We start from the raw sequence: 72,089 nt of genomic DNA, 5'->3' as shown, positions 1-72,089 counted from the left end.
CACTTCGTTGACACCACAGTTTATGATGAGAAAAAAAAGTAAGGCCGCTCTGGGTCACAGTTCAGGTAATGATAAAAGTTGCATACTGCCAATGATATTTTAGTTCAATGTGGTTTACTTCAAATACTTAATGCTGAGCACTACATGTTGCTTACAAAACCAAAAAATAGCTCCTTTTAATATTCAAGACAAGACATCTGACTTAAAAATTTCCCAGCATGCAGGTCATGCCATCACATTTGCCTTTGAAGTGGAACATAACTACAGCTCATGGGGAATACTTTGGTGGAACAGTTTCTCATGAGAAAATGCAGATTCATAAGCATGGAAATTTTTCATAGAAATATATAGGGTAAGAAAATAGTTTATGACCAGTATAGAAATTCTGGGTCAGAGGCAGACCCTCACATGTAGGTGAAGGGCTGGCTGGGGTGTAAGGGGTGAGCATCTCTCTGGTAGTAACAGTGATGTATTTCGGGCAATGAAGGACTTAGAGCCAGCAAAGTCATGTGCTCATCTGGTGATTGAAAATGGCAGTTAATGTGTTAGACACAGGTAAAGTTTTTCAGTACAGATCTGGCTGTAGGCTTTACTGATCAGAGTGGTAAATTGCAACTGATTCCTGATGACAATGAGTATGATTGAGCTTCCACAGTGCATAAGCTGTTGGTCTCTTCCTGGCTAAGGGAATTTATCATGCAGAATTATGTTTGTCACCTGTAATAAAGGAGTAATGTTCTTCTTGTCCACATTTGCAAGTTACTCAACCACATGCCATTATAGCATACAGAAGCTGTTCATTGCAGAGCTTAACAGCCATAGACCAGAAGCACTAGAGTTGTGACTGAAGGTGTTTGTGGAGAGACCTAAAATTTAACATCACCAAAGGAGCTGTGGAAAAGGGGCAAGAATAAATATGATATGATTTTGCCACATCTCATGAGAGAAAGTTTCTCCTCCAGCCAAACTGCCATCATGTGCACTGGTTCAGCCATGGAGGTAACTGAGCCCTGGCAGCATAGCCTGGGCTGCATCAGAGTGAATGAGACCATGAATAGCCTAGCAGATGGGCTGAATGATCTCTGAGAGATCAGGGTTAAGTCTTGCCAGCTCTAGGTGCTGGCAAGCTAATGTGACAGTTCCCTCACCTAGCTGGCAAGCCCACAGCTCATCATTAAATGGCATCTGTGTAATAAGTCCCTTCTGATAAATGCTAGGTCCATGGAAAAATCTGTCTTCAGACAGATTTGCCTTTCTTGAAGCTTTGTATAAAACGTTTTCAAAAAAGAAGAACATAAGGTTGCAAATTTATTGAATCTTGATCCCTACAACTCTCATTCATGACAAAATCAGAGGTAAAACATTGGTAACTTCTCTCATAGACGGTTCTAATTTCATTGCTTAACAAATTTCAAACAGAGGTACTAGTAAATGCTCATCCACATTCAAAAATCACCCAGTCACAGAAAACCCTCCCTAATCCCTGAGACATTCCTGAGCATTATCCCTAATTGGAGCAGTGCACATTGGCTTGCAGTGGGCTGAGGGGCACATGATTCTCCATGTCCTTCCACAACAAACTTGTGGTTTATCTGAATGATGAGCCCTCAAATGTGCTAAAAACTCTGAACTGCTTCTGGAGGTCAAAGGGTCAGCCCCAAGTTTCAGGAATGATTGACCCCTTTGGCCTCTATGCCTTACAATACAAGGGCAAAGGTATTGCTCCCTTAGCTTTCTTTCTCCTGTTTTTTTTTTTTTTTCTGGGAGCACACTTGTATAGGAGCACAATGTTTGTTTTCTCATCTCTACAGACAAAGTGATGAACCTTTTCCTCTAGATAAACCTCCTTAATTGCAAGCAGCTAGCATCAATCATTGCACCTCTATTAGAAGCAACTTGCCCTTTACCTGGCACTGCAAAGACTTGCACTGTTGTACCTCAACAGTACCAGCCCAGAGCGCTGACCATTCTTATGACCTTCTGCTTTGTTTATTTACACTACAGAAGGAATGGAGTAATTCTTCAAACATTTAAATGGTGAGGAATCTCTTTTATTCACTTAAACCACGATTGCTGCACTGCAATATGTTGCTGTCCAAAACAACTACACCTGAAAATACAAATCCAATTTGACATATGCTCACAATGAAGTCCACTTAACTACAGAGCCATATATATCTGAAGGTATAATTGTTACTGAAAGAATATCCGAGCCTTATTGCCACAGGCTCTGGAGATCTAGAAAATGCTCAGCAGTACAGTGACATAATAGTGATTAATAATACCTGTATTTCTAAAGTATCTTTAACATACTTCAAAGGGGGTAGCGAGAAAGGTCCTTCCTTTGAAAATTAGATTTCCTTTTCAGACATGTAGACAAAAACAGAGAATAATATGTCTGAAAACTTGGCACTCTGTGCATATCATTCATTTATTTACTTATCATAAATTATAGCAGCAATAGTTCACACAGAATCAAGTAGACTAATCTGATGTAAGGGATCTTGAGACAGCAAGAAAAATGATTGAAAATAAGGCATGTGTCAATCAGAGACCTGAAGATGTTCCAAATAATAGAATCCCAGTAAGACTTGATCTCCCAAAAGGTCAGGCAGTATCAGCTTGGCTGAACAGCAAACTATATTGCAATTGCTTGTATAGAACAGTTATGGAGTCTATAAGCTTCAGAAAAGCCTTGAGTTCTTGCATCAGGAGTACAGCGCTACAAACAAGGAATGATTGCTTTGGAAAGTTTTCCCCACAGAGGAGGAAAGGCTTTTTGGTTGTGAAAACATTATAAATGTCCAGTTTGGTTATGCTTTAGGCTTTCAGTTTTCAATTTGCATAGCAATCTTTATGTCCAAGTCAATCTGGATTCATTTTGAGAGTAAGACTTTGTAAGGTGCTCTATCAAATGTTGTTGTTGTTTTAATTCAAATCACAAAATACCATGTTTTCCTCAGCTGCGTGTTTATCAAAAGAATTAAGAGCCACAGAAGAAAAGCTATCAAGTTCAGTAAGCAAGTTTTGATCTGAATGAGAAAATGCTTGCAAAACTTCGTTCTTAATAAGTGCTGCTGAACATTAAAAGGTAATGAAAAATTAGGCGACGTCTTCCTGATTTCAAATGTGTAACTCAGAGACGAAGGGCGCTTTGAGGACACATCATGCAGACATTGGATCTGTGAGCTTGACATTAATCGTATTTTTTCTGTCATGCTTCACGCTTGCTATATTGCTACATTATTTGCATTATGCAGTAAGCCACAGTCACAAACTAATATATCTGAAAATCTGTATTGAGAAGGCTTCAGGAAATCCTTGAAGACATAATTCATACTGTAACACTTAGATGCACTGGAAAACTGCTGGTAATTGTTGGAAGCATTTTTAACATTGCAGCAATTTCAGTCTTCTCTCACTTTTTCCTTCACAATCACTTTCCTTTAATTGAAAGTCTTATTATTTTCGCATTGCTTGTAAAAAGCACTCTGTAAAAACACATTAGAAAGGTTTCCTCCAAAACTACATTTGCCAGAGACACACAACTTATGCAGAGGGAAAGTTAATAAAATATTGGATATCTGAATCCGAAGGTTCATGTTTCTTTATATATTTTTTTCTGCAGGAAATACACTCTGCAGAATCCACCAGCCCCAGATGTATGACAGCTTAATAAGCAGGAAAATGTAGGAACCTGGAAGCTAACCAGACTCCCCTCAGGCCCTCATTTTTGTTGGAATGAATGCTGGGCTGAGAGCTTGCTGCCTCTCTTTCAAGGCTCGGAGGGCCAGGACCAGCCTTGTGCAGCACCACACAGAGTGACCTGCACTGAGCTTTGAGAAGGGCTGTTGGAAAGGGTCTCACCACTCTAGTTTCCATCCAGGAATTACAGAACTTTTCTCAAAATGTGGCCTTTGTGGTGCAGGAGTTATGAGAAAAGTGAGGAAAGAGCCTGTGCGGTTTACACATAGGAGTTCTTTACTGCTGCCCTATCACATATGGATCTATGCTCCTGTCACCGGCTGCAACCCTATTCTTTAAAATGACTGCACAAAATTCCAATCCACTTGAATAAATGGGATTCAAGCAATACACCTGCCCACTATTTCACTCTGGCTCCTCTATTTCACCTGGAGAAATACATGCAGTTACTTGCTTCCTTTCTTCCAGCCCTAAAGCAGCGGCGCGAGAGGTGAGGACAGATGACAGTGGCTCATTTACAGCACAGCATTGCTTTCCGGGCTTGAATGAGCTCGCAGCAGCTCTTTGCAGGGTCACCACGCCTGGCAGAAACTCAGCTGTTTTTGCTAATATTTGAGGTTGCAGTGGGATTCTCATGGGGGAACTCCTGCGGCTCCATCCCATGATATTAACAATGAAACAATGCTGCCAAAGTACATCAGCCAGAAGAGGATCTGCTAGAATCGTTATTTCTATAATCTGACATCAGTTTTAGTAAACTTAGTCTGTCTAATGTGCCCAGCGGGATTTTGCAGAGGTTAAATCCTTCTCACATACAACTGTGGCCTTGGCTTTTGTTTGCAATTTATAAAAATGTGACTAATGCCACAGCTTCTTACTTAAGAATCTCCTAAAAATGTGAGCAGGAATCTCACCAGCTACATATATATTGATGTAATCGTAATGTATATCACATTACTAAATTATCCCTTGTTCTTCTCATCTGATTTGTGTGTTGCCACTTTAAAATGCGTGCCTAGTTATTAGCATGCAACTTAATCTTTAGCACATTATCCATAAGATTTAAACACCATGCATGCTCTTTTAATTTTGGTTATAGCTTCTGCGACATTTATACTTACTTTCCCTTTTTCCTATGCTGATAAGTTAACAATGCCCCCAAGCACTCTGCAGTTTATGTCTATGTGTTTGTTTCCATGGAATTACACGTCACGTGTTACAAGGAAATATATTTATCTGGAGACTTAATAGCTGTTTTATTTTGGTTTTTGGTTTTGTTTTTTATTTTTATCTTACAGATATCAATAAAACCAAATCTCTCTATTTCCCTTTTACATTAAAAAAATGCAATTCTCTTTCTGCTAATGATCATTTTTAGTGGTGTTTTCCATTTCTCAATTGAATAGTCACCTCCTGTGTTTACAGCTCTTTCCTCGCAGAACAAAGCGTCTCATCTAGGCTGAGTCTATGACAGATTGTCCCTTTGCTAATGGGGGCTCTAGATTTATGGCTGAAACATTTGCTTCAGAAATGGATTGCCTGAACCTAAATTCTTCCCACTTCAAAGCCTGGGGGTGACCAGATCAATTCACAAATATATCTTCCTTTTTTCATTTCCTTACTGTGTCATCATCACATGAAACTTTTAAAGGGTTAGATAAGAAATAATTAGGAAAAATCTTGTTTATAATGGAATAGAGAAGCAAAAAAAAAACAAACCCAAAAACTCCAACAAACCAACAGATGAAAGAGACCAAAAAAGCAAACGGGTGAAGTTTCCTCTGCATAAAGGATAAGAAACAGGTCAAACAAAGCAGGCAATTCATGTGTGCCTGGGAAAGTTTTCCTAGGGTGATGCAGATTTGCTAGGAATATTGCAAACAGGGTGAGTTACTTTCTCCAAGTTGGATGTACACCACAAGTCACTCTGGGGAGCAGTTCCTCCCATTCAGTTCTCAGAAGCATCCCACCCTGAATGCCCACAGACCTGTTCTTATTTCTCAGCAGATGTAGTAACCTGGGTAAAGCCATTATTGCTTTTAGCTTTTGACAATTATTAATAATGACATTGATTTTGATGCTGGTGGCTGGCGACTACAGCACAATAACTTTTAGGGGCAAGAATGAGGTATCTTTGTGACCAGACTGCTCATACCTACATTTGTCTAATCAAAGTCAGGTCTTGGTCCCAGGCATGGATCAGCCTTTGGTGTGCCCAGCAGCCCAAGACAGACCTGGGAAGAGATATATTTTGGCAGCAGGAGCTGCAGAGACCCCAAGTTCTGCAAGACCTGCAATTATGGAAGAAGGAGTTGAATGATCCTGTGAGCCTCCCTGTGAGTCATAGCTTATATTAAAGGTAGAGATCTAAGGCTTAATTTTAGGCTCTAAATATCTAACTCCTTCTGCAGCTAGCCAAGCACAACCATGCGCCTCTCATTTAACTCATATGCAGTCTTTAATCAGTGCTGACTACTGCCAGAGACATCAAAGTCCCAGATACTGTAGCCTTCCCCTGGGTCATAGGTAATGCTCCAGTTCCTTAACACCACGTGGGGGAGGAATTGAACACTGAACCTTGTTTGTGGACCCTCACATCTTAGCACCATTCTGAAGACAATACTTCCACAGGGGATGAATTTTTGACCTGGGTCATCAATGGCCGAGAAGTCTTGCACAAACAATTTTGGGAGGGTTTTTAGCTAAATGCTATATAGCTAAATGTTTTTTAGTGTTCTGTGCTAGCTGAGTGGGAAAACTGCAGTGCTGTTTACAGCAAGAGACACTGGTCACATGTTGTTTCTTTGTCTAGGAAACCCAAGAATTTGGTTTTCAAAAAGCTTCAATTTTGCCACAGGCTGTGTTCTCAGAGAATAACGATGTATTTGAAGGAAAGTTATATACATGCAATGTGTAGACCAGTACTGTAAAGGAATTTAGGCCCAGCACATAGTTTTGCAAAAACAACTGGAACAGCAGTCTATCTACAAACTTAATATTCTAAAAGGAAAAAACTATTGTTGCCCATTTTCTGCATACTTTTTCCATGTGCAAAAATGAAATGTTAAGCTCCTAATCACAGTGTTTATCTGGGTCCAAAATTTTCACTGTAATAACAGTGTCAAGGAGGGGTCAATAACACACAGCTCTCAGCAGCACAGTCATGCTAGCAAATGCTGCTAGGCTAGCAAAATTGTTCTTGGTATGGCAGCTTTGTTCAGTAAAGTGGAATAAGCTCTATTGGGAAATCGTTTATTTTGGTGTAAGAGTTGTTTTTTTTTTTTTTTTTTGGCACATCTCTGTCAAAAAAAAACCCACTTCTGGGGTAGACAAAGACTTTGCAGTGAATTCATTTCTTGCAGAGATGTCTTATAATTCTGCATTGTACTTGCATGTCTTGACTCTAATGACATTCCAGTTAAAGGAAAAAAGCATTCCCTGCTGCCCGGTTTGATTTAGAACAGAAATTAGATACAGTTTGTTTAAAAAAGAGCTTTTAATTGTAGCTCAAAATAGAGTGAAATGGCATAAAAACTGATGTCATGGTCCAAAAATATGATTCTATTTGAACATCTAAACGGTATCTTTTCTTATAAATGTTTAGATTATCATAAAAGTAAAAGAGAATCAGAAGAACAGTGAAACTGCTCTTTTATAGATTGGGAGAAATCTATAATAATTTACTTAACAAAAAGATGCCCTCTAAAGATACACTTGCTTGTTAAAATTGAAATACCTCTTGTATCTGTTGCATTTTTGTCTAAAAAGGAGATAGCAAACATTTTCCTTTTTATCCAGCTGCATTCAATCAAATAGTTCAAGAAGGCTATAAATGAATATAAATTAAAGTTGACTGTGGAAAACATAGGCTGTGAATATGAATTAAAGTTATTTGGGGAAAACGTAACATAGAGGTTGAGGATTTTCGATAACTCTATACCTGAGAATGTACTAATGTCTACAGCAATTCATGCTCAAATGTTGCATTTCCAAGTCAGTTTTACTTATGACACTACTTAATGTAGCACCACATAAATAGATCATAGAGCTGAGGGGACAGCTTTCTGGTAACATCCCTTACAAGGGTGACCACACAGGAAAGGCACAACCAGCTGTTACGGGTTCTTTGGGGTATGTTGGAGCACAGTCAACAGCCAGTGCCAGGAAGAAATTGTTTTTGAAATATTTAATGCTGTCTGACTGTTGTGAAGAGCTTTCTGAGGCCAGACCATTGCTGTAGCTGTAGGAAAGGTAATCCAGTAGCGTTTCTAACTGCTAGGGGAGCCATCTCCATATCCTCCTGTTTTCCTGTCCAAAAGGGCAAACAGCTGGGGAACTCTGTGCACCATTGCCCATAGATTATTCAGTGCAGATGACTTGGGAAGAGCATTCCCTGTGCCTGCTTTCTCTGTTAGAATTCCTGTGAAAGTGAAGCTAAAATTTATCTCAGACATCTTCAGTAGAAGGAAATTAAAAACTCTGCATGGGACCACGGTCTTGCTGAAGGAACTGAACACAGAGGCAGTGGCCAGAAATTGTCATACAGGGCATTTGTGGAAATGGCATGAGAGGGCATCTATCACCCGCAGCCTTTGTGCTTTGTTCTCCAGTTGGGCAGTGCTGGGTGCTCCCAAATCCCAGTGCCATATGGCTACTGCAAGGCCCATTTCATGTCCCACTGAGCAAGGGGACCCGCAAAGCTGCATAAGGTTGTGCCATCCACAGCAGAAAGCTGTGAAGTGTTATGAAGGCCATGCAGCTGGTATTGGTGCAAGACTTGGATAAATCTGTGCTTGCAATGAGTCCATATCTAAATATTTTGTTAGCACTACTTCATATTTAAACACAGAGGAAGCTCCTTGTTGATCGCCTTGCTGTTTAGACACCTAAAGGAACTGACTGTTAACTATTGAGACTGAACAACATATCCAACTTCCATCTCATTTCAGCCTCCTACAACCAAGGTATTATCAAGATCAGTTGTTTAATTCCCTCTGAGAAGAAAGATGTCTCTGGAGGATGGTTTGCTCCCTGCTGCAGGTTGGGTGACCATCACTCCAGAAGTTCATCAATTTTCTTCATTGGATACAGAGAGCCCATAGCTGAGACCCAAGCGAACCTCAGCCTCAGCTGGCTCTTTGCAAGGGGAATCCAGTGTAGCTGACCACACAGCAGTATGACGTGAATACAAAACAAATGGGCATTTGACATACAGGTGCAGGTCCCTATTATCACTCTGGACATAGGCTGCAGCTTTCTATTTTTCCAGGGCAGATAATATCATCCAACTATTAAAGCAAGGGCTGATGGGTGTTGCTAGCTCTGGATATCTCCAGTATTTGTTTGTGGAAGGATTTCTGAGGTGTTTGGAAAGGAACTTGAGATGCTAGTGTTCTTTCAGGCATTCAGGGGTCAAAATGACACATGCTTCATCATATGATCATGTTAGAGAAACTGAGAAACCATCTGTGAAAGAAGATGAAAGAGGAATTCTAAATGTTGTTTACCACATTTTCTGCGCATTTCTGCTTATCAGCTGTACAGTGGTTGCACAGTGAGAATTATTAACATGGCATCAAGGTTCTACATATGAAATGCCCCAAGATTTCACCCAGGGTTGATACTCTGACTCATATTTAGCAAACAGCACCTGTTAAGTTTGTCTTTGAAAGGAGCTATCCTACCATGTTATTTGACTTCTTGTCTCTGTCATAAATCCTATGCACGTCATCATGGACTAATGAGTGGACATTTACCACCACCACATCCTAATCGCTATACTAATTTCATCCCCGAGACCCCAAACAAATGATCCCCTTTCTGACACATGAACTCAGGCAGAAGCCAGAGGGGGAATATCCTGGCTCTCTGAGGTGTAGCTGGAAACGCAGGCTGCTCCTGGGCTGACATCTCTGTTAACAAAGGACCATATGTGGCCTGCATGGAGATGTCGATGACAGCAGAGACCACACACTTCACAGATTGCACCTACATCTCATGTAACACTGAATATAAGGACAAATGCAGGCGGCAGTGGCCTGGACTGGCACAGTGCAATTGACAAAGTGATGTGCGGCAGGGGAGACAGCTCCAAGAAAAACAAGAGATACAGCCTGAGGAGGAGGGATTGCCCCTGCTAAGTTCCCTGTCTGTTCAGATGTCCACCCAAAATGGGGAAGTCACGTGTAAGTACCTTCACACCTGGCCTCAGACAGAGACATTATGGCATTTCCTTTGGTATTAACAGACTCACTCCTGTGGAATAAAAAGGGTTTACCCATGTGTGGGGCTGGCTCTGGCAGCAAGCCAGCCCAGGTTGCTCCTCACTGCTTGTTCTCGTCACTTGTACTCCCTCACTCTGGCAGCAGAACTTTTTGCGAAAGGCACGCAGCAAAACAGATCATAGACTAGATTAAGGGCAAAAAAGATAACCTTTACTGTGGCTCCACAGAATATCTGTAGCAGCAAAACAAAGAACAAGCAAACTGAAGTGCCACAGTAGGGACAGAAAAAGGGACAGAAGGGTCAGAACCTACTTGAGCCTATTTTGCAGCCAGTGTCTCATAAGCCAATGTGACAAACACAGGCCTGAATGACATAGGAGTGGCTCAGAAAGGAGGCAAAGGCAGAAAACATGCTATGAGCTGTGCACGTTGGCTTCCAGGGGAGGCACGTCCTCAGCAAGAAAGGGTAACAGGCTCCTGGGGTGAAACAAAACCTGACTTCTACATTTGTGTCATTTACAACCAGGAGCAGATGGCAAAGAATGCTGTGTACTTCTGTTTGAACCCCAAGGAATCCCAAACCTCAGCTTTAGCAAGATACTTTCTTGTCTCATACCCGTCCTGTGTGCTGCCAGGTGACATGTGCCTCCTCCTCAGAGGCAGAGCATTCTACATTCACTTTAGAAAGTGTTTTGGCACCTGGAGTAGGGGAGGGAGGCTACTTGGTAAAAATTTCTGCAAAGTTTAAGACAGGTGGAAGGGAAGGTAGGGCTTTTATGCTGCAAGCACCAAGACCTGGTGAACTCTGAGGATGCACCTTCGTCCAGGTGCTGAGAGTCATGTCCTGGTGGCACTATCCTTCAAACACAGGAAACTGCACACAGGCAGGGATCTGGCCTCATACAGGGCCACCAGATGGGATGAGAGGTTTGCCAGAAGTGTTCTTGAGTTTGGGAGTAGAAACAACATCCAAGAAGGAACAAGATGAACGTACCAGGAAAAAATAGATGTGGTCTTTAGAATATATTTTTTATACTATTGTGGTTGTTTATGTCAGATACGTACAGAAAAAATGTGCAGAAACATCTGGATAAACACTGCACACCTGGGTAATGCATCATATCAATATCAACTTCCAAAAAGAACTGAGATAAAATAGGAAAAGAAAATTTATCCTAAAACTCATTTGACTGAATTTGAGTATACTAAACTGATACAGCCCCACTAAATCTTCTTAAATTCAGAATAGGAGGAGAAAAATGGAGAATTGGCCACCCCATTTAACACACTATTGTTTCCTAAGGCCCAAATTCACAAGCTTTCTAAAACTAGATGATTTCATTAATATCAGCAGGCTTCACAACACCTGTCTCACAGTGACAAATATCATTTTGATTTCTGGCCATCTTCATGAACAGACTTTTTATTTCTGGTTATCCAGCCTGAACAAACTAAGCTATCACAATGCAAATTCATCAAGCGACAATTCCAGGCATCCTTGCCAGGATACTGGAACAGCCAACAGCCAATGGGGAAGTGGTCAAAAGTGCCTGCAAAAGCTCAGTTGCAGTGGATAACAGGCTGCACGTGAAAATTTCTGAAGGTGATGGAATCATCTCAATTTGAAAATTCTTATATATATCAAAAAGGTTGAAAAACACTTCTCCAGCTGAAAAAAAATGAGGATTGGATGAGAAATGTGGAGGGCATGACCTTCCAAATGGAGATGCACCCTCAGCTGCCCCTCACTCCACCCGTGGCATGTATGTTTTTCCTGACATTTATCAGCACCGGGAACTTTGGGATTATAATATATATTGCATTAGCAAATATACACAGCTGACAAAAAGCTCCAAAGGCCTCTGGCAGTACAAGATAGCTGTATGGAAATGAAATAAGACTGATAGGAAAATAATCTCTTAGAGACTTTTGGTTACGAAGAACTGTGAAGCTAGATTGCAACAAAAACATAAATATGTGGGAACATGTTACACAGTGCTCTAGGACACCGAGGCACTGCCTTGCTACAGGCTGAGTACAGAAGAGTGACGGTGTCTATGGGATACCCCTACAGTATTTTAATTTCGTAGGAGTTACTCAGAAAAGCTGCAGAGGTGGAACAGAGAGAGGTAACAGAGAAGCTGCTTGCTCTGTGGATCCTTCATGCCACCACCTCAAAGACCAATATGGTAACTGAAAATTACATGGGTCTCTAATAAGCTCAGTTACCCATAACTGTCTTGGGAACTTAAAAAAACAGCAGAAATAGTTCAGTTTTGTGGAGAAAGCAGATAGGGAGAAAGGCTTCTTGGTCCATCTGTGAGAAATATTGAGCCAGTCACACGAACCAGCACTCTACTAACTTTGAGAGCTGCCTTCTCTGAAAGGCTTTGATGTTAATAAATACCCGTTGTTTTTAGGGACAGACACTGATATTCTTGTTCCAGACAAAGTGGTAGAGTGATGACAAATCTGCCCTGGTGTGCCTGGGGTAGGATGGAGGCTCCCATGAGCCTCCCCTTGCTGGAGCTGAGGCCTGAAGGCCAGGCATGTGAGAGAAGCACAGGCTGAGGGAGCTGGGCCCTGAGATACAGCCCAGGTTATGAACTTGTAAAGGTGAGCAACGGGCAGTGTCATGGTTTTGTGACACATTTCCCTAAACTGCACGGGGATGTAAACAAAGTGAGACTTCTTGAACTTTGAAGATGCCTGACAAGGCTCAAAAGGATCCAAAGTCTGACACAGCTTAATAGTGATAAATTCAAATATGGCAAATAAAGATACCTTGAGAAGTGATGCAACAAGCAAGTGATAAAACAAGCAAGCTTCTCAGTCCATCTACTCAGGGAATGCAGAAAGAACAGCTTCCCTGTTCCCCAAAGCACACATTTTGACACATCTAATTGCAACCAGTTGGGTCTTATTCTTCTAAGTCTGCATGCAGGTGGATGTGGCTTTTTACTTGACCTCCAAATTCATACAAAACACTGCAGTTTAACCAAAATGCCAAGGGAGTCAACTGGATCTCACATGGCTTTAATCACCTCAGAGAAATGCCTGACAGAGCTTCTCTCTGGCCATTTATTTAGATTTCAGATACAGCCAAGGACCGTGAGAAAACATAGAAGGATTCTTTATGAACAGGAAAGCAAAGTTAGTTCTTGTCACAAGATGCAGAGCCTGGATACACTTTCAGCAACTGAGGAATTAATATCCTGTTCAAAGCAGGCAGTGGGGGCAAGGAAAAGGCTGCTTGGGTTTGCAGGTCCAGCTGCCACTAGTGGGACGATGAGCAAGGACAGAGAGCAGCTAGATGGGAAAGAAGAAGGCTTTCAGGGAAAACAAACCACATGGAATCATTAAATCATGGAATTGCAGAATGGCTTGAGTTGGAAGGGATCTTAAAGCTCATCCAGTTCCAACCACCTGTCGTGGGCAGGGCTGCCATCCACCAGCTCAGGCTGCCCAGGGCCCCATCCAGCCTGGCCTTGAGTGCCTCCCGGGATGGGTCATCCACAGCTTCTCTGAGCAGCCTGTGTCTCACTGCTCCCTGAGTAAAAAATTTCTTCTTAAATTCTAATCTAAATCTCCCCTCTTCTCATTTAAAACCATCCCTCCATTTCCTATGAGACATTTCTCTACAATTGTTTTGATATGTTAAGCTCACTCAAAAAACCATTCCAGAAACAAAACGAAATAAGACAAGAAAATACTTGAGAAGACAGAGTCACAGAATCGTAAAGACTGGAAGGATCTCTGGAGATAATCAGGTTCAACCCCTGCTAAAGCATGTTCCCGGCAGCAGGTTGCACAGGAAAGCATCTAGGTGGGTTTTGAATACCTTCAGAGAGGGAGACTCCATAACCTCTCTGGGCAGCCTGTTCCAGTGCTCTGTCACTCTCAAAGTAAATAATTTTTTCCTCATGCTCTTATGGAACTTTCTACATTCCAGTTTGTTTCCGTTGCCCTTGTCCCATTGCTGGATACCGCCAAAAAAGAGCCTGGCCCCATCCACTTCACACCCACCATTTAGATACTTATAAGCATTGATGGGATCCCCTCTCAGACCTTTCAAACTAAGTTATTACATGGAGCTACAGTACTTTTTACAAATGAATGATATAGCTGTAGCTCTCAGCAGTGGCCTAGGCAAGTAAAGCAGTAAGTGATAAAGGCAATAACCATGCTTTGCAGTTCATAAAGACAAATCTCTTTTCTTAGTAAGATTGCGGGCTATAAAGTAACAAAAAATGTTATCAGGAAGATTAGAGCTTTTATTTTCCACTTAAGCTTATACTGATAAGACAGCTTTTACAATAGTGTGTTATGCATGTGATAATACAAGTTGTCTTTTAAAACAGAATATATTTCAAGCTTCAATGATGATACTATCTAGGCTCTTGACATTTGATGCTGGAAACTCTTTAATTAATAGGGATAGCAGTGCCGATTTAAGATCACGGGCACAATGGGATTTAGTGAGCATTTCACAAAATTGGATTAAACAGGAATAAGAGATACTTCCCACTTCAAGTAAGACCCAATGTATTCAGTTTGAAGGCTCATATTCCTGAGGGGAAAGAGATAAAGTGTCCACTTTATCTGCATTAATTTTAGAGTAATTCCTGTTAAAAATAACAGAGATTTATTCAGTTAAACTGCATGGAAGACATTAAATCCTACTATACACAGATGAAGCCTAAAGACATATGCCTGTTAACTCACCCCCGTTCTCTGCATTCACCCAGCCTTACGTTCCAGTGTGAGGATGCAGAAGGCTGGAGTTTAATAAAACCGAAGGCAGTAGGACATCCTGAAATCTCCAGCCTTCTAGAAAATCATTCCAGCTGTAATACACCTTGCTGTGCCAACAAGTTGGAGGAGCAGCCTTCATACTATTCTTTTAATTAATAAAAAAAGAGTCTTGAAAAATTCATAGTTACACTTTTGTAGGCTAAAATTAAGATACAGCAGAGTAATGAGTGCAGATGGCTGCACCACGGTCATATGACATTCCTGACAGCCAGGCTTCAGAGCTGCTGTTTCAGATGAACACAAAAAGCAGAAATTGAACCACTTTTCACTTTAAAGAAGTTTAACAAACTTTTATGCCAATGATTAGGTAGTTTTTACAACAGCATTGGTAAATCAATAGACGTTTCTCATAATTTCTCAAAGCCTGCAGGAATCACAGATGAGTTAATTTTGGAACTGCCTGCTTTGCTGGGCCTTCCATTTTATACAGAATAGCAGTGCTCCAGACTAAGATCTATTAACGTGCAATTTAGAGACAGAAAGTATAGCCTTTATAGAATAACTCATTATCACCGAGTTTATCAAGTAGGATTCAAGCTGGCATCGATTGACTGTATCAGAAGGTCATTTTCCTCTCTTCCCAGTGGATATGACCTGCCGTAGATAAAATAAATCCCACAGATTATTTATGCTATAAGGGTTAAGAATAAAAAGATTTCCATAGCCCTGCAAATAAACTGCTTGAAGCCATCACACTAGTTAATTTTCAAATGGATTTTCATTCAGATACAAAGATAATGCAAGTCCTTCATTAGGTTACCAGTTGTTCAATGACACTAGCTTAATCTCACCGATACCATCGATCTGTGCAATGTTTACCTCAATGAGCAGCAACATGGATGTGTAAAAGCAATCTTCGGAATTGACTAGTTGAAGGAGCTGGTCCCCAAATGTTAAATCACTTCAAGGATTTCAAACTGAAGTGAGTTTTCCAAAGAAAAGTTTCATGTATTTCTCCAAGCTTATCATTTTCATCCAAATCGGTGTCCATTCTCCGCACAGTTTGCAAATCTCTCTTCTTTCTCTATCATGTCCACCTACTGCAAGCTGGTTCCAAGCAGGTAATGAGATGAGATGTCGCTCCCTCTACTGACACACAGCCACAGCATGTCTGAATGACTAAAGAGAGGAAGATGTGAGGCTGGCTGCAAATGTGGACAAGACCCATGTTGCCTTAAGCTCATAAACTTTGGACAGGAGTAGAGAAAAGACAGAACAGAGAGTCCTCCACTGTTTAAAAAACTTCCTTTTTCTTCTATGATGCAAGCAGAATATGGACAAAAGAACTTATATCTTTCAGTGTAATACATTGGGATGATGGAAAGGTTGACTACGCTATCATTATGATTATTAAACAAAGTGGCAGGGTTAAAGCCAATCCACCTATGTCTCCCTCTTACTATAGCTATTTATAGCTGGGCAAAATAGATGGAGAATACTGGTGCCATTCTGAACTTTAGACATCTAACTTTCAGCTGAAGCTCGTAAAAATGAGGCACATGATGCAGAGCCACGCAAGTGGGGCTTCATGTGATCAGCGATGTGCAGGACAGCAAGGCAGGCCACTAACTGAAACAGCGCTAATCAAGCAGAGCAGGGAGAAACCTGTCACGAAAACAACATCACGTGTTCCTTGATAATGCTTCAGTGGAAACCTCTTGTAGCATACTCTGCACAGCTTTGGCATCCGTAAGAAATTAAACTGTAAATGCTCTGAGAATTTACTAAAAAAAAAAATCCATTTTTTCCCTCCTACAAAAAGAAACCTGGAAAATCTGGAGAGCACTAAGATTTTAAGTATTTCGGCCATTCTGTTTTCACTGCTCATTATTAATTTGATGAGAAAAGCACCTAGTGAGAAATATGAGTTTAAAATGATGTTTGATTTTGAAATTGTCAGACTGCTAGCAAAAATGCACTCCATTTTGCAGCGAGGGAAGGATTCACCCATCAAAAGAGACTGCTGTCAGAGATGAAAGAGAGCAAAGAAATGGAGAGAGCCATTTTAAACATACAAGACAAGACTTTCATCTAATGTGGGACCATATGGGACTATGCTATTAACCTTGAAAAAAATCTGACAATAGTGAAAAAGGAAAGAAGTTGAAGAGAAAAAAGGAATGATTTACCTTCAGTAACTTTTCTGATCTGTATTGCCACGTTTCACAACATCTACATTTATGATTTTCCATGGGTAAAGGTTGTGTCACGTGTCCACTCCACCCTTCTGTACGCTGGGAGTTGCTGCTAGGAAGTGTGACAGCCTGCATGATCCATCCCCACCTGCGTTAGCGCATCTGGGCAGCGCACATCTGGGCAGCACACACCACGTGTGTGGCACTGACCAACGCAGCAGAGCCAAGGCATACGCTGCTGCAATTTGTAGGGTTTCTGCCTGCAGAGCTCTGCCTCTCTAGCTACATATGCAAGTGCTCCTGGATCCTCCCTGTCAGTTGTCTCACCCGTACTTAAAAAACTCCCTCTGCGGGATTCCACCACCTCCTCTGCTCAATGCATTTGTAGACTAAATTCTCCCTACTCTTTGCAAGTGCTTTCCTAACATTTAAGCTATTTCTTTTTCTTTTTGCTGAGAACTAAAATGGATTACTTTTATCTTGCCCTTGAGGGACGTGAAAAACAATTGCTCACAATCCTCTCTGTAAGAACCTTTTCTACGTTTAAGCTCCCTGTCAGCTTTCTCTTTTCCATACCAGTTCTTTCCATCTTTCCTTTTGTGCCATAGGACATGCCCTGCATCTCACTTTTGTACTCTTCCCGATCCGTGGCGCCGGGTCAGCCCCGGGCGGGTCCAGTTCGCGATGCCGGCCGGGCAGAAGCGCTGTTTGGTGCTCACACCTCCGCCGAGGCTCTGAGGACGACACAAACCGAACCGCACTGCACCCACCCTTTGGGGGATGCTCCCCGAGCCCTGTGCCCACCCCATGCACCACGAAACCTCCTCCCTTCTTTAAATATTTTTTTATTTGGGTGCGTGGGTGTGTGGCTGGAGGGGAGTTGTTAGGCGCGTTCTTTTCACGGCCACCCCTCCTCCCGCCCAGCTCACCCCCCCCCTCGGGGGCAGCTCCTCACCTGCGCCCATCCCGGCGCGGCGGGGCGGGGGCCGCTCGGCGCGGCGCTGGGGCGGGCGGCGGAGGCGGGGCTGCTGGTGGCGGCGGGGCCGGCAGTACTCCGCAGCCTCCCGCGGGGCTCGGGCATCTCTGCGCGCCGGGTGGTACGAGCAGCAGCCGCGGCGCGGCGGGCTCGGGGGGGCGGCATGGAAGGCGCGCACCTCGCCTGGGAGCTGGCGCACGCCGTGCTGCTGCTGAGCCTCATCCCCGCAGGTGGGAGCCGCGGGCGGGCGCGGGGCAGCGGGGACGGGGGAGGCTGCAGGGAGCAGCGGCGGGCCGGGGGGCGGCAGCCGGTTTCGCTGGACGCCTCGCGTGGAAAAAAAAAAAGAAAAAAAGAAAAAAAGTCCTTTCTTTGTATGACGCGGGGCTGGGAGGGCGGCCGGGAAGGTGCACACCCCCAGCTCTCCGAGCCGGGCTGTTTTGACAATAAACTATCTCTTAATCGGTACAAAATGTCCCCGTAGTGAAGTGCTGCTGGAACAATAGGCGGGGGGCCGCCGCCGCCGTCAGGTGTTCGCGCTGCCCGGCGGGGCCGAAGCGTGCCCGGGGAGCCGCGGGGGGACGCGGGATCAGCCCCGGCTCGCTTGAGCACCGCCGCCTCCGGGAGAAGGGCCCACCGCCCCTTCAGGGGCACTGCAGGCAAAAAGTTTGGTGTGCCGGGTGATGGACCCCGGTGTTCCCTTCCCTGCAGCCGGGGTTTTCCTCTCCTGCGCGAAGTGCAGCACGGGGCTGCGGCGCTGGACGGGTTCGCACGCGGCTTTTGGAGCGGCTGTGCCGCGGCTGGCACACTGGCGCCCGAGGAGCGCACGCACCGAGTCAGAGCGGAGGGCGCGCAAGGTGTATTTCTGTGCTGTTAGCTCTGGGAGAGCTGAGGCGGTGCGGGGGGATGCCGGGTGCTGGGGCCGCTCCGGCCACGCTGCGTGGAGCAGAGCTCAGCGCCCGGAGCCAACAGCGGCCGGCTTTGGTGTGAGCACTTTGGGATGTGAGGCAGCAGTGGGACTATCAGCCTTTTTGTGAATATTTTGTTTGGATGATGTTTCTGCTTTGCTCCCTTTTGTTTGTTGATGCTCGCAGCTAGAGTGTGATTGCTGACGGTTTGGGCTTTCCTGTTCAAAGTACCCACATGCATCCGCAACATGCTGTGTGCAACCACAGCAAAAGAAACTCACCCGTCAGTGGGCTATTCCTTGACATTTCTCTCTGGAATGTGCTGCATTCGTTCATTAATACCAACTTTCCTTACTTCAAGTACTTCTTTTCTTCGCATGAAGGTTTCCCTTCTTCCCATGGTTTGACCAGCTATAAGGAAAACTTGGGCAACTGTCAGTGTCCTGGAAGCCATGGGAGTACGCAGGGGAAAGGAGGGACCTTCCTCTCCATCCTTCCTCTGGTTCTGGGTCAGACATGTACCTGTGGGAGATGTGCCACCACACAACCACATCAGATGAAGTAGTGCAGACAAAAATACACAGTGTGGCAGGCAGAGGGACTTAGAGAAGCCAAGTACCTCTGGGTAGGTGCGTGTAACACCTGTTTATCACACAGGTGCAGGATACTAGGGCTAGCTTTGAGCTGCAGGAAGCATCACAGTGGATGCTTGTGTCCAGTTGGGGGACACCAGAGGTGACAGGTAGGGCAGAGCTGTGGGGTTGCTCCTGTGTGTTCTGGTAGACACTTGGACTGAGCGAGCTCCCTCCGTCCTGTTGTTTACTCATATACAAACTTATGTTAAGTATCTTTTTTTGGCTTTTAGACAAGAGCTTCTTCCTTTGGTTGTAGATAGGGAAGGAGGATGTAGAAAACAAAGCTTAAAGTAACTTCTCAGAGAGTAGACCATTCATCTCTTCTGTCCACAGCTCCTTCCTATTTTTTGTTTTCCTTGCATGTGCTTCCACCTTTCCTTCTATTTGGGGATGCAGATTTCTGAAATGATCTTTTCTGTGTTCCTCTCCTGTCCCCCCAGGGCTCGCCCTGTCCCCAGCGTTCTGCCAGAGGCTGTGTGGTGTTTCCACCCGATGGCCATGGAAGGCTGGGCACAGTTCCTTTCAGCATTCATCAGTCTCCCCTTTTTACAGTCAGCTGCAGAGTAGCAGGAGGCTCGCTCTGTGCCCAGAGGGAAGAATGTCTTTTTCCATAATGCTTCCTATACCTGGCAGCTGGGAAGGAGGAGGACTGAAGGAGGAAGATGGAACCTGGTGTGAGTTCTGATTGCTGTTGCTCAGTCACTACCCTGACCTCCTCAGACCACTCAAATATCCTGCCCTCCCCACTCCCTCATTTCATCTTTTCTTCCTCCCTCTCTCTCCTGCACATAAATGTGGCCTAAGGCTGCTGCCAGGAGCAGAATGGTGATTTCAAGGATTGCTCAATACTTGACTCTTTTCCTTCTGTTACAACCAGGAGCCTTCTCCAAGTAAGTGCCTAAGTGATTTTTCTTAAGGTTTCGTAACAAAGAGCATGTTAAATTTGACAAGGATCGAGGCACACATTTGTATCCAGTCAAAGTACCATTTGCAGGGAGTGGAGGCATTCCCTGTGCTCTGTTTGAAAGTAGAGCCTCTCGCTGCCAGATGTGCGCAGCGCTCAGGTGGTGCTGGCTCACCGTGGGCTTTCCACCAGAAACCAACTGATTGTTGCCTACTGGAACAACAATGCTGCTTTGCAGGTGTGGATCGAGTGAAGGATCTTGACTCACCTCCAGCAGGGACATACTGCACCAGGACACAGGTGGAATCATAAAGGATATGTCTTAAGCACATGTAAACAGCAGCCAATGACAGAGGATGGGACAGATCTCAGAAGAACTCTGAGTCACAGGCAGGAGTTTCTCATAGTTACAACTTGCCCTTTTCTCTGTCTGTTGTGAGAGGCTCTGATGATACCTCGGTGTTCTCTGCATTTCAGCTTGCTGTATTCTTAAATGTAATGCCTTGTTAGTGCAAGCTATTCCAAAGATTTCTAAGGCATAGCTGTGGTTGTTGAGCTACGTACCAAATATTCTGCGTTTGTAGTTCAAAGGAAAGCTTCTTTCCAGCCTGAACTTTCAGTGAACACTCTGGTGTAATCTGAAGGCAAGGAATAACAGATTCTGGATGAAACAAGAACTGTGCAGTACCAAATTGTTTCAACAACATATATGTTTATCTACAATACATGACAACCGATCTAATCTGATAGCAGTCTTGTAGAAGAGAGGCAGTAATTGCTCAAGGTTAAGGCACTTTTCAGCTGTTTTCTCTCTGTGCTGGTGAAGATGAATGCCTCAGCAGAGATCAAGCGCTGCACATTGTCTCGCTCTACGTATGTGACACGCATTACTTTACAGATGTTGTTTTCTTTTTGGTGTAGTACAAACATCTTCCAGGATTTTGACTCATTTCCTTAAGTCTCTTTCAGCTGTTCAAAGAATGGCTGGAGGAAATGAGGTCTAATGCCCTAATGCATTGCATTTACTGTAAGAACCATCTCCATTTAAGTATAAAACATTGTCTTTTTGTAATTTCTTAATGTCTTTCTGAATATTCCCCTGCACAGGAAAAACAGTACACTTGTTTCTGACCTTCAGAAACTCAGGTCCCCCTGTTGAGTCTCTTTGGCCTTAGAGCCTAAGGTGTTCGCTGTGTGTTACATGAAAGAGGAGATCTGATGCTAAAGACCAAGCTAATTAGAAAGTGGTGATCCATCTGCAGTATATTATGTCTTTGGGACATTTATTAAAGAAAGTCTGAGGAGAATGCACATGCACAAAAGGAACTTGACACAAAATTTTCTTCTTCTGTAACCTTACTGCAGAAGTGTCATGCTTTGTTTTTTCAGTGAATTTTAGGAAACAAGAAGAGATTCTCCACAAGGTCCCTGACCCTCTGTAACAATGCAACCTGCAGACGGGCACAAACGAGCCCAGTTTTAGGCATGTGAGCAGTCCCCCTGGCTTGTTGCCAGGCATAATGGCAACCGAAGTGCATTGTTTGTCCACTGGCCAAGATTGCTGCAGTTAGTGATAAAGGCACAAGAGGAGTGTAAACATCTGTGTTTGAAGGGAGAAAACGACTCCCGTTTTCTAGGCTATACCAATTAGAAAGCACAGCAACTTAATCTCACCAGATTTACTCATGAGGATTGCATTGATTTATTCTGTAAACATAGGTTTTCAGATATACCTTTAAATGGATTTTTAATGTTCACTTTAATGTCACAACAGAATTGTTTTGTACAGCATGTAAGGTCCTTGGTTATGTTATCTTTTACAGAAAAGAGGCACACAAATAACAGATGAGTTTCTAACATTGCTAACATGCCATGCAACTCCAGGGCTGCTCTGTGCAGATCTTCCTAGAGACCGTAGCTAAAATAAAGCATCATGTAGTAGTGTTATCAGTGACAGGGAGTTCTGTCATTGGGGGGATGAGAACATTAAAAGTCTATGATTTGATATGTCATCTGACAGCTGAGTCCCTAATCATGTAATAACAATCACTAAATATCTGATCAGAGAGGAACTTGCAAGTCAGCTAGGCACTGACAGCTGTAAATCTGAGTGATAAAGAAGACGCATGGGCTGATTTAAAGTAAGAAGATGTGAAAACTCGGGGGAAATTGGGTAGACAGACATAACGTATCTCATGTAGGCTCCTACAAACCCTAACAAATGCTAGGTTAGCCCTATATTTCCTTTCTTTTCCCATCTTTCATTAACTTATGCCAAGAGTGCTCCTCCACTGAGTGACTGTGCGCTTCATGTCATGGAGTGGAGTTGTAGGAAAAGCTTTGTACAAAGCCACTATGGAAGAAGAAGTTAAACTAACTGAGCAGGAAAGCCACTGTGCAAATATACCTGTCACGCAGAGCCTGAATGTTTGGGGGGGGGGGGGGGGGGGGAGAAGCAGTCTGGGTGAGCTGATAGTCAGCACTGTTTTAGGTGTTCGCATACCTAGGCCATTCAGAAGTAAGGCTCCTGCAGGACAGCATCAGGAGATTGAAAACTAGCACTTGGCTCTCTTAATCTGTTTCTTTGTTCAGGATTTAATGGGTGTACCGACTTCACGGATGGAAGCCTTTGTCTTCAGCCCTCAGGACTGGAAACTTCATTCTTTGCTAGATAAACTCTGCCTTTCCCGCATATTAAGCTAACTCCAGCAGTTGGGTTTCTGAGAAACTGAGCAGGTACTAGAAGGCCCCGCAGAGCTCTAAGAGTGAGGCTGGGGGGGCTGCAGAGATCATCTGGTCTGTCCCTGCTCTCTGCTGGGCTCAGATATGGCACATCTTGCCAGGCAGGCTCCAGCCTCACCTGCTCTAAGAGAAACTTGTGGTGCAGATTTTCCCACTTGTTTTTGCCGCTGCTTAACTAATTGTTGAAGTTCCAAGCTTTTCTCCTGTCTAACCTCTCCTTCCTTGCTGTTGCTTCATTCCTTTTCCTTTTTTTTTTTTTTTTTTTTTTTTTTTTTTTGCCGTGTTCTGGTGGACACAGTGAGCTGCTCATCACCTTCCTCTGGATAATAGCATTTTACATATTGACAACTAATACCAATTCTTTGATTTTTTTCTACAGTAATCAAGTACAGCTTCTTTAGCCTCTCTCTTTTTTTTTTTAAGCTTCTTTTCTTTTGGTACATCTTCTATAGCCCATCCTCCTCCTGCTGTACTCAGCCTTCTTTAACTTGCTTGCATGTCCCCCATAGAGGATGTGTAAAGTCAATGCCTGATGCCAGATGAGCCCTGTGGTGCTTCCAGGTTTAAGGAGGTGGTTACCTCCGCTGTAGTGTGCTGCCATTTGATTCAAAGCATTGTAAAGCGGATTTTAATCATGATTTAAATCAGCCAACAGTAAGCCTCGTTTTAACAGTTTTGCATTTGTACTTAATCATTCTGTAAAGAGAGGTTTAACCTCCTTTATTACCATTGAGAGAGAGTTTTAATTAAATATTGCCTTTGCGCTTAATGTTATACTCAGTTTGATTAATCACTGTGCACGTATTTAAGCAATTATGTAGCTTGTTGTATACACACTTATCCTGATTCTTCACGTGTATGTTTTAGTGTGAAGACAGAAAGTGTTGATATTCCTTATGTATTGGATAATTGATTTTTTACTTACGATTTGCATTGATTGCAATGGAGGAAAATAGAATTCTGAAATGTTCTTCTGTTGAGACAAATAGCAGCACTTAGAAGCCAGCCAATTCCAAAGAAAAAACTCATTGAGAAATGTTTTGAAATAAAGAATTAATGTCTGAAAGCCCTATCTGTAGTCAAAACTGGCGGCCCCTAATCACTACGCTGCAAAAATTTCAAAACTAGTCCATCTCATCCTTTTGATACTTAGAATGGAAATGGGAAGAAGCATTCATGTTTATTTTTTAGCTCTTCATCAGCAGCTCATCCCTGAATGGACGAGTTGCTTAATTGAGTTGTACTGCATGAACTGAAGTAAGGAAAATATTTTCTCTGCACCTGCTAGGAAACTCTGGATGCCAAAGGCTGCTTGGTTTGTCACTGCAGCGCAACCTGCCTGGAGGTGCTCAGCTGCTGGCTCCAGTCAGTTCAGTTGTCTGATTATCTTTATAATGTTGGTGGCAAATGTAAAGCTTGAGTATTATTTTGCCTTTTTTTTTAAATAGGAGGTGTATGCTTTAGTTTGTAGATTCAAAATTTGTTTTGAATATTTTTGTTTTTAAAAGGAAAATGTGCACTATAAAATGCTGCACTATCACTTTTAATGGAGTATTAAAATACATATGCATGCATTGTAATGTGCTGTTTCTGATGGAAATGAATCTGCTTGCCTTAGAACTTAGTAGATGCTCCCCTGCACTAGCTGCTAGTGCTAATGCATTCTGTTTCTGCTTCTTGGTGACTGCCCAGTTCCTTCCATTACTTTCGCTGCCTAACTCTCTGCTGTTTTATATGGCACAGAAGTGCTTTCTGGGCCTAGATGAGCATAACTTTTTAACTTTGAAAAGAAATCACATTATCTTCAACAAACTAAAAACTTCCTCCCACCAGTGTTCATAGTAGCACAAACTGTTGAAGTTTCCTATTCCATAGCACGTCTGACTTCCAGGTATTATATACAAAACTACTGATTAAGCACTAATGCTAATGCCATCATACCTAGGAGTTGGGGTGTGCAGCACAATAAAAGAGGTCAGATTGAAGGAGCAGGAGTAAACTGCACTTCTGTTCTCCTCACATAAACTAAATAGCATCAAAAAGCTGAAATGGGATTCCCTGCTTAAGCGGGTGCTCAGACCGTACTCATGGCAGGGTGCTGTTTTGTCCATCATTCTCTTCTAGAGTAGGAAGGAGGACAACTTCTTCAGTGAGTTCCTACCCATGTGTATGCCACATATACAGTTTGTGATAGGGCTATGTTAATAACTGGGAAAGAAAGTACAAATCGTAGGCAAGATGTGTGTAGGACTTCTGCTGACGTTGGAGGTTAAGTTAAATGGCTGAGTTAGTATCTCTGTGCTAGAAGAAGACTTGAGAGACAGGATTGTCAGAAATATATCCTAATCTCTGTATTCAAGGCACTTCCAAGACGTTGTCACTGATGGATCTCGCTGGGTGTCAGCATGATTACCCAGGGCTGGAGGTTCTGAAGAACCTGCCAAGGAATCATAGAATCATTTGAGTTGGAAGGGACCCCTAAAGGTCATCTAGTCCAACGTCAGTCCTCCAGAAGACTTCCTAACTGCAGTACAGGTACATGAAAAATATCTGCGCCTTTTCTGCAAAATTTGGTGGACATGTTTATTAGTCTGAAATTATTATTTACTGCTGTAATCTTCTAGGAAAAAGTACCGAACTAAATGTTTAGAGAAAGTAAAAAGCAGTGCTTCTCTTTGTGGTATTTAATGTGGTCCATCATAAGAACGATGATAAAATAATTATGCAATAGTGGTAAGTTTTCCTCCCTAGAGGCCTTATGTAGATGATTACCAGTGCACCTTTTAATGAAATTGCTACTATTTGTGAAAATTACTGCCAAGATTTGAAATAATTATAATTCTCATTGCCAAAAGTCTTACATCTCCTTCCTCAATTGAGCCTTTTCCAAATAGGCATTAGTTCAGATTGCAAAACGTTTCGTTTTTCTCCAGTTTCTCATTTATCTCCATTAAAACCACCTTTTCGTTGAATTTCAGAAAACACACTTTCAAGCCCATGTTGTTCATTACAAGGAACATTCATTCAAAATGGAAGTTGAAAGATACTGCACCTTTTAATGTAAATGTCAGCAAAAAGAAGTGAGAAGGAAAAGCTATTAAATAGGCTGGTTGAGTGACAGCTGCATTTTAATACCCTGAGCATTAGTGCACTTTTTGATTCATTTTAATTGTTCTCTATACGTACTTTATAATTTGTTTATTTATGTATCTAACAGCTGCAAAACTGTAGGAACAGCTGTTTAATAAGTAATTTTGGAAATTAGAGGGGTAAAAGGAAATAATTCTGTAGAAGTAAGAATCAGTCTAAATGTTATTTAAATCTCTGAGCTGACAAGTGTTGCAGCAAGCAATTACTCTTTTTCTTCTGTAAATTCTACTTAAATGTGTGTACACACACATTTATTTGTCTTTCCTCTGTAATTTTACTTTGAACAAGAATTAGCAGGTAGTTGTTCTAAGCTCAGCCCGTTCTTTTTGTTTAGAAAACTGAACTCTGAATTTGTTAATGAGCGCATTGCCTGTAGCTTCCTCCTGTGGTAGGAACTTTGGCTGCAGGAGGCTGTAGTGTGTCAGTGTGCTGTAATAAAACTGGATTAATCTGCTAGAATAGGTCGTTGCCCATAGCACGGCAAGATGAGTGACCAGACTGGTGTAGTGCATTCTGTGCTCTTAGAGAAAGAAAAAGACCCAAACCCATGACTTCTCAGAAAAAAAAACTGTTAAGGCGTTGTCATTCGCAGTTATGAGAAGGAGCTTGGTGTTTGGTGCTGCTGTGGCTTCTCAGTATGTGTGCTGAACTCGAGTTATGTTTAGCTTCGTGTCTGCCTTTGCAGAATGCCTTTTTTTAGCTGCATAAACAGAGTAAGTCATGTCAGTCAGAAGGGGCATACTCCTTGGTGTCCTTTTCGCATGGCTTGAGTTTCCTTGCTCCAGCAAGGAAAAACAAAGCTGGGGAAGAGGAAGATGCATCTCCTGCCTCTGGAAGGTGCAGGTACTTCCTCTTTGAGCCTTCTGCCTCAAGCAAGCGATGTATTAGCTTCTAAACCAACTCTTGCACCTTTGTATTGTGGGTCACATGCAGCACTTGGTCTGCTCAGCCTGCTGAAATTAGAAAGCGAAGTGCAGTTAGGTGCATTTGCTAGTTGCTAACTACAGCAGGACCTACTGGCTTCTACCCACTTGTACTTGTCCTGCCTGAAGGTCCAGTGAACGTTTTTCGTGGAGACTGGAATCTGCATGTGTTAGGGGGTGAACTGAATTTGTCTTCTGTCCTGCCGTGTGCTGCCACCTGGCCCTGTGTTTGCTGTTTCTGCTTAACCATGTGTCATTCATCTTGTGGAGCACCTTCACAGGGCATGAGATATTTAGGGTTGCAGATCTGTATAAGAGCAATACCAGGACATAGAGCAGAAGACTTCCTGTGGAATGTCACTGGAAGGGGAGGTGGCATGGCAGGGTATCCCCCAGCCCAGGGCCCACTGCCCCTGTGGTTCTTCACACTCCTGCCTTCATGGATGATAGAGACAACCTTTGTTCCAGGCTCCATCCGTTTCCTCTCTGGAGTTTGCCGTGAGTGAAATTGGCTGGCTCCACACTTGCTCTTTGTGTTGGGAGATACCCATTTCTCTGTTGTGCTGCCTGCAGAAGAAGTCTTTTCTGGTGGCTGCTTTGAGCACTAGAGGCGAGCTCCCATCTCCCACCCTCTCCAGTGCTCTACTGGTGCTCCCTTCCCCTTGGGGTGAAGGGCTTGGGGCAGTGGGAACACTGTGTGAGGAGGCAGTGATTGCCCTCATGCAGCTGAGTAAACATCAAAGTCCTTACTCATCCTCTCCCCTGCTTTTCTGCTTCTTAACTTGGACCTTGGGATGATCTGAAGCTTCAGTGAGTATTTCTGCACTGGGAATGTAGAGTATTCAAGAGAGTTCGGTGGTTTGCAGGTGGCACTGACTCTGTCAGATGGATTATAAACAAAACACTTGGGTCTACAGGGCAGTTTAGTCAGTCTAGACCCTAAAATATGCGCTTGGTGACTTAAGTTAGCTTTCAGTCTCCGAGATGAAGATGGGGCAGGTCAGCATTTCTGTCAGCTTGTAGTTGTGTTCATACATGCTGAGGTTCATACATACTTGCAGGGAACAGTCGTGTCTTTGGTATTTTTTGATCTATGTCTTTGAAGACACTAGCCTGAGTGTTGGCATGGATGGTTTCTTCTGCAAAGTAAGAGGCCATACTGCTGGCCTTGTTTTCCCCTGCAGCATAGCTGCAGTGGTGTGTGGTGTAGCTTTCAGATCAAATCATTGAAAATTGACATTTGCCGTTGCTAAACTTTACATCTAGCATAAGGGAGATTGTCTGTTTAGTGAAGCGGAACAAAACAAGTAAGCATATGATAGCATCTCTCCTTTGAAAAATCTGGGAGATTTATATACACCAGAGTAAATTAAATTTGCTTCAGTGTGATTAACATGTGAGTTTTACTCTTTGGTTTCTTTGGGGCATAAAATGGAAGGACAAAAAAAATCTAATTGAAAAGATCTTAAATTCAGCTCCACAATAGGATGCGTCAAGTGTGGAGTGGCTTTCACAAGTAAGAAACAGAGTTGGGACAGCAGTACTCTTCAGTTAGACCCACTGGTACTGCATAGAAAAATGGGCAGGCTTGTCTGTGACTTCAGCATGTGAGTTTGAGTCGCTTTTGCTTCAGCTTGTCTTTCAGACCTGCAGGAGACTTGTGTGTCTGAAAACATGCTCATTGTTCCAGCAGCACTGGGCATGCTGAAAGAGGATATTACCTCTCTGCAAGCCATGCCTTGCTGATATCCCTAGACCACTGCATCTCCAACAGTGCTACTATTTTAACTGATAAGGCCTATCTCTTGTTTCTGCTCTCTTATGTTGTTCCAGATGAGAAACTGAAAAATGCGGTGAAGTGAGGTCTGTGCGATATCCCTTGAAACAAAGTTAGTGCCCAGAATGAACAGGCATGAAAAGAGAGTAGTGTAATTGCATCCAGGCACTGCAATCTTACACAAACGTCACTTTGTCCTTGAAGTTTAGATCCTCAGTGTGTTTGTCGTGCAAAAACGTTAACTGGCACAGAAGTGAGGGCATTGTTTTCACTGTGCAATGTTTGCACAACTTATGGAGGATGGCTTGTGACTGTAGAGGTTGTGGAGGCCACCAGGGGAAGAGACAGAAGCCCAAGAACCTCTGTGCCCTTGCAGTGCCTCCAGCCCTGGGAAAGGCTGGGATAAGGAATCTGCTCATGTAGGGTAGTGATGAACACACTGGCAGGTCACTGCCTGCGGCGGGGGGATCTGCCATCTCTGGTTTCCTTGGTGTCCAGGAGGCTCTGAGGGGTAGATACAGGGGCTTGGGAGTAGAGGACCCCAAGCTAGGCCAGGCCTTGACCCACATCATGGTGGTGACAGGGACAGCTTGGTCCATGCATGGCCACCACGAGCCCAGGGAGACTGGCAGAGTCCCCAGATCATTGTGGGGGCTCCTTAGCCAACAACCAGCATGGCAGTAGAAATGTAAAGAGATGCTCTTACAGTTAGGTGTTGATATGTGGTGGCTGTACTGTGAAACTGTGTTGTGTGCAAGTCCTGGAAGGTGTTGGAGGTAAATGTAACGTGGAAGGAGATGGGACAAGGCACGTTTGGTGGTTTTTTTTATTTTTATTTTTATTTTTTATTTTTTTCTTCTTGCTCTAAAGGCAATCTGTTGTGTTATAGAGCTACCTCAAGCTTCTTGTTCCTATTAATGTTCAGATAAGAGTTGAAAAAGGAAGCAGGACTAGCCTACTGGCCTAAGGTTATGGTAAAGCTGGGAATAAAATCCACACTGCCTGACTCTTCATCTTATCCCATGGCAGTCCCATGTCCTTTGTTTGCTCAGCAGCTGGAGGCAATCTCCAGTCACTTATGAATGTGGTGGAGTTGTGCACCTGATGTGCCTTTCCCAGCTACGGCAATGTTGTGGCTGAGGCCGAGAAAACTCCCACATAAGCCACTTTTTTCCGGGATGGTACATTCCTTAGCCAAAGCTTTTTGTATGCACATCCCTTAATTGTTACAGGAGCATTCTGCTGTCCTTAATCATATCCCTGCAATTTGACCTGAATTTCCTATCAGTATTATCAAGATCTGTTTCATTTTCTAACTTCTCCAGCCTGGTTTTCCAGATGTTCTTTCTGCATGCTGAAGTCACTAGTGGTGTAGTCCTCCTCGTTCCTCATTCTCCCTCCATTTTTAGGACTTAGGAAACTGCTTGTAATATGTTCATATATTCTGCATCTTTTTTTCAGTTACACAGCCTTGTTCACAAGTGATACCAGCACTGTAGTTTTCAACTCAAATTTGTTTTATAATGAGAAGCTAGGATGGTGGAAGTGACTCTTTCTAGTTGTAGGACATAGATTTAGTACATCCAGGTTGAGTCTTGGGCTGTCCAACTCAGCTTTGTAATTTATGGGTAATTATTTTTACTTTGTTAATTATTAAATATTTGCTAGCATATTATAATTACCTGCTGGTTGCCCCTAAGGACAACTCCAGAGGATCATCCAGAGCCCCTCTGTGGTATTCTAGCGAGGGTTGTATCTTTCATGGTGGGACCATGGCCGACAGTACAATTGTTTGCTCCCCCTAGCCCAAAGGAGCCATGGGGGTAGGGGGCAGATTTCCTAGCTTGTCCTTGTCCTGCGGGGTCCCTGTGGTAACGTGGACTTCTCTGAGATTGGGCCTCCTTCAGCTGAATAGTGGGATTGTAGTTCATGTCGTGTTCCAAGATGTAAGAAGGTAAGGAGAGAGTGGAGGCATGCCAGGATACATCCTCACTCTTTATCTGCCCTACACCTGGAAATCTTCAGTTGAAACATAGCTGTGAGTTCCTTTATCCTGTTGCTCAGAGAGTTGGCAATCCCACTGGTGACTGGCAAAGTCATGTTTCTTCCTTGGGTGAACATGGAGCCCCAGGAGGACAGCAGACTCCATATCTCATCCCCAGCATATAGCCTGCAACAGATCCAGTTCTCAAGTTATTAGTGTTACCATCATGATTATATGTTTATAATTGGTGTTACTGGAGTGCACAAGAGCAACAGTGAGCCTGAAGAGCACCCTCGTGCTTCAGGTGTGGTGCAAATGGAGCAGTCTTAGACATGAGGCATTAGCAATCTTAGAAAGATCAAGATATGGCAGATGGACATCTGCTCTGGGGATTAATACGTTGGATTACAAGTTGTTGGTTAAACTCTCAGATTCCTGCTACTTAATTATTCCTCAAAATGGAAGATACGAAGTCATTCCCATCTTTCTAAGCACCTCTTCAATTCTCTTTTAAACATCATCAATATGTAGTAATATTACACTAAATGCATCTGATGGTCCTTCCTTTTGCCACCTGTTGTCCTTAACGCTGCTGTATTTGCTTTTTTTTGAAGATACCTTATTTTCAGAAGGTGACAGAAAACTTTAAACTGTGGAATTTTTTTGCAGAAGGCATTAATTAAATTTGTAAATTGTTTTGCAGAGAAAATGAAGGCTGCATGAGAGGACGTATAAAATGGTTGTCTTGAAATGTGCATGGTGGCTTCGACTGAAATACCATGGCTTTTGTTTTGGGATGCTGCAGTGTGCTTATCCTGTTTTTTCCTTTCTTTCCCCTATTCCAGTATGTAATGTATTTCTTGTGCCCCCAGACAGAGTTATGCTTTGCGTTGTTGTTTACCACCTGTAAAAACTACCCACCAACTTGCTTAGATGGTCCTGGTAATAAAAGCTACAAAATTTGAACTCTTAACCTGAATGGTGATCAATGCTGAGGAAAAGAGTAGATAAAAGTCACAAATGTTACATAAAAGTATGAAATAATGTTTTTTTTAATCTTTCTGGCAAATATTATTTCTAGGATGCTTGTTTATATATTCAGTCATGTGAGTTTGTATAGAGGATTAGTGGACCTCATGTGGAAAATTTCTGGTGATGCTGGAAAAACAGGCACTGATGGACTGCCTGCCTCTGTAGGATTGTAAGTAAATACGTAAATCAGAGGGAGATGGGGAGAGAATACGGACTCCCCCCAAAGCCCAGACCACAAGGGAATTAGACTGTAGTGGTCCGACCTTCCTTTGTTTCCGTGGATTTGTCAAGAAGAGGGGCAGTTACCTGAGCTGATCTCAATCCAGTATGCACCTTAAGAACAACTAAAGCTATGAGGTAAGTGAATGAAGTCTGAACTACATAATCTTGTCCCAAGTAATTATCCGATTGTTTTGCTTGAGCGTCTGTTGTCATCTGTGTGGGCAGGGAAATTCAGCCTCTGAAGTGAGCCCTAGAGAGTGTTTAAGGATTCAAGTGGTGATGTTTTTTGAGAAATGTTTCTCTCTTTCTGGCATGGATATCACACATCAAGTCCAACTGAGCAATATTTTGCTATGCATTAGAAGGGTATGAGGTCATGGTTACTGGTAGGATTAAGCAGCTGGTCTTTGGAAGGGGCGGGTTTGTTGCTGTGGCACACCTCAGCATTTGTGCCTGTCGCGGTGATGCATATGGTTTAGACTGGTTTTGTAGGTTGGTTAGGACTTCACTCTATGCAACACCTGCCTATGGTCTGTTCTTTATCTCTGTGAACCTATGGATTAAGCCTTACATTTCACCTCCATGAACCCTTGTGCCCTAGGGCAGTGGGTTTGGGAAGGAGGAAAGCCCCATGCCTGGCTGCACAGTGCGTTGCACTGCAGGCAGGTTGTGTGCGGACTGTTTGGAGCCTGTGATCGTGCTGTGTGTTGTTAATCTGCTGTATAAATACTCCTGGGAGAAGCAGAAGCAGAGGGAGCAGTTCAGCAAACCAAGCTGGCTCAGTGTTTCCTCAGGGGCAAGTAAATGAGTTTACTCTCCATATAGTTCTTGAGCTCCTTAAATAAAGTTATCACTTGCTCCACTGAGTGTGCATCTCTGCTGGTACATGTGTGAGATGTAGAGGCTGCAGTGAGGCCTAGTAAGGGAGCATCACTTGCATGCACAGACATTTGCTGCGCTGTTTCTGCTGCTGTGAGTGCATTTCTGTTCACATGGCCATGGTGTCACGTTGCGATGGTGGTTGTTGAATGGGGAGTGTTGGGTGGAGATCCCAGTGGCCATCCCTGTGTTTTCTGAGAGGCTTCCAGTGGGTTCCCCCCACTCAGCTCATTTGATGAGTGATGCTAGGAGCAGGTGATGGGCAGCCACTGTGAGTGAGTATCGACCCTGGTGCTTGTGAAAGAGGGCTGCCTTTGCATGCTGTGTGTGGGTGAAGCGTTGGTGTTTGTGTCACAGATGCAGCATGAGGACGTAGTGCCAGAGAGGCCATTTAGCTCTGCGCTTTGGCTGATTTGCGCAGCTTGTGTTGTCTGTGTCTGGAGTACTCAGTGGCCTGTGTGATACATTGGGGAAATCTTCTAAGGGCATCCCCATGAAGCACCTTTGAGATGTTTCATGAGACCTTCTAAGAGGTCTTTGCCCTCTTCCTTCTCAGGTGCTGTGCATTGCTGACGCTCATCTGAGGGGTTTGCAAACCAGAGGTCTCCGTGCCTCTGCCTGTGTCAGGCTCCCCTGCCCAGGGCATTGGGCTCTTCCTGCTTTCCTGGCTGCAAAGTCACTGCTGGCTCAGGATCATTGCTCTGGAGATGCTGGACTTTCACCCTCCTTGGTCTGGCTGCTATGTCACAGCTCACAGCTGCACTTAGGGTGGTGGATTTGAAATTAAAAGTGATTTTTTCTACCTTCTTCTGGCAATTATTATTTCTAAGATGCTTGTTTATGCGTTCAGTCACGGAAATGTATATGCAGGATTAGTGAACTTCACATGGAAAATTTGTGGTGGTGCTGGAAAAATAACTGCCTGTTGGGTTGCGCACTAATAAACAAATTTAAATCAGCGGAAGGTGGAGAGGGAATGAGAGATCCCTCCAAACCCCAGACCATTAAGGAATTAGATTGTATTGGTCTGATCATCCTATGCTTCCCACTCTGTTCTGGCTGCTGGGATTGCCAGGAAGGGGAGCAGTTACCTGAGCTGTTCTCAATTCAGTATGCACTTTAAGAACAATTTAAGCTGTGAGATAATTGAATTAAGTCTGGACTACATAATCTCATCCCAACTTCTTATGTGATTGTTTTGCTTGAATGTCTGTGGTCAGCTGTCAGGGAAATTCAGCCTCTGAAATGAGCCCTGGATAATGCTTTTGAATGCAGCTAGTGTTTTCAGTGACTTAACTCTGCACTAGGTAGGGAGGTGGTACAGTTTTGCACAGTTGTGCTTCACGTGAGAGGGACATTAGCTGCATTTATTGTAAACTAACAGTCATTTGTAAGACTAAAGAGCTGCTCTGAAAGGGGAATGGCTTGTTCATTAACACTACCTCAATATTTGTTTACATCAATGTGATGTTTACACAGGTCCACGCCAGTAAGTATTTATCTGATTTTTCAGCTACTAACTGTTTTGTACGTTCACTGACGATTTCCTGTCAGGGTATGCTAACACAGCAAACCCTTTCTTGACAGATCTAAATAATGGAGCTAGAGAAGCCTGGAAGTACTTCTTTCTCCAAGTACACATTGTAATCTGGGAGGTGACTGGGAGCTGTGAGTTGAGGCTGCTGATTTTACACAGCTTTATTTCCTGAGAACTTTTATAAAGTTGTGTTACTTTATATTCAGTGAAAGACACAGTAAGAGCTCATGTTGAGCAGCTGTGGAGACTGGGAGATTGGTGCCTCAGTGATAATAATTCAGTAGTGTTGGCATGGAAGCCTGAAGGAAATTTTGCATGGTTTTTTGTTTGTTTATTTGTCTGTTTAATAAATGACAAATTACTACTTCCACAAAAGAAATAAGCAAGTGTGGAAAGTATGTGACAGTGCCTTTGTTAAAGTGGACATTTCTAACTGAGTGGAGCTTCTGAGAGCATGAGAGAGCAGCTAGAAATGATAACTGTTGAGCACGAAAAGTTTAGTTCTTGGCAACATACTGAGTAAATGACAAAGAATGATTAAAAGTGCTGCCATGTAGAATCAGGCTCATATGTTCTTGAATTTAATTTTTAAATAGCTTGGGTCTGTTCCCATTCAGAAGCTAAACCATTGCAGAAACTGATACATAGTTTTTTAAAGACCACTTTCCATCTGCAGTAGTTATTTAATGTGTGTGCAGAAGGTCTTGCAAGGCAAAAGGGGTCTGTAGAATTGCACAGAGTACCCTTGCAGCTTAGTATTTTTAAAAATCAAGTCCAAAAATATTAACTGTGTATATAAATAGCAATTTCGTTCCCGAAAAGAAACCACAGAGAATGCATTGTGTTGACAGGCACTGTATTTTGTGCTTTTGTTTTTTAGGTGGTTCAGTGCCTCATGAAGAATCCTCGCTGGTTGTGAATAAAGGGGAGGAATTAAGGCTGAAGTGCAGTGAGGAAGGACCTGTGACTTGGAATTTCCAGAACTCGGATCCATCAGCAAAAACAAGGATTTCCAATGAGAAGGAGTGGCACACCAGAAATGCAACAATCAGAGACATAGGCAGATATGAGTGCAAAAGCAAAGGGAGTATTGTCAACTCTTTTTATGTTTTTGTTAAAGGTAAATATTAATGAAGACTTTATTTTTGCTTCTCCCACCCTTTCTCACTCCCAAAATAACAGGACGATAAATGCTGGAAGAGAAAGTGAATTTGAGGCACAGGAGGAGAATGCAGTATGATAGGAGAGGACTTCATCTTTGTCCAGCAGACAAAAAGTCATTACTTGCAGTGGCTTTTTCTTTGGTTCAAAGTTCTGGATAAGTTTTGTTTTACATCCCTGTTGTTTTGTGGTGAGATACAATACCAGAGCTCTCTATCTAGAAGCCAGTCAGGTGACCTAAATCAGTTGTGTGTGTCAGTTGTACTGTGAGGAAACAAGCTGTATGTATGGAAATGTCTTTTTTAATTCCACACCATCCATCAGTATGGAGTCATGTAAGGTTTGGCCCCAGGCTTTTGATTTATTGAAGCAGTTAGCTAAGGGATTTGGCTTTTTGAGGCTGCACTCTCGAGGTTAAGCCAGCAGGTAACAAATAATTCCTCTGCCTCTAGCTCCTGATCTACCTTCTGTCTGCTCAGAAATGTCTCGGGGAAAAACCCCTCTGCTCTGACATGCTTTCCCAATCCTTTATTGCCCTTCCTTTTTGTCCAGCATTTTATTCAGATTTCTTCTGTACTTCTGTTGGCTCTTGATCTGTGGCTTCATCACTTGTCTTCAAGCTGCCAATTTACTCACAGCTTGGCATTCCTGTCATTCCCTTTTCCTGGCATTCTCTTTTTCTTACTAAGGAAGACAGTTGTTTAGTATCTGCTTGACCTAGCTCTGGAAATGTTGATGGAAAGAAGTTCTACAGCTTCCACCTGCTCAGAGATAGCATTCCTCATCCAAAAGGGGTTGCCTCAAAGAGCTTCCCTTGAATCCTGCCAGTCCTTTAGGAATTCCTGCAAGGTTATTCTTCAAGGCAGGGAGATACCAGCACAGCATGGTAAGGAGTGTCTTCCCAAGGAAAGATATCTGACATACTGAGCATTCAACTTACGGAACTGCATAGCTCCTGAGTTGTCCAAATAACCATGCAGCTACCATGGATGATTTTTCTTGACCTTTTGTGTTTCTCTGAAACTATGACCAAAGGAAATCTGGCATATATTTTACCCATACATAACATATGTTGTTGACTTTATCTTCCATTACTGTTTTCTGAAGGTCATGGTAATTATACCAGACAGCTGTGATCATAGATACATTTGTGTCTTCCATTATGCCAGTGACTCCTTCACCTTACATAGCAGGCAGCCCTCCCACTGAGCATGATTACCAAAGCATCAGAGAAGCTGTGTAGTCCTCATACAATATGTTGTTAACTTCTTTGTCGTAACGGTGTGAAAAATGTTCAAGCTTCACATTGTCAGGTTCTTGGCAGTAAAATAAATGTTTGTGATGTTGGCCACAATTTTGCAATAGGATGGCCGTTATAGCTGTGGTTCAGTGACATCTCAGGACACCTTGAAGGTGGTGCTGTGAGCTCAGATGCTTATGAGGTTGCCAGAAGCACCCTGTATGCTTTGTGCTTGTAAAGCTGAAAATGAAGAGAAAGCAGGACTGAGAGTAAAGCTCTAGAAGGAGAGCCTCAGTCCTGCACAGCCCCAAGTGACATGGAAAATGGTGGCAGGTCTTTATCTCATATGCTGATCTAGATCAACTTGATCACAAGGATGACACAGTGTTGACAGACTGTAAGCACATACCTCTTTCACCTCTCTGCTTTGGCAGAAAGTGGCTATATTGCATCTACAGAAGCAGTTTGTCCCCTGTCCGAATAAGTTCAGTGAAGATCAAGTTATTTAAACACCTTCATAAGAGATCATGTAGTCTGTCCTTGATTTCAAGTCTTTTCAGATATGAGCAATGTCTGACATGAGCAATGTGTAAGCACTTCCACATCTTGTGCTGGAAATCTGAGGTAAGCAGAGAATGCACACATCCCAATGTATGCCTTGGGTGGTAAGCTGTGAATAAAAGAACATGTCTATGAGCAGCCTTATTTGTACCAGGATTCCCTATGGGAAATCCTTTCATGTTTTCTGAATCTGAGATTTCCCTTCCGAGAGGAGATGGAAGATGGGAGGAGAGCTTCTCAGTGGATCTGCTTACCCCAACAAAGCCTTTTCTGAAGTTTCAGCTGTCTTTTTTGCTGTGTTCTGTGTTCAGGAACACCTGTTTTTTCCCCTAAGGAGCCATACTTTTAATAGAGTGAAGATATCTTGGCTCTGTTCGTACTGGGGAGGAAGTGGACGCTGAGGAAAGCAATCAGTTATGTCTTTGTGAGCAGGGACATTTAGAAGAGCCTTCTAGTCCATGGTCTTCCAGCTTAGGAGTGATAGCTATTCACAGCTTACTTCTGTGTCACTCTGAGTGCAGAACATCCCACTACAGGTCTGCTCAGACAGGCTTTACGTTTCTGTTTCTGTTTGTGGTCTCAGTTCTCTAGCTCTAGACTGATGCTTCAAAGATTTTAGTTTATGCATTCTTGCAGTATCAAAAGTGGCTAAATCTACATCCTCATTCTCCTAGGAAACAGCGACTAACTTCTCTATTTGGTAGTTAACAACCTTTATCTAAACACAGTGTACTTCATATTCAACCTGATACTTCTTGTCTTAAACCAAATTAATATTATCTGTCATCTGGACTGGCTTCTCTAAGTCTTCTCAGTTATGTCGTGGTTTGTTTGATCTGTAGCCACTCAAGATGTACAAGGCAGTTTGTAAAAAGAAAGAAAACTTTTTCTTCTGTTTCTACAGTTCTAATTCATGCTACCTTGTAGGGAGGGCAGATGAGAGCTGAAATTCACTTTACGGAGTGTTTGTCATCTCATCATCCTTTTTTATTGTGTTTCCTATCAATGACCAGGTTCTTAGCATCTCAAGGTCATGAGATATGTGGTTGGCCGAGATGAAATGCTTTAAAGAAGTTATCTTGGGAAGAATTACCTGACGATTTTTCAGTCAGATATGCTGTCTGTATGTCTAGGTTCTTCTACAGAGGCTAAAAATACCCCTGGTTTAGGGAGGAGAGAAAGAGAAATTATTTGGTGCTTCCTCTGGTTGCAATGTGTGTTGATTTAGATTACGTATTTTACAGAAGTGAAAACCGTAATTTTGGTGCTTTTCAACTTCCATTTGCTCATAAATTTCTTCAGAATCCTCTTGTGGGCATGAAACCTTACAGCTCTGCCACAAGCTAAAAGCAAATTACTTTTAATGGTCTGTGAAAATCTGTTTACTGTTGGTGAGGGTGGACGGTGGGAGTTTGGAGCTAAACAAGGCAAAAAAAAAATCTCATCTCTAAACAAAAAAGCAGTAGGATTATTTTTAGTGCACATTATTCTTTAGTGTGTCTGGTACTGAATGCTACTGCACACCAGCTGTTGTGCTGCTCTTTTAAGACAAAAGTTAATGTCTCTTGGAAAACCTGAATTGGGTAATACTGAGTTTTATTGGCTAAAAGTAAAACTTTTCTTTAATGAAAGAACCCGGTTGTAGTGTTAGAATGATCAGAAATACCCTCTACAATGTCAGGTTTTCTAACAGGTCTTTGTGTTTCCTCACAGATCCAAATGTACTCTTCCTTGTTGATTCTCTGATCTATGGGAAAGAAGACAGTGACATCCTGCTGGTGTGCCCACTAACAGATCCAGATGTTTTAAATTTCACCCTGAGGAAATGTGATGGCAAACCTCTCCCCAAAAACATGACATTCATTCCTAATCCACAGAAGGGTATCATTATAAAGAATGTACAGAGGTCATTCAAAGGCTGCTACCAGTGCTTGGCGAAGCATAATGGAGTTGAGAAAAAATCAGAGCACATTTTCCTGAATGTGAGACCAGGTAACACTGGAGTTTTTTCTTCTTGTAGAGCACTTGATTTTCACCTGCCCTTCCTAGGAGCTGATGGGAGGTGCTCTGAAGAGAAACTTCCCTTTGTGTCCTGACTTTTCCATGGGTGGTGGTTCTTCTGGGGACTTATGGAGTCTTCTACTCAAGGCCTGATGTGATTCTGCCCCAAGTGATTGCTTTGTGGCATGTCTGACTGCTGCAGGAAGCAGTTGTGTGAGGGCACAGATTGTCTTGTGAGACTTGGGTTGTAGCTGTTCTGAGCAGGTTTGGCCACAGTCACTCCTGTCTTCTGTTTAAGGTGATTTCCTGAAGTTCCTTTCACCACTTAAGAAATGTGGGTTGTGCTGTTTAATTTGGAGGACAAACCAGTGCCCTGAGGTTCAAACAGGCTTGTGCAGGCAAAGAAGAGATTTTTATGCCTGACTCATGTGTCTGCCCACAAGTGACAGCATGAAGAACCTGATGGCACTGAAGAAGAGAGATTCAGCAGAGGCAGAGCTTGAGGGAACACAGGGAGTTTGTCTCCATCTTCATGGTCGTGACAGCAGCTGTGCTCCAATATCATGAGTGCATTGTGTTGGCTGCTAGATGCACCGCTGACCTCTGCAGACTTGTAGATTAAGCCTTACATTTCACCTTTGCGCACCCTAGGGCAGTGGGTTTGGGAAGGAGGAAATCCCCATACCTTGCTGCGCAATGTGTTTCAGGTAGGTTTTGTGTGGAGAGCTTGGAGCCTGCGATCATGCTATGTGTTGTTAATCCACTGTGTAAATACTCCCAGGGGAAGCAGAGGGAGTGGTTCAGCAAGCCAGGATGGCTCAGTTATATGAGTTTACTTTATATATAGTTCTTGAGGGCTTTATTTAAAGTTATCACTTGCTCCAGCTGAGCATGTGTCTTCGTTGACAAGTGTGAGAGATGCAGAGGCTGCAGTGAAGCCTAGCAAGGGAGCATCACTTGCATGCACAGACATTTGCTGCGCTGTTTCTGCTGCTGTGAGTGCATTTCTGTTCACATGGCCATGGTGTCACGTTGCGATGGTGGTTGTTGAATGGGGAGTGTTGGGTGGAGATCCCAGTGGCCATCCCTGTGTTTTCTGAGAGGCTTCCAGTGGGTTCCCCCCACTCAGCTCATTTGATGAGTGATGCTAGGAGCAGGTGATGGGCAGCCACTGTGAGTATCGACCCTGGTGCTTGTGAAAGAGGGCTGCCCTTCCAACAGTGAGAGGAGAGGACGTGGAGTTGTTTGCTTCATGGCTATGGCAGTTTGACCTGCTTGGACCTGTGTTCCTTAGCAGTGGGTTGGGCAGCAGGGGCTGTCTGAAGCCTGCACTTTGATTTGGCAAATTAAAGAAGCCTTTTTCCTCGTTATATGGCAAATTGAAGAAACCTTTTTTCTGGTTATTTGGAAATTAATACTGAGAATTTTAATGGATTTTAATGAATAATAAAAGATTTTAGTTAATGAGAACAAAAGTTTAATCAGTAGAGGCATCTCTGGCGTTCTCCTTTTGTTGGGGAACACCCCGGACTTAAAAAAAAATCAAATGCATTCTTGCTCTCTCTAGTGTTCTGTAACAAGTTTCTTTTCTAACTGTTTTTTCAGGGATGGCCAAAGAAAGAAACTGCTTAACAGTTGATTGACACAACTGACATGTCTCTGACATGGGAGAATGCGAGTTGCCCTATTGGTATATTTCACTTTTATGGGCTAGAAGCCTGTAGTAGCTAGATCCAGTGGTGACTTCAGACAGCAGGGCGCTGGCTTGGCATCTGGTGCTGGCAGCCCTCTGATGGTGCGCAGCAGTAGGTGGCCTGCAGGACCCAGGCATTGTGTTCCCCTTCTGGGGAGAAGTGTTCAGTGAGTGGAAGCATCTGCTGTAGGCCACCAGCAGCAAAACAGTGCCACAGTGTTGTCATCCTCACTGTTTTCATTATTGTGCTGTAATGACAAATCCATAACAGTGAAAACTCCCACTTTATTCTTATCTAAAGTTTTCACTTTTAGTAGGCAGTGCCTTTGTAGTCATAACCATGGCACTTAAACTCCCCAGCCTGAGCTTCTGGTGCCGAATGACAGGAGAGGGGCCCATGAAGCAGGGAACTGTGCTTCGTACTCAGACGTACACCACCCTGGTACTCTGACACAGGGAGTGCTTACGTCGAGCTCTTTTCTAAACAATGAGGAGCTTTATGGCCTTTTTTTTTTTTTTTTGGTCCTTAGATGTTGCTGGCGGGTGAGAACACAGCATGCATTCTGCACTGGCTTCCTCATGTCCCTTGGGTACTACTGGGGGGGGGTGATTTTTTGTATGGGCATTTATATCTGAAGAGAGCAAACATGGTTCTTTGTTCCCTCCCATAACTGCTTGCAGCAATATGAGGAAAACATTATTGTTAAAACATGAATGGAAGCAAAACATGGCATTTTTCTAAATTTTATATAATTTACTTAATACAACTACAAAGTCTGTGTTGGAGGCAGGAAGAGAGTCTGGAGTGCCTTATGTGATGCATTGCAGTCGCAGTTTGAAAGTGAGTCTTCCTGCATAAAAGCCCCAGTGAGAAGTTCACTTCTTCCAGCACAAGCCTGGAGTCTCACAAATGAGAAAAAGAAAACAGAAAAGCAAATTGTAGAAGGTCCAAAGAGTTAAAGAGCTTTGCTGAAATAAGAAACACAGAGTCCTCAAGTATACTTGGGTAATCAAAAGACACCCTGAGTCATGACTGGGCTACAGCTAGCCCACAGGGCTGTAAATCTGTGACATTTTCCTAAACAGACTATCCCAAGTTGCTTGTAAGCACCTACCTTTCAGGTGACTGAGGTGTCAGTGACCATGGCTCCAGCCACCCCTGCTTCTGTGAATGCTCATTGTGAGTAGAGGTTGTGGTGCTGTCAGAGGCAGGTGTGCTGAAAGCCTTGAGCTGCATGTGCCCTGCCTGGGGACAGAAGCTTCTAAGCAGGTTTTCCAGGTGCTTGCCATGGGCCTGCCAGACAGTGCTTTGTGTCAGCTGCTCTATTTTATATTTCAAAGCTGCAGTTAGTGTGAGGCTGTGGGTCTTCAGTGACTGATCTTCACTGTATTTTTACAGTACAACATTTTAATTGCTTTCAAGGAATGAGTTGTCTCGCTCATGGTTCAACATTTTCAAGTTTATCGTGCAAGTTACTAAGCTCTAACAAGTATTACCTAACTTTAAATTTAATTTGAAGGGAGAATGAAGCAGAAATGTGATTGTTGTAAAGAAACAAGTGTGTAATATGTTAAAGAAATTTGAATGCCTCTTGGAGGCCTGAAATTTTATTGGAAAGTTAATGACTGCTGATTTTTATCCCCCTTTGGAAACTCTGAAGCTAATGAAAAGTAATGCACTTCTAAATTGTTTTCCAGTTCACAAAGCTCTCCCAGTCATTACCTTATCCAAAAGCTATGAGCTTCTCAAGGAAGGGGAAGAATTTGAAGTTACGTGCATAATCACGGATGTGGATAGCAGCGTACAAGCTAGTTGGATTTCTTACAAAAGTGGGGTGAGTGCCTTCAGCCACATCTTGTGTGCCTCAGTGCAGTACACAAACTGTTTGTGATTGTCCACGTGCTTGCCTTGCATCCCTGGTGTGGGGTCGGCTTGGATTTGTTGCCTTCCCGAAGGGCCACATCCTACAGACTGGTGAGGGTTCGATGACTGTCCTGTGCCCATGTGGACCTCCACGATCACTGAGTGTGGCTAGAGGGAGAGCATCAGCACTGGCTTCTCTTCACAAACAGAAGCTGAAGTTTGGCTCTTCAATGTGAAGTTTAGGTGACCTCTGTTGGGCTGCCTAAATACGGAAGCACGGAGTGCCTACACATCACACTGCAATCAATGGGAACTGCAAATATCAACGCATGGACTGCAAATTACATATTCTAGTCGTTATCATTAACAGTAAAATACCTGCTAATTAGCATGGGATTGTATGTGACAGGAATAGTAGTAAGCAGTTACAGGAATGATTAATTCATTTAAATTATATGATGTGCCTCACTAGCTAGGAAAGTTCTGAAAAATGAACTAGTGAACTGCCTGTAGTGATCACTGAAGTTGCTGCTGACATGACGGAATTAAATTATTGACAACATAAATACTCCAGGGGTGTTGGCTACTGGCAGCACAGCTCTGCTGAAGAGCAGCGACAGAGAGGTCCCCTCCCCTGGTCACCTTGGTGCTTGATACAAGGGGCTGGGTTTCAAAAACTGTCAGTAAGAGAGGGCCCAGGAATCAGCAGGCACTGGTTTGTGCTGAAGGGCACCTTCTACTCTTCTGGGTATATCCCCAAATTTAAACGAATTAAAAGCACTTGTGAAGACCTGTAGGTAAATCCTGCCATATATGCTCCCATGCTAATTGGCTGGACCTTTACTGTTAATACCAGTGACTAGAATACACAATTTTCAGTCTACGTATGCATGAAAAAAAAAAAGGCTTCTGTGATTGTGTGGTGTTTGGATAAATAGCACAACCTCAGGCAAATAGCGAACTGTAAGGTTCATTCCCTGGGGCTGGGTATCTGGCACAGCTTCTCTTGCTAAGTGCTTGTGGCTCTAGAAATCCCATCACACAGCTCCAATGGCTGAGGCGGCTCTAAGTGAACCAAAGGTAGCGTGGGACCTGCAGATGGGGCTTCTGGTTCTGTGCCAAGGTCAGCCACAAGTCTTTCACTTAAGGACTGCACTTCTTTTCTTGCTCCTCCCTCTGTGTTAGGATGTGATGAAATGGGATTCTTACCTTAAGTTTTCATGCTTTTTCATTTTATGAGCAAAAGCCATGAGGAAAATATTTTTGACCAAATAAGTTTGACATTTCTGTCCATTCTGGTAAATAACAGGGGATGCTATCTTTTAAATATTGACTATCATCACATTAAATTTGGTACAGAAACAGAATACGTAAAATTCACATATGCAGAATTTTTCTTGAATAGGTTAAAGGAAAGAAGTTGAGAGAAGTTATCACCACTTTTGAAAATTGGAGGACTTGCTGTAAGTGAACACCTCCACACAGAACAGATTTCTATTGGTGGTTTGTATAGCTCAGAAGGAATCAAAACTGTACAGAGAAAATAAAACCCAAACCATACTGTGTGATTCGGTGATTTGTTAGTACAAATAAAACCTTCTGTCAGTTCCTCACCTTCATCGTCATTGAAAGTCCAGCCAGAGTGAGCTGGATCTAGCTTGGGCGTGACACCCTTTTCTCCACAGGACTGAAATATTTAAAGAAATTGGGGCTTCAGCTCTGTGTTTTGGGCTGATCTCTCTCAGGTGGGTTCTCCAGGTCTTTGTGGGGCTGGAAGCACTCTGTCTTGAAACATCAGATGGGAAAGCAGAGAAGTGCAGCAGAAGTGTGCCCTAGAGTGGGATTTGGAGACAGGAAGAATGAGGGAAAGAAGTAGAACTTGGGAAAGGACATTGTCTCTCAAAGACAGCTGATCACACACTTGTTTTGCATGGAGAGATTCTAGTGACAGGTTTGTCATGATGGCTTATTATTCTGGTTTAAAGTTATGAATATTAATATAGTGAAGTCATAATTACTTCTATTTTTAATTTATCGAGGAAAGATGCTGCATACACAGTGTTTTAGATGTTAATTGTTTTTTACCGACAGATTGTTACAAGCAAAAGCAGAAATTTGGGTGATTACGGATACGAAAGGAAATTAACATTGAACATCCGTTCAGTGGGAGTTAATGATTCTGGAGAATTCACATGCCAAGCAGAGAACCCTTTTGGAAAAAACAATGCCACGGTAACCTTGAGAGCACTAGGTAAATAGTTCCTACAGAAATCTTTACATTTCTAATTGTGGAAGGTAGAAAGTGAAGATACTGAGTATCTTTCCATCTCTCTCTTTTCCCCCAAACCTGAATGTGTAAGTTACTTCATTAGAAGGTTAATGCAGACTTGGTGCCATATGGGGGTGGTTCAGGAATGGCTGTGGAGTGTGCAGCTACTTTAATTTCTGCAGCCCTGTGCATGTTATTGGATTGCGATATTAGAACAACCACCCAACAGTGTTTCCATCTCCGTTTTTTCTCATCCTTCCTGGTTTAATTTAAAATTTAATCCAGTCTTAATGAAGCAAGTAATTTACCTTTGCCTAGTACTTTTCCTACGCTTCAGTAATTTGGCAGCACAAGCACAGAGCGTATCTTCAGTACCTGCCTTCCAAGCATGGGAAACTTCACTGACATCGGCATGTCAATGTTTTTTTATTCAGAAGGACCTATATATGTATTTGTATTTAAAATAATGCTGTGGGGAACATTGACATGTGCATAGGTAGCATGAAATAGCTCTGGAGCTCACCGCCATGGTAAATCCAGCATCCATCACTTCCCTGTGTTTGGGGTTTGTATCCCTTAACAGTGAGCAAACTCCCCTCTTCCCATTGTTTAACAACAGTGTCACTCAGATGTCTGCTGCTGTGTATTAGCTCATATGATATACAGTGCCGTTCAAATTTTAAAGCTGCCAAAAAATGCTAAAATGATCGACTAATCAAGGACATATGCTTGATAATTCTGACCAGATCTGTGTAGTTGGTTGTAGTTTCAGTTCCTTACCTTTCAAGGCAACCAAGGGCAGCTGAGACTGCATTTGTGTACCAGGCCTTATATTCTCTTCCTTAGTAAATCTATTTTTCTGGAGACAAATACCCCTGCAGTGTTGCTTGATTTGCTTTCCAAGTAACCTAAAGAAAACAGGAACACTTGACTTCTGTGGATAGATCTCCAGCCTAGCTGCAGAAGTCTGAGTGCACTTAACCTTGCTATAGCATTTGAGGGATTTGAGGGCTCATGACACATTTTCCTCTTTTTTTTTTTAACAGAAGAGACTGGATTCATATGTAAAAGAGTGAAACTGTATTAAGTACGAAAGAAAATCTTTTTCCTGAGGAGAATAATATGACAGACTTTGTTATAAGAGGAGGGAAGTTCTTAACTAGAAGAATTCTTAGGACTACTATGCCTGCAAATATGGTTTTAAAAAGGATCGACTAGGAAGTCTGATGACTGAAATAAAGCATAGCATTGTAGAAAGTAGAAAATAAACCAACAAGTTTGTATTTAGTAAAATACAAAGTTTGTGTTTAATAAAAAAAAAAACAGAAAAAAAGCTGGAATATTTCATGTTTGAGATACTTTTCTCCCCAAACCCTCTCAAATTTGTCCTAAAATAAAATAAGCTCTGTCTCCTGGTTTCCTTTCACCATTCATTGTTAAGTTAGCTGTATCTTTCTAAACTGTGCCAGCTCCCAGCATCAGGAGAGGTGATCTGCAGAACAAACTAGAGGGACCTTGGGATTGTATCTGAATCTAAATCACTGTGGCTTTAACGTTAGCCAAAAGGTTTCAGATAAATAAGATTATGTTGGTACATTTCCTGGTTACTTTTTTAAACAATTGGTTTATCTAAACCATAAACAGTTTCTAGAACAGTTTTGGACATTGACAGAATGATAATAATTTTTTTTTGCAGGCTCTTGGGTACAATTTTGAATATGTGATTGTACGGAAAATAGAGAAAAGGTCTCAAAGGGAATAAAAATCTTAAATGTCCAGATTTAAAACCACCTCTCTCTCTCTCTCTCTTTTTTTTAAATAATAGTGACTATTTTATATCATACCTGCTTGCTGTGAGTATACATCTTCCTTTCTTAGAAACATCTGTCAAGTGCTCTGTCAGCTCCATATGGCTTCACCAAGCCCCGTTGCCTTCAGTTTTCATGAGCTCAGGTGCCCAGCTGGCCACAGCAGTTTGATCACCAGAAAATGGGAAGAAGCAGAGATTTGAGATTGACTTTGAGCTAAATTCAAGCTGTCCCAGCTTTTTCAAGCTTTTTTCCTTGTTATTGCAGTCTGTCTGTCAGACTGATAATTCCCATATGAATTTGTGTAATAGGACTGAAAAAAATTGTTCTTCAAAATGAATAATCCTGAAGCTGATGAGTTCATTAATGAAATTAAAACCACTGCAGTAAGGATGCTGCTCCATGTGATATTTTGGAATGGAACTACACAGTGATAAATGGTATCCGCCAAAAAAAAGATTAAGACCCAGCAGTAGATGAACAGAAATGCCTTAGCTTAAGACAATTGCTATCCAAGCCTGTGGACTTAGTGCATTTTTCTCTAATTACAGTCTTTAATAGCTTCATTTGTAATGTCATTCTTAATTACACTTGACAAGGAATCATTGAGTATTCTACTGTGTTGTCATAAACGACCAATTTATCTTGCTCTTCTTTAGTGTTTCTTTTGTGCCATACTGTTAGTGACTCTGATTTTTTTGAAAAATGTAAATGCTGGAGTAGGATCAAGCACGTGTCTGCATTCTTCCGGAGGCAAATAAAGGCTATTTATCATCAGGAGATGGAATCCTTTCTGTTGAAGCATGCAAGGTTGCTTTGTTCTGTGCCTCATTGTTATATATAGCTAGTGGTCTTGGTTTCAGCAGGTGAGGGCTCAAGTTCTTAGTAGATCAGGTTTCCTGTTTCACAGTTGAATGTGTGATCGCTGACCTTGAAGTAGTGTATGTGTGGTTAGAGTGCTGGCAATCTCCTAAATGGCCCTGAAATTGTTTTTGTTTTCCTATTATGGTTATCAGCTAAAGGATTTGTCCGTTTGTTTGCAACAATGAATACCACAATAGACATAAATGCAGGACAAAATGGGAATTTAACAGTTGAATATGAGGCGTATCCAAAACCGAAAGAAGAAGTCTGGATGTACATGAACGAAACATTACAGAATTCATCGGACCATTATGTCAAGTTCAAGACTGCGGGCAATAACAGGTAATAAGAATGGCTTTAAGTGCTATTGATTTCACTTTGAAACAGCAAACTAGAGTCTGCCCCAAAAAGATGAGAGTGGAGATGGCAAGAAAATTGTTTCTGAAAGGTCTTGCCAACATGTGGCTTACCGCAGTACCTGGTGTGAAGTCTGCTGGCCAAGGTGCGGAGTAGCACCGAGCTGAGCACACCATCCGAGGGACCAGCGTGCCTCCCAGCTCACCTACATGATGCCATTGCTGCCCATAAGCTAAAGTAAGAATTCAGAGTTTGTGTGTGGAAGTCCTTCACCACCACACAGTATATGCAGAAGATAGTGCACTACTGATTTCTGTCTTAGCTTTTTGTGCAGCAGTTCTCTGTTGATGGCAAGTTCTGAGCATCACTAATGCTTTTTTTTTCCCTACAGCTATACAAGCGAGCTTCACCTTACCCGATTAAAAGGAACAGAGGGAGGCATTTACACATTTTTTGTGTCCAACTCAGATGCCAGCTCCTCTGTAACATTTAACGTCTATGTGAAAAGTAAGTGAACAGTCTGAAATATTTCATTACCGCAGTAATTGTATTTTATACAACATAATGTATGCACAAGATGTCACAGCATGGTTCAGCATATGAGAGGCTTTCTGAAGTGAAGCACATGCTGCAAAACTATTTAAATGTCAAGATATAAAAGTGCAGAGTACTTACACAAATCCACCTACTATCCAGCATGACCTTACGTTCTGGCAAACATACTCCAGAGGTTACTGGAGAGCAGACAGATAATTTATACAGGGAAAAAATAAAAAGTAACACCTGAGAAGATGGTCTCAGAAATAAGCATGTACCATAAACCTGTGATAATTTAAGGTGGAGCGGGATTATATACATGCAGTGATTGCATGTATATAATTTGTGTTTTTGGCTGCCAAGTTAAGCTGTTACTTTTCTTCAGGTTGTTTGAGTTGGATGTATAATTTGAAAATTGTCAGTAGAGCTATTCATTTGTGCCTTTTAGCATCTAAATACTTCTATATAGATCTCCATTGTTTCAGAGAAATCTGCATAGCTTTACCAGTGCACACGCTGTCGTCCTTACGTGCCTGTAAGAAAAGGGCATCAATCTCAGTTCCAAATGGTATTCTTCAATACCAAGTCTAAACTTGAAAATGAGTTAAGTGAAACGTTCAGGAAACTGTCCTTTGTGGCAGAGCCATCCTGTTGGAGAACTTCATACTCTCAGATATTGGCTGCTGCTAAAAGCAAAGGTTAAGGCAAACTGGAGAAACTAACACAAAGTAGATAGTGATGCCTTCAAGCCTGGGACAACAAAAGGTGTAGGAAGTGCAGTATGTGCTGCAAATATGTTGTTGCAATGCTTTAGCAGTAATAGGTCTTCATCTGGACATGGGTTCATGCAGAGGACCATTGAGACTTCTGCATGTGCACAAAATCCTAGATACAAATTTCTGAATTCTTCCCATTTGTCAATGAATGTCAGCATCTGAAGTATCAGTGACATATTTGCAGTGCTGTAGTTTGGGTCTAGACATGTCATTTGGACTCCTTTTGGAACATGGCATTTCTTCCATTCTCCATGAATGCAGTCATTTGTGTTGCGCATTTCAGTTCCCTAGCTATGATTTTTAAGGTGAGGGCACTGGCAACCTCAGCTATCCTTTGCCATCTTGAATGAGTGTGGATCGCAGTAAGAAGGGGGAATTCGACTGTTGTAGAGATTAATGGAGCTAAGTGCTGAGCTAGACGTTTAGTTTCTGTGAAGAAATGGAAGAAATCACAGGTTGTCTGTGGAGCCATCAGTTCCCATGAGGCTGGGTGATGTTTCCCAACTTGCAGCATCATATATGTGCTGGGAACAGGGCACTGTGGGCTCTTCTGGTTGCTCAGGAGCAGTCTGGGCAAAATAACGTAAAAAAACAGCAACATTTTTGTCATCATCAGTTGTCAGTTCTCAGTGTAGAACTCCATGTTGCTCCTTTTTTCCTTCTCTGAGGAACCTGCTACTTGATAAGGCTGAAACCCCTGTGGGTCATGGTGAGGAAACCACACTAGGAACGGCATGGTGAAGCATTATGGCCATGGCAGGAGAGAGTGTGCATGACTTAGTTTTGAAAGGCTTGCATGTGCAACCAGCAGCATTCAGGTATCCTTCATTCTTGCTTCGACATAGAAGTTATCAACTTGGAAGTCTTGGAAGCAGTAAGATCAGTCTTGGGATAAAATGAAAAGATCAAAGCCACCTCAGCAAAGCCCTGGTTACCATGTAGTGCGGCCCTGGGAGGGCTCCCAGCATTGCTGAAATTGATGGATTTGATGCACTTGGCTCAGAAAAAGTTTCTTTTGGCATTTTGACTCAACTACTGCAAATATTTTTTCCTTTTGAAAAGAAAAGTTGAAGCAGATTGATCCTTCAAAGAGTATGTTTTTAGGACAAATAACCTCTTTTCAGCAGCATGTAAGATGCTCATCATTTAGATAGGAAACACAGACTGCACAACAACATAACATACTATTTCAAATAGCAGAGCAACTGCAAAAGATCAGTCAAATGTAGGTGGGCCAGATGCTGATCTAATCATGTGTTCTGACCTGGCCTTGTTGTCACTGGGAACTTTGCATAAATAGCTGGGATCTAGCTTCTGCTGTTTACAAGTCTGGCTTGGGCATGTAATCAGCAGAAAGCAATCAAACAGGTAAAACAGGATTCATAATCAGGGGGATATCTCCACGTAAACACAAATTGATGCTGAAGCGCTTGCTGAAAGATGTGAAAAAAACCCTGTGCAGAAAGACTTGCTTTAGATTTAAACACATTTATCAATTGCATATGCTAATCTGAAACAATATTAAATTGCTAAAATAAAATGTAGTTAGTCATAGAGTCATAGAGAGTGTTACACAAAGTGGGGAGGGAAGCAGCTCTGAAATTAGGAGCCAAAGAGGAAAATTAGAGCTTGACAAGCAGCATGCTGAACTGAGTTGCAATTAAGAAATTGTAGTAGTCTCCAGAGTGGCAAGTTACCATGCATCTAGTAATTAGTGGAGGAATCTTCAAGTTGGTATCTGTGTCTAATGCAAAATAATATCTGGCTATAATTATTGTCAACAAAATGCAATCTGTGCAGTTGGGGCTGATGCTGCAAGGAGAAAACTGGTCATGGCATTAGAGGTCACATGAAGCTCATTGTTTTTCCCATCGTTGCAATATGCAGTGAACAAATGAGGAGTCACTGTGGTGCTATGGAAAGATTCAGTCCAGTCCAGAAAATGTGGCTGCAGAAGGAAATCTCTCTCAGTGCTGATAGAAAATACCTGTTAAATGTTAATTTTTAAATGTCTATCTTCCTGTGCTAATTATGAAGAAACTGGTAATAAAAAGCAATTGAATCCACAATGTTGTTATGCAGGGCACCGAGCTGAAAGAGAGTTGACCTATTTCAAGTCTTTGCTACGTCCAGAATTAAAATTGATAAGAGCTGAAAATCAGTTCAGAAAGGGTGAAGTGAGAAGTTCAGGGCGTCTTTAAGAGAGAATTACAGGTGCTTGGACATGGCACCAAGTTTTATGGTGTTGTGACACTGCCTGACACACAGCATACACCTAAACACATGGTTACAGATTCACAATTCAACCATGTTGATAGGAGCTTCAGAAAGCTGAATTACATAGATGTTGCCTGCTCTCAAAAAAGTTCTACTCCAAATGAGTAATGTTGAAACCCCGTCTCAACATTTTGTAACAATGTTCGGTTCTGGGTGGTTTGCATAAAACACAGCATGCGGATTTAGAACTGAAAGAACATTCAGTTCTTGTAATATGACTCATGAGGAGATGCTACGTGATTGAGAGTATATGTGTGTTCTATTGCCTCCAATTTAATCAGCAAGTAGAATATTCATTAAAAACGGTGTGCAGTCTTGGCACGTGGATTTCATGTGAAATAAATTGCTTTTTTCCACAGTTGTCAATACAGTCTCACAACTTCCTAGAATATTAGAAGCTCATCTTAGATTTTTATAAAGTTATATTAACTGTTAATGGACTATCAATTTCTGCCAAGTGAGCAACATCTTTGGCATATAGTCTGGCTTTGCCATTAATGTCTCTTTTTTTTTAATTTGCAAGGAAGCTAATATAGCTGTGGCTTCTAATTCTAGTTGTCCAGGAAATAAATCTTTCTAATATTTGCCAGAGCCGTGTAGGTGTTGTCCTTGCCTGAAGGCCTGTGACATTGGGCTAATGACTGCAAAGTCCACCTAATTGCTCTGTTTTCCCATCATACTCAACACAGCAGCTCTGAGCTGCATGGAGCACCAGCCCCAGTGCAGAGCCAAGGAGTGCAGTGTCATAGCATGGGGCATCAGCTGGCTGCCTTGCTTTGTAAACTACCAGAGCAATCAGAAATTACAGCTTGGGCAGCTAATACTGTCAGCTAAATATTAGCTTCCTCTACATGCAGCATTTCAGATGCTGAGCCTGTTAGGCCAGTGTTTTACTGGGTCCACATTCTCTGTGGAATGGGGATGGGCACTGGTTGTGCTGCGCTGTAGTTTCTTTTCTGACTGTGGTGGTAATGTTTAATAGAGGGCAGATGCAGGAGAGGTGCAGTTTGACGGATGTGGCACACACAGTTGTGGAGAAACTGTCCTTTTTAGAAGCTGGTAAAGTTCCTCTGCAGGAACTGGAACTGCCTTCTTGTTCAAAACACATACTTGGTTCTGTGCAGCTCTGGGCTTTGCTGGCATAGGATCTTTAATCAGATCAAAAGCATGGAGGAGGTAAGGTGCTCTGAAATCCAATGGAGGCGTTCAGTGTAAGAACAGAGATTTTCACAGCTGGTCAGTGCTGCAGGACCGTGGGAAGCTCGGTTCCCCTGACTCCACAGGTAATAACACACACAAGTTACTGGGGTGATGAGCATGTGGCAATGCAAATTCTGTGTTTGCTTAACATGAGACTTTCATTTGTGTGTGTTGCAGCAAAACCAGAGATCCTTACCTTGGATATACTCAGCAATGGCATACTTCAGTGCGTGGCAGCTGGATTCCCAGCCCCTACCATTTACTGGTATTTTTGCCCAGGAACTGAACAGAGGTGAGTTAAGTAACCAGAGTCTCCAAAACCTATTCTAGATACAACACACACTAATATACGATTAAAAATTAAGACTGAAAAATGACCTGGTAGCAGTTACATTGCATCATTGTTTTTATCAGTTTAGGTATTGCGCATTATTTGCAGTGGTTTGAGGGGAAGGGAGCAGTACATTTCATTACTCCCCCTTGCTTCCCATCCTTGAAGGGGGAATAATCAACATTTTCTGCTGAGGAAAAAATAAAGCCAAACTTTCTCTATGCTGCAGGGTAGCTAATGTTTATATCAGTTTGGCCCCAAATGACACACATTCTCTATCCAATTTCACAGAATGACAGTCACAGAATCACTTGTGAATACAGCTGTTATCTTTTGTCTTATTGTGTAATGATATAATTTTTCAAGACATAAAGTAATTAGATTTCTATTCACATGAAGCGTCTGACAAGTAAACAAATCTGAAGTTATTATGTGTAAAACCTGATGCCTAGTTACCACATTTCCAAAAGGCCTGCAGAGTTTCACTGTAAAGTGAGCAGCTGTGAAGCACATTTTCAGATTTTTGTTGGCTTGCGCTGTGGTTGCAGATCTTATACTAGCAACTCATGGGTCTCCCACCTGCATCATTTCACTGGAACAGGTTGCCCAGTGAGGTTGTGGTTGCCCCCTCCTGGCAGCATTCAGGGCCAGTCTGGATGGGGCTCTGAGCAACCTGATCTAATGGGAGGTGTCCCTGCCTATAGCAGGGGTGTTGGAATGAGGTGATCTTAAAGGTCCCTTCCAACCCAAACCATTCTATGATTCTGTGACTCTATGCAGGTTTAATGGTTACAAAACCCATGGTGGACTTAAGAGTACGTACCCATAGCCAACAGCAAGTGCAGTCCTCAGGGTGTCTGTATGGCTTGTTCTGTCAATTTCAACCACTACATGTAAGATAAAGAGGCATTGTGAGCGGGCTAAGCTTTTAGTATAAGATCTTCAGCCGAGTTTCATTGTGGAGCCGTGTTGTTTGAGTTCTTGGTGGTCTGCCTTTGACTGCCTGCCTTCCCATCAGGACCTGTCTTTCATTCCTGGGAGCGAACTGCAGCAGGTAACTGATGACATTGTTCTTCCCAGGTGTTTTGACTCACCAACGATATCCCCCATGGACGTGAAAGTCAGTTACACAAATTCATCGGTGCCATCCTTTGAGCGGATCCTGGTCGAGAGCACTGTTAACGCCAGCATGTTCAGGAGCACTGGCACCATCTGCTGTGAGGCATCCAGCAATGGTGACAGGAGCTCTGCTTTCTTCAACTTTGCTATTAAAGGTAATGTCTGGAGTGAATGATGGTGCTGCGCTGCTCTTGCTGTCATACAGGAATCCATCTTTTAAGTGTGTTGCCTTTGCCACAATAATTTTAATGGTTGTGTGGCTGAATGTATGATAATATATTACGTTACAAGTTCTGCTTGTCAAAGCATTGCTTTCTTTTTTCAATTAATATTGTGGTAACATCTTCAGAGCTGCAGAACCAGTTAGCTGGTTTTCTTCTGCCTGTGCAGTGTGATCTAGACCGGGGGCACACCACCTGCAGCATGGCAGTGGTCTGCCTTCTCTCTGTCATTTTTTCTTCTCGTCTTTGTTTTGACAGTCTAGGTCCTAGACTCTAGGCCATAATCTCTTTCAAGATAAGACTGCGTTTTTGTCTGGCTTTTACCACGTTTCAGGAAAATGTGGTCCCAGCATTGACTGGAGCATAAGGGCTCTGCTTTTGTAAAAGAAGTAACATACTGCAAAAGTGCTTATGAGTTTTGTAGCAGTATTGGTGGGTTTGTAGAAAAAAAAATAAAGCACTAGAACACAGATGACTCAAAATATGTTTGTAAATCTCTGCTTGCTTTGGAAAAATCACATGTTCTGCTGCTGCATTTTTTCTCTAATACCCAAATATAACATACAAATTACCTAGAGTCAGGGTAGAGCCATATTCCTTCTCTATCCTGTAGAAACCTCTGCTTTCAAAGGCTGGGTTGTAGAGATTGTTCTTGGGGGAAGAAAAGAGAAATTAGGATTTAGGAAAAGTCCCTTAACTAAGCTTCTTTCTTTGACTGTAAGCACATATTAGCTGATCTCGGTGTCATGCCTCCTGAGCTGACAAAGCTGAGGCTATAGGGAAGCAAAGAATGCAGACTCTGTGCCAATACTGTCCTACAGTATCCTTAAGATGGACTCTGATGGACTCAGCACTTCTGGGAAAGTGGAAACCTCAAGCAATGTTACGCAAGGAAAACTTGAGGAAAGCTTTTTCACTTGATTGTCTTTAGTGTATTTTTTCTTTTTTGGTATTTAGCCAGGATTTTCTTCTTCTTTCTAGAGCAAATCCGTACCCACACCCTTTTCACACCTTTACTAATTGCATTTGGGGTCGCTGCTGGACTGATGTGCATCATTGTCATGATCCTGGTGTACATATATTTGCAGGTAAAATCAACAGCCCCTCTAGCCGAGTTAGGAAAGAATGGGAGCTGCCTGGGGGAGCTTCAGAAGTGACAGCTGTTCTCTTTCCTTTCTAGAAGCCCAAATACGAAGTCCAGTGGAAAGTTGTTGAAGAAATAAATGGAAACAACTATGTTTACATAGACCCAACGCAACTTCCTTATGATCACAAATGGGAATTTCCTAGAAACCGGTTGAGTTTTGGTTAGTTTATATTGATTTAACTTCATCTGTGAGGTGAAACCTTCAGGTCTCATATGAGACCTTGGTCAAACATAGCAGGGTTTTATCAAGAAGGTGTTGTGCAGGAATGCAAATAGTGGTAATTGCTCATACTTACCTTGGGACAAAAAGCAAGCAGATGTATCTACACAAGCTTCCCTAATACCATGAAACAAAACTCCAATCCCTTCCTGAAGAAGTGCTTCAATTTGCTACACCGTGTATTGTTTTGCCTTATTAGGTAAAACCCTTGGTGCTGGAGCTTTTGGAAAGGTTGTTGAAGCCACTGCTTATGGCCTATTTAAATCTGATGCCGCTATGACAGTAGCAGTGAAAATGTTGAAACGTAAGTGGCTGTCATCTGCTGCCCAGTTTTCTAACTTCTTTCTGGTAGGTGCTATTTACTGAGCATTGCATTTTGCCTTGCAGCAAGCGCCCATTTAACTGAAAGAGAAGCCTTGATGTCAGAGCTAAAAGTTCTCAGTTACCTTGGTAACCACATTAATATCGTGAATCTACTTGGAGCTTGCACTATTGGAGGTACAGTATTGGCAGATTATTGATTGTTTCTGCTCTTTTTTTAATTGTTGGAAGGAATAAATAACCTTGCAAAGGAGAATTAATTGCTGCTAAGTATAGAAACCTTAAATACATGTCTTGCTTAGGCAGGTTGCAGATCATCACAACTGTCATCTGCGAATTACTGAATCTAGGTTTGAGGCTCATCCTAAAAGCAGCGATGAGACCACTGTGGCTGCAGCTAAAAATGAAGGTTGTTGTTATTCTCTTTCTTGTGAGCCATTGTATGTTTTCTTTTTGAGAGACTACAAAACATATGACTTAAGGTATTTTTTCTCCACCACTCTGTTTCTCATGAATGAGAAGAGATATGTGAACTTGCTGGTATCCAGGGTGTGCAGTCAGCAGCCCTAATGTGTGCAGTGTTCCACTCTGTGTGGATGGCAAATATATTTGTTAGGGCACCACCAGAGTCACGAAGTATGAAAAGTAGAAAGCTGAGAAAAAGAATTTCCCAAGTAAACCCAAGTATTTTGTATTTAATATTAACTTCAAAAATAAATGTAAAAATAAGAAACTTTAAAAAGTTTATTTTCATATATAATAAAAGGTACCAAACAGCTGCGGTGTCTGATACATAGTAATGCTGTCCTGTATTTTTACTTAGATGCTTTCAAGTATGAAAGTTGGTGTTGTTTCTTACGCATATATTTGCTCTTTAAGTTTTTTTTTTTTTCATTTTTCAAAGAAAAGGAGCTTGTAAGAATTCATAGCTTTCGATAGAGGTGAAATATTTCTTACTTTCACTTTGAATGATTTAAAAATAGGATGAAGCAGTTTCAAGGAGTCAGCAAAGCAGAGCCACTGGCCTGAGTGCGCATCTCTGACAGCTGAAGGAGCGTGGGGTCTGGGAGCAAATCCCGCCAGAAAAGCCGTATTCTCTATCACAAAAGCTGTAATTATTAACTGCAGAAAAATGGAAACAAACTGCTGAGGTTAAGAAGTGGTGGTGCAGAATAACCTTACAGATGAAATAACATGCAGCGTGATTACACATTCAAGGGCCATAGCTGCAGTCATTCACTCAGAAAACATATATTTGATCTATAAACATCCGTGCTGGAGATGACTTGATTCTCCTTTCCGATTTCATTTTAATATTCTAAGACCTTGTGCAGTGTAGTTTTCTATCTCAGCAGGCTGTTCTATTTGAATGATTTTTCCTATTATACTGCAGAATATAACACTCTACATCATTTCCAAAACATTACTGAAGGAGTGTGAAGCTCTACTGTAAACAGAAGTGAATCAAAAGGATTAATGTTTGAAGCCTGAATTACTCGAACGTTTGGAACAAATAACTTCCTTCAGGAAGTGAGCAAAATCAAACAGATGTGTCTGGCCAGAAACATTATCACATGAAGAAAGAGAAAAAGACTTATTTGTTTAATTTTTTTGTACAATGAAATACTATTGGGAAGGGTGGAAATTAATTGGGAGTGACACAGCTTTTGCTGGACAATAGCTACTGTGAAAGGGAAGAAGCTGAGTCGCTTGTCTTTACTTTTCACATCTAGTCAGTGTAAGGTGGTGTGATTGTTAACAGACCAGTCTGTGTTCTTTGCTGAATGGTATCTTTATGTAAGGTTTTCTGCTTTGGAAATAATGCCCACCTGCTTTTTCAACCTCATGTACATCTACAGGGCCCACGCTGGTCATTACAGAATATTGCTGCTATGGTGATCTCTTGAATTTTCTGAGGCGGAAGCGAGATTCATTCATTTGTCCAAAGCACGAAGAGCACACAGAAGCAGCTGTTTATGAGAACCTTTTGCGCCAGGCAGAGCCCACAGCGTAAGTGTGACCTGCTGAAGTGTGTGTGTGTTCAGGAGATTGGGAAGGAAGGGATGTCGAGGTTCATTAGGGATGAGAAATTGGGAGAACCCTTTCATGCATCAGGCCTTTGAGGTTCTTTGCTGTGTAAGGAAACAATTTAGTTAAAGAGATGATTTGTACAGTGGGTGGCTTATTCTAACAGAGCTCAATTCGTTGTATACACTCTGTGTTTTACTTCTTTGTCAAATTTCCTGTAGTTATTTCATGCAGCTCCTTGGCTCTGATCTTCATATCTGTTTGTGTTTATCATTACTGTTAAACATTGGCAGTGCTCATTTAGCAGCTTGAATAACAATCCCCCCAGTGTTGTGGTGTTAGTATTCTGGGTTCTTGCAAGTTCCTGCCTTCAGAAATGACTTTCTACCACCAAAACAGTGTCCTCCAGTGTTAGAGGCGAGCTGCCACTGGTAGCCCTTTAGATTGTGTGGTGCTCTAGCCCATGTCACTGTTCAGAGATTGCTCTTGTGCTTTTATTTTTCGGTTACTTCATCTGTATATTTTTAGCTCTGCTGTTTTAGATACAACCCTAAGTTCTTTCTGAGTACCTTTCCAAGCAGCGTTCCTGCTAACTCCTTCCATTTGCAAAGTGAGGGACACCTAATTTATCAGCCAGTGGGTGTGGCAGTACCTATCCATTATTTTCAGTCCATTCATTGCCCCAGTGGGCCCATCGCTCTTGATTGGCAGGCACAAAAGAGCCAGGAAGCCTCTCAGGAGGTGTTAAAGTCCTTTCTTCCAGCTAGGCATAATGCTGGTGAAGCTGTTTGTGACAGTGTATGGATAGCTGGTGTTGCCTGGAGCATTGATGTCAAAGTGACCATGAACACACAGGTATGAGTTGCTACAGGATGTGTGTCCTCTTCTCAGTGCAGGAATCTCGCTGCTTGAGCATGTTTTGTAAACTGAGGTATTAACAAGAAGGTATTTACCAAATTCTTTTGTTAGTATTTACTGCAACATTGCAGCTGCTGAATGCTTCAGATGTGTTGGTGGTTTAGTGGTGACTAAAGCTGTTAGTCATCTCATAGCTACTTTCCATGTTAGCTGTGTGGCTGCGTTTATTGTTCATAAACTTGAGGATCAAGAAGGACTATGCGTATGAGTTCTAATGGCAATGAAGTGAACTGTGCTAATGTGCATCCATCAGTTCCAAAGGGGCATACTTGTGTATGTATAAGCCATATAGTATGAAAATACGTACGTTTGAATTATATATAGTAATAAGAAGATCTAAAAAATGTAGCAGATAACTGTCCCAGGCCTCATCTGATTCTTTGAAATACATATGAATCCCCTCTCGGACTCAGAAAGATCTGAACTTCACATTTTTTACCATTTATCTTCTGCATTTCAATTACCACCTCATTTGCTGAAACATGCTGATAGAAGCTGTCCTAAGCAGAAGAAGGAAGCCCTAACAGGTCCTGTGAAACATCTGGTTGTTCATTTATAGACTGAAGGCTATATGAACAGTATACATACAAAAGATTTTGTTTGCTTTCCTGAGCCAAACTCCTAACTTTGAGGTGTTTTGTTAACTATACTGATAAACCTCTCTTTCTGTACAAGCATTTTCTCATCTTTGTTACATGCCCATGATTCTCCAATCATTTGTAAAACATTATATTCGGAAGGCTGGTATAACATCAGCTTTTTGTTTGGATGGCTTTTGAGATCTTTTTTCCCTAAATTATGTTTCATTTCATCTGCTCCCTCTGCAGGGATGCTGTCAATGAGTACATGGACATGAAACCAGGAGTGTCATATGCAGTTCCCCCAAAAGCTGATAAAAAAAGGCCAGCGAAATCTGGTGAGTATAGTGATGATAGTTTTCTTCTGGGAGTGTAGAGAGGAAGGCTTTATGGATATTTTCACATGGAACTTTCTTGTGGATGGGGACAACGAAAACTCATGAAATGGTATGAGAAGGCTTAAAAAAGAATATGGTAGATTACAGTATCATCTATTTTTCCACACTTAATTGGAGCGTAAGGATTATATTTTGTTTTTTGGCAATGGCATATTTATGTGGCTCTAGTCTAGTACTTTCTCAAATGGCTGATTAGTTTAATGTAAGACAAATCAGTTTCTAAATGATGATACTTGGTCCACTCAAAAGCTGTTGGTGTTTATATTGCATAGGATCCTATACCGATCAGGATGTTACCCTCTCCATGTTGGAAGATGATGAACTTGCTCTAGATGTTGAAGATCTATTAAGCTTCTCTTACCAGGTGGCAAAGGGCATGAGCTTCCTTGCCTCTAAAAACGTAAGTTCTTTTCTTATGATAGGAGGTAGCAAACAAACCCTTCCAATCCTGGGAGGTGCTTCCTGGGGGCTTAATCTAAAGCCCTTCACTTTCTGGAGCACACAGATAGTTTCATAAGAACTCCTGATGACTTTGGGGACACTGAAGCCCATGGGAACCTTGAGCAGCTATTTTTTTCAGGCTTCTCTGCTGTATGGCAATTGGAAGGAATGCGTGGCAGAACCAGAAAAACCTAACATGTGGACATCTTCAAAAGCAATTAAATCTTAAGACTTTAAGATTTATTCTCTACACTGCTGGAGAGTTTACAAACTGAAAAACAGTGAGAAGACAGCTGAAAAGCTATCTGTTTGCTTAAAAGTGCCTTGAGTGTCTGTACAGTTTTCAACAAAGCTGCACTTGTTACTTCTCACACTGCCTTAAACAAGGGAGTTATCACACTGTGTGCTGGTTGTTTTTAGCATAATGACTTAATGTACACAGTACATCTTGTTTTTTAATTTTCTGAAAATATAGAATCAGCCTACAGACCCACAGAGGATTTTCTTTGACTACAGGGAATATAGCAGACACTTTCTGGGTTCTTTAAAGAGGTACTGACTAACAGAAAGGATCTGGTAAAGAACACAGTGATTCATGATATGATCTTCCTACAGTATTTCCTACATTTTACTTTTAAAATATTACTAACCGTATCAACATTGTGACAGGGTTGTACAGATGCACCTTGGATAATGTACAAAAAACCTAATGCTTGAGCAATTTAAGGTAATGCTGTGATTCCGCGTTGATACTGGGAAATGTGGCTCTCATTCTGATCCACACCAAGTTCACGTTAAAAATTGCACTTCCTTTTTTTCCCCCTTGTTTCTTCCTTCAAACTCTTTGCTGTTGTTTTGTTGTTGTTGTTTCCAATCTATTGCCAGCTTCAGAAAAGTCCCAATAGACAAACACATTATATTACAGATTTTAATGGTCTTTACCAGACTGCTGCATCCTGCACTGTTCAGGACACATATTCTTTATCTCATCTTATTTTCCTGCAGAATAGCCGCAGGATTTGCTGTGTCTCATTTCCAGTGATGGTTTTTGTTATATTTTTTTCCATTGATACAAACAGGCACTGTAGTATTGAGTAGCAGAGGCAGTAATGAATGTAACACCACAGCCCCGTGATCTTGGGAAGTAACACACAGTATCTGATTGGCAGTGCAGAGTTACTGACTTTGTTGCAGAATTAAGTTACTGTGTGCTGACAGGGTTCCTGCACTTGGTCTTCTTTGGTCATTGGTGGCCAGGTTGGTTGGGGCCATAGGCAGCCTGGTTGGATGGGTGGCAACCCTGCCCACAGCAGGGCATTGGAACTGGATGGACTTTAAGGTCCCTTTGAACCCAAACCATTTTATGATTGTGTGCATACAGGCTCTTAGCTTCAGCTAGGGAGTGCAGAGTAGCTTGGGCTGATGGGTAAAATGCTTCACATTGCCTCGTGCCCTCAGGGATGGTGGTCCTCAAAGCCTAGCATCATGGAGTGCACACAGCTTTCTTCTGCAACTCGATTGTGTATCGAGGCTCAGATGCATAAAAGTGCCTTTGTGAGGGAGTGGGGATAGGAGTCTGTCCTGGGGTTATAAGTCTCTTATCGAGCACACGATGCCTTGATCACAAGACAGTTCCTCCTCCAATGGACAAAGCCTTTATTCAATGCCAGTTGCACTGCTTTGGGAGGAAGAAGGCAGAGAAGCTGGATGTTTGGCCATTTCTGCACTTCGCTGCTTCAGTGCAGTTGCTCTCTCTGTTTTACATATGCAAAGTGAAGATACTGGATGGGGATGTGGATGAGAATCCCTTAGGACAGTAATTGTCCTTAAACTTAGTTCCTCATATTAAGCATACCAGGGGGACAGAGACTTAGTTGCTTATGTGACCTGCAGTTACTGTTTTGTGGGTATGATTTTTTTAACTCTCCTGATACATATTTTTTTTTTTTGTAGGGGCTTCCACAAGTTTTATATTTCAAGGAAAAAAAATGCAGAGAAAAATTGAACCATCTTCAGCTATTTTTTAGGTAGCTGTGCCTGCGGATTGTGTACTGTCAGCACAGCAGGAGCTTAGCACTGTCCTTTCTAGATGGAAAAAGAGATTATTTCATTAGAGAAATACCTCAGATCTCTAGCAAATACAGATGGGCTCTGGCTACATATAAAGAAAACACAACTGCTGGAAAACTCAGCCAGCCCTCTGGAGCTGCAGCTACAAACACACACACACTCAAATGAGTGCTGGAACATAACCTAGCAAGGTCATTGAACATGTGGCTGTTTCTAGAAAGATTCTGACGAGAAGATTGCCACCATTTTCAAATATTTAGGCCTGCTCATAAAACCCTCCTAGGTACTTAATACCTTACATTTTCTGAAGGAGTATGTTTGAAGCAGGATTCAGATTTCTAACTTGAAACTGTTACCATAATTTTCACCATTTTCAGCGCTTTCCCCTCAGTCCCAATGGCTTCTTTATAAAAGATGATTTCAGAGACAAAGCACATTTTCTCCTTCCTCATCCTGTGTTAGGAAACAGGCCAATGACTTTCTGATAAAAAGTTGGAGAAAAAAAATCTGTTCCTGGTGTAGTACAAGTGTGTTAAAATTTAGCATTAATTGCTGGAAATTTAAAGTGAGTGCAAGTGGTCTTTTCTAAAATAAATGCATAGAATACCGTAACTGTGTGGTCAGTGTCAGTATAGTAAAATTACTCAACAGAATTTTTAGTCACCTGAGCAAGCTTATTAGCACATGGTTTCATTATGACTTTCAGCTCACCACAAAACGCATAATGTAGTAAGTTTATGCTAAGAAAGCATGTAACCAAGCAACAGGCTGTTATAGATATTAAGAAATAACTTTGTTTGTCTGTTTATTATTTAGTGCATTCATAGGGATCTGGCAGCAAGAAATATTCTTCTCACTCATGGTCGCATAACAAAAATCTGTGACTTTGGCCTGGCAAGAGATATAAGGAATGACTCAAATTACGTGGTTAAAGGCAATGTAAGTACATGGTACTTTATCCTCCTGGTTTAAGTTAGGGGTGTTCCTGTTGACTTCAAGGAATCTCTTTCTTGTACAGAGATCTGGATTTCCCAGTTCTGCTGTAGATTTGTGCTGGTCAGGAGTGTGAAAAGGGGCAATAGCTGATGGAGATTTGTATACTGGTATATATATGTTGTTACCCTGGATAAAACAACCAAATACGTGTTATGAGGGAGGAGACGTTTTTGCTGCATCAGTAAAAATGCACCACCTTTCTGTTACATGTGATCATGTATGCTAAAGTTCTGTTAGTAACTGCAGGCCTTACCATTGCAGTATTCTGGTAGGCCAGTCCTAAAAATAATTATTTTGCAACTTTTGCTATGTTCGTACATTACTGAAATATCTAAATAATCCAGGTTTGCATCCTGATTTTTGCTATAAAACATGACTCAGAGACTGGATTATAAAGTCTGAATTTACTGATTAGAGCACAGTGGGAGGCAAAAAAGCCTTCGTTTTCTCTGATTTCATACACAGATACTAGCCTCATGCAGGTAAAAAATACAGCTTTAATTCGCAGCTATAGGTCAAACCCTTTAACAGGATTGGAACAAGACAACAAATGAAAAATGTTTAAAACCTCCTATGCAGAAGAGTACCCATTACATTAGTACCTGCCTGGCCTCCGCAGAGGTACAAAGACACTTTGAAGCAATGCAGATTGCATTGGCGAAACTTGAAGTCCCCCTTAAAGTCCTAGAGTAGTAAAATGAGCCTTGCTACAAAAGAAAATCTAGTCTGTCTGTGACTGAAACTGGAGAATTGTGCTATGAAGTACAGACCTTTTGCATCTCAAACTGATTTTTGCTGCCCGGATGAATGTTTTAAGTCTGTGTCAGATACATGCAGCCGTCCACTGCCTTCAGGGTACACACATCTTTCACTTGCACCATTTTTCAAACAGAAGAAGGTCCTCCCTGCCCCAGCTGGCTGCTCAGCACTCAGGACTCCCTCACCTGTTAAGGACATGACGCATGCCCAGCCAGGCTTTCAGCACACTGATGAAGAAAGGAAATTCCACCTGAGTATTTCTTGCTTGGTTAGCCTCTCAGTTCCTGGCACCTCAGGTGTCTAGAGTATCTCTGCTGTTCTGATCTCACCCTGCAGTCCTCTGATGTCCTGGGTACCTCCAGCATCCCTGTTGTAGGCTCCAGGAGAGAAGGCTTTATTTGTTGTATTAAAAAACAATGTTTGTACAAGCTGCTGGGTGCCTGAAGGTTGAGGTTAGGGAACTATTAGAGCCCAAAGAATTCAGGAGTGGCTGTCCTGGCAGAATACGGAGTGGCATTTAGTGTAAGAAATCTGCTTTTGGGCTCTGGGTCAGACCAAGAGCTACTTGATCAGCCAAGGCTGCTCAGAGTGGGAGGTGCAGACCAGCAGCTTAGGAGGGAAGCGGGCAGTAAGTAATTAAGTTTTACGCGTCTAGGCTACACTTTAAGTTTTCTGAGTCATCTGACAACAGGATTTTACTTAGCCTGAAAGGGTCAGAGGAGGATAGGCTGCATCTGCCTGGGCAGAAGAAGCAGTGGCTGTGGGATGCGTCTGGGTGCAGCTGGCCTGATCTTAACGCAGAGGAAGGCAATTGAGGCAGGGCAAACGTTTAGGGCAGAAGCCTGGCTGGCTCCCACAGGCAAAGCAGAGAGAGGAAAGACAGTTTGTGTCTGTTCCCACACAAACATGTAAAAAATGTCAGTATATATTTCATGCGAATTTTCACTGAGGAGCTAAAGCAGATGTGTTAACTGTTGACTAAAGCTTTGAAGCATCTTGGGGATGGTAGTCAGGCTACAGAAGGCTTGTGTGTTTGCATAAGGAACTATGCCACATGCACGTAGATTATTCTGCTGTCACTTCCTGCCATCCCTTGTAAACCAGAGGGATTCACACAGTACACAAAAAATCAGAATACGAGGAACTGCACAAATTTGGTAGACCCATAGAGAGATGAATCAGTATCAGTGCAGCACATGGAGACTCTGAAATGCAGGGATTTTCGTCTTTGGTTGGATCTTTCTATTGATTTAGCATGTATTGAAAGTACACAATAGGTTTAAAAGGTTGATTCTGTGTTGCCCATTGTCTTAGTTTAATCCTTTTTCCCTCTCCAGGCTCGTCTCCCTGTGAAGTGGATGGCACCTGAAAGTATTTTCAACTGTGTTTACACCTTCGAGAGCGATGTCTGGTCTTATGGAATATTGCTTTGGGAACTCTTCTCTTTAGGTAAGATCCATCAAAATCTGTACTTTTGGGGGTTTTGTTTCACCTTGGCTTTACTCCATCCGCAGAAACCTCATATCTCACCTGTTCTCTCAACAGGAAGCAGCCCTTACCCAGGAATGCCTGTGGACTCCAAGTTCTATAAAATGATCAAGGAGGGATACCGGATGTTCAGCCCCGAGTGCTCACCCCCTGAAATGTAAGTGAGCAACCCCTCCTTACCAGACATAAGCAAAAAGGCAAAGGAAGGGAAGCTTCTACATTCACATGAAGACATTTTGAATTCACCCATTCTCTTTTAAAAATTCTCTTCAAATCTTAAATAACAAATCTAACTAGTGTAGCAGATGCCGTTGTTGTTAAAAGCAGTGTAACACACTCGTGCCTTGTATAATCTGATCACTTTGTCATGGTATATGCTCCATGTAAATAAATTATTGACAGATTGCAGCACATATTACACATTTTTAATTCTGATAAAGCAGTCAGTGAGATGTATTACCAGGCTGTACATTTGTGCTGTGCTTCCCGACAGCAAGGAGACTGGCTGCTTATCTTAGTCCTGATCCGTCTCCAGTTCTCTATGTTGGAAATGGCTTGGCACTTAGCAAGCTGTCAAAGAAAACTTATGTCCAGAGACTCTCATTAGCACCGAGTCCTTTGTTGTCACAAGCACGGCTGTTCGCAGTACTATTCTTTTCTTAAAACTCATTTAAGAAAGCTAAGCTGTGCAATTGGGTCACGTTTTTCTGTCAAATAATAATGCAGGTGGGATAAAAGCTCTCTGGCTGTCCTCCTCGGCAGTACTTAATTGCGGTATCTTTGCAGGTATGACATAATGAAGAGTTGCTGGGATGCTGATCCCTTGCAGAGACCCACATTCAAACAGATCGTGCAGCTGATAGAGCAGCAGCTTTCAGATAATGCCCCCCGGGTAAGTTTGGGCTCCATATGGGTCAGCCGTTCTTTAGAATCAAAGCAGTGTCACGTAAAATGTTAGACCAGAGCTGGGAGGAGCAAAGATCCTCCATTAATTTTCCAGTATCCAGTATCATTTATGCATCTTTGCATGGTAAGTGTGGATGTAGGTGATAGGAAGGACCAGCTAGACAAGGCTCTTTGCATGGTTGGTGTTTCTCGTAAACCTGAAAAATTTTGATGTTACAGAACACAGTGGTACTGCCTAGATTCGTCTTAACTATGAAAAAAAATTCTCTTAGTCTGGGAAGAATCTCAGACATTAAGTGTACTTAGCTTTAGTTAGAAAAGCTTTCTGGAGGAAGAGGTCGAACTTTTGGTGTCCTTCTCCCTCTTGCCACTTACTTCATCTAGCTCTATTTATTTAACCTTGGAGGTATGCTGTGATCAAGTGTATATTCTCTATTCTTTCCACCATTCCCTAGTAAAAGCCTGTCCAGAGGGTAACTGGACAAAAGAGTTCAAAGAGAAAGTGGATCCATCAGACTTGGATTTTTTCTCACAATAACACTGTGTGTAACTGAGTTTTTTAAAAGCAAGTTTAAGATCCGGTTTAAAAATAAGGCTTCCTTTCACCTTCTAGATGTCGTGTTTGCGTAGAGCACAAGGCTTCCTGACAATTTGAGAAAGAGGAAACTGAAAGCTGCTGGTGTTCGATTGCATCCTGTAGCATATTTTTAGCAGGTGCAGGCATCATTAAAACAAAAACAAAGAATGTGAAGTAAACATTAGAGAGGTTTCTGGGGGCATTTTAGTAATAATTGGAGCAGTATTTTCAAGCTCAGTTTAAATTTAGTGTGCAATTGTAAGATGAAGTGATGAAGTGTTTTTAGTAAATGAGAATGAGATTCTTGACTCTTAAAAGAGCTGCTGAGCATGCAATGTGTTGAAGCAAGGTGTTTAGGTTTGTAAAGAAGTCCCTGACTTGGGTGCCCTTCATGTCAGGTAGCACAGAGTGGGAGATGGCTCACTTAGGTGTGAAGGGATGGCGCCGTCTGCAGGGTATTGACAGCAGTGTTTGACTTCTGCAGGTGTATGCAAACTTTTCCACTCCGCCTTCCAGTCAAGGCAACGCTACAGATCATTCGGTGAGGATTAACTCCGTGGGTAGCAGCGCTTCATCTACTCAGCCCCTCCTGGTACGCGAAGATGTTTGAGTGGCATCTGGAAGAAGAGGAGCCCAGCTGTACTTACTGTTTCTATTGTGTAGGGGGTGAGAGAGGGAGGACTTCTATTTCTTTTACTTTTACTCACTACTACCACTGTGTAGCTGAAACGTTGTTGTAATACTGTCCTTTACCACACACTGTTACACATAAACTTAATGTGCTGAGCACGGTTACAGGCATCATTGCAATGTTAACTGAAGCTGTATATATTTTGCTATATTGTGTGTATTTGCAGTAAAGAGCCAGATCTGAAGAAGAAGAAAAACAACAAAAAACACAAAAGAACCCCTGGGCCAGGGTGTTGAATGAGATGACTACAGATCAAACCAAATCTGCAGCAGTCCTCCTCTGGATCCATGCCTGGAAAGCATGTAGTCATTTTCTAGTTAATCTTGTTTTGTTGAATTTAAGAAATAAACAGATATAAAGCAAAGTGCTTTGCAAACCCCTTTCCATATCCAGCCACACCTGAGAGGCTTTCCCTGGCAGACACCACAGGTTGGAGGCCAGGAGGGACAGTGAGTCCCTGGGCAAGAGGTGGGCAGCCAAGGGAGGGACACGGACAGCCTATCAGAGAACTTCCAGAGGCTCTGGGGCATGAAGCAGACCTGGAAGGGAAAGACCTCGGTCTTTATTTCCTACCTGGGCTGTCAGCTGTGCAGACCAGTCAGTAGGTTTCTGTGGGTACCTGCACCACATCCCACTGGCATCCCACCACAGAGCATCCCCTGCAGTCAGAGCCGCAGGGATGAGGTGCTTGGTTTGCTAAGAACCATCTCCAAAAGTGTTCACCAAAGATAGGTGCGCCCTGCTGAGCTGGTCAAACGACAGGAGGAGTTTTGCTTATAGTAAATGGAGCGTCAGAGGAGCAGAGGCCGTTTAACGAGACATCTTATCTTGGCAGGAGCAGAAGCAAAAAATTCTGTCCTGAGGGCCCTTTGCTTATCTTGTGATATGCAGGTGAATATTTCCCACTGGCCGGCTTGGATAATGCTGACAGGAAAGGGCTATTCCCCCCACAAGTCATTTCATCTTTCTATCTCTATAGTGGTGCTGATATCCTAACAAAAAAGATCTTAACTGGGAAGCGCCAAATTTTTAAACAGTATAGAACAATGTATACCTTCGGTCTTGTTTGGTGGCACATATGAGGCTGTGGGGTCAGTTTCTGTTGGGCCTGGGATTGTGCTTAAGTATCTTATAACTCCTTTTCTTCCGGTTGGAAACACTGTTGGTTCTTTTTTTCCCTTTTGTTTCTGTCACCTTTAAATTAGTAAATGCATTGAGAGAAGCATTTTTCAGACAGAGAGTACTAATTAAGTACCTATTTATTTACATTGCACTTAAGCACTCTAACTTATATTTTACCAGGATTTTGGTTGAGTTTACATGCATTTTAAATGTGTAACTAACTGCCCAGAATGCAAGACAATTGTAAATACACACACTGGTAGTACATTTTAGGTAGTGTTGAATGCCGCACTCTTTATATGCCTGTGCTTTTGGTTTATTGTTACAGGAATTCATCTTTCAGAGTTAGTCAAGAAGTAGCCATTTGCACTGAACTTACTTAGGCTGTTGCACCTTTCCAAAGTTAGCCAGTTGTTTGGAGGCACTCTTATGCATACTTGTTGTTGAGCATTTTCAGTTCAATGCTATAAAAGCTCTTTCGTAGTGTGTTGGCTTTCAGAGCAACTGTAGACAAACTAGTTTTATAATCATAGATGTCTTGGTACTTTATGGACATTTAGCTGAAAAAAGTTTGGGTTTTTTCTTTCTTAAAATTTATATTTTTATAATTTGGGGGGAGGTTGAAACTTATTTTGCAATGGCTTAGTGTTTGAATGGTTTTATGCATTGTTTTTGTAAATATGGAAATGTAGCAATAATGTCCTTTTGACTATTCTCAGTCCTTGAGTTTCAAAAATATTTTTATATATATATATGCAAAAACTATATGTATAAATATGTAAGTGTTTGAAAGTTTATGAAACACTTATAGATATGTTGCTCGGTTGTAGAATTGCAGTTCAGAAGAGTTCAAATAAATCTGTAAATATGTATTCAGATGCTACCGATGTGTACTATGTTAAGATGGAATATTTTCATGTAAGTCTTAATAAATTCTTCAGTTGAAGCAAAATCTTGATGTCTGGCCACACAGAGGTCAGATTGGGTATTCTAAAATATTTTTCAAATGTGTGCCAGAAAACCTTGATGGTTTTTCATTAGGAAAGTTCTTGTGTAATATGGGTATATGGGACAAATGCTTGGATACTTGGACACAGCTTTATGCTGGAAAAATTTGCAACTAGAAGACTGATCCTATAGACTCTTGATACAGTCTATATGTCATGAATAATATTATTTAAAAATGAACAAAAACATCTTGAAAAATCTCCGTTATTCAAAGTACAGTTGTAAGTTGGAGACACTTTGCACACGCTTCCTGCACTGGACTAGCCATACGCGGTGTCTCGGAGAAGATATTATTTTGTTAATTCATCTTCTTTGATGAATCAGTTCCATTGTATTGTGTTGTTTTTGCAGTGGTAGGCGATGTAATTGATGACCTGCATTTTGTGATGTCTGTCTTAGTGAAATCAGAACTGGACAAATTAAACTGAAAAAATGAATGGCAACTGCATTATATACCTAGAATTGTCTGGATTTGAAGGCCATAAAAAGGCCATAAAAAGGAAGCATAATGCTTCCCTTGCTGGGCCAAATAGTATATTCTTAAAGGGATACCCTCTGCTTTAGTTACTGCAGTACCGAAATCTTTGAGTCCAGACCTGGCCCTGTGCTGGTGTATGTTTTGCATCAGCACAGTTGGCACATAATTTGATTTAATTGCAGAGCAGTTAGGAAAAGCCCTGATAACTCCTGTGAGAGACAGACCTCAACCGTTTTGGTCCCTAAACATTTCTGTTCTATCTGCAGACCTCCTTGAAGAGCACCACTTCTTGAGAGTTTCCCTTTTAAATTTTCTTTTTTTATTTTTATTTTTTCCCAACCAGGTCCTAGCTCTGTTTGTTAAAACTAATTATGGAAATTAAAAAATAATGTTCTCAGGAGCCAGGAGTGCCAGCTTCACCACTACCACCTTTGACATCATTTTTTTTAATAATGCTTCAGAAGTTAGCAAGGTTGTGGCTGAATTTGAGCCATTGCTTCTCCTGTCTTATCTGTTCCCATGTTCAAGCAAAGTAGAATTCATACCAAGACATCCCCATTGCTGAATTGATAGAAAAATTTCATGAATTCTCCTTTAGCATCTTCCAAGGAGCTATTTTATGTATTTATTGGGTAAGCATGTTATCAATTTCATTCTCCTGAAATGTTTCTCTTTCTGAAGCAACCTAGAACACAGCAGCTGTGCTTTTTGAAAAAAAAATGTTCCATTTTCTTTTACTGCAAGGCTTGCAATGATCACTGCCTCAGTTCTTGTTCATGGTCACACAGACTATTTCCTGCTGTATTATTTTCCTGTGCCAATTTTAAGCAATTGCTTACACAGAAAGGCACATTAGGAAGGTATTTAATAGGTATTATATTTGTCCTTCAAAGCATTATTGTACCCAGATACAAAGAAAATCAGCACTGTGTTACCAGCATGGATCATCAAATGCCTGAAGGGAGTGTAGCCAGGTTCTTCCCACTAGTGCCCGGTGTCAGGACAAGAGGCACAAAGTGAAACACAGGAGGTTCCCCCTGAACATCAGGAAACGTTTTGACTTCGAAGGTGTACTTGCACAGGCTGCCCGGAGGCTGTGGAGTCTCTTCCTTGGAGATC

General features: G+C 42.2%; 1 protein-coding gene across 1 annotated transcript; it reads left to right on the top strand.

Annotated features, from left to right (window-relative positions):
* On the top strand, positions 17,911–70,919 carry KIT (KIT proto-oncogene receptor tyrosine kinase). The gene is made up of 21 exons (XM_021396396.1): positions 17,911–18,085; positions 35,426–35,665; positions 39,221–39,499; positions 42,900–43,036; positions 45,157–45,316; positions 48,159–48,348; positions 48,755–48,870; positions 53,331–53,445; positions 54,565–54,758; positions 55,806–55,912; positions 56,005–56,131; positions 56,391–56,495; positions 56,579–56,689; positions 58,372–58,522; positions 60,286–60,374; positions 60,707–60,834; positions 63,762–63,884; positions 66,038–66,149; positions 66,246–66,345; positions 66,975–67,080; positions 68,156–70,919. Exons 1-21 carry the CDS (start codon positions 18,019–18,021, stop codon positions 68,279–68,281), a joined length of 2,883 nt encoding a protein of 960 aa, XP_021252071.1. The 5' UTR covers positions 17,911–18,018; the 3' UTR covers positions 68,282–70,919.

This window comes from Numida meleagris, chromosome 4 (assembly GCF_002078875.1).
Source record: "Numida meleagris isolate 19003 breed g44 Domestic line chromosome 4, NumMel1.0, whole genome shotgun sequence".
In the NCBI taxonomy this organism is placed as follows: domain Eukaryota; kingdom Metazoa; phylum Chordata; class Aves; order Galliformes; family Numididae; genus Numida; species Numida meleagris.
This window is presented reverse-complemented; position numbering and strand designations above follow the sequence as displayed.

What these genes read in the sequence shown, in the direction of transcription:
- KIT (XM_021396396.1), top strand. Translation starts at nt 18,019, where the DNA reads ATGGAAGGCGCGCACCTCGCCTGGGAGCTGGCGCACGCCGTGCTGCTG. An exon ending in GCTGAGCCTCATCCCCGCAG is followed by an intron (nt 18,086 to 35,425) that starts GTGGGAGCCGCG and finishes TTTGTTTTTTAG; the next exon opens with GTGGTTCAGTGCCTCATGAA. An exon ending in TAGAAACCGGTTGAGTTTTG is followed by an intron (nt 56,132 to 56,390) that starts GTTAGTTTATAT and finishes TTGCCTTATTAG; the next exon opens with GTAAAACCCTTGGTGCTGGA.